Source organism: Abramis brama, assembly GCF_963993115.1.
Source record: "Abramis brama genome assembly, chromosome: 15".
NCBI classification, from domain to species: Eukaryota; Metazoa; Chordata; class Actinopteri; order Cypriniformes; family Leuciscidae; genus Abramis; species Abramis brama.
This window is the reverse complement of record NC_139977.1, coordinates 31,812,233-31,884,321: the sequence shown is the minus strand read 5'-3', so window position 1 is coordinate 31,884,321 and position 72,089 is coordinate 31,812,233. Positions and strand designations below refer to the sequence as shown.

Genomic DNA, 72,089 nt, shown 5'->3' with positions numbered 1-72,089 from the left:
TTAAAGATTAATTTGTACAGAAATTGAAAAGCTTTCAGAGGCTTTCTTTTCAGCTTCAAAAAGGATGCAAAAGCACCATAAAAGTATAACAGTCCATTCAACTCATGTGCTATATATCTTAAGGCCAAATAATATCTTGAATGAGGAATGACCACAATTGAAGTCAGTCATTTAAACTCAAGAACCAGATCAGACTAGATCAAATCTCTGAGCGGGTGTGAGTGAGTGGACGCGGGGCAAAACCGCATATTCATGAGCCCTAAATGAAGCAAGGGTGTAAAGTTGTAGAGTTACATTCAAGCTATTTTAAGACATGACTACATTTATTTTCACCAAAAAAAAAAAAAAAAAAAAAAAAAAACTTTTAAACGTCATTTTGGTGATCAAAGAATAATTTTAAGGCATAAAATTATCATCGACGGGGGGACTTTAAATCCTTCCCTCACAATTTGTAACAAATCCTTCCCTCGTGGGTAAAAATGACCCGACGACCTAAAATTATACTTTTGTTTTATCCAGAAAGCTTATGTCATTTAATTTTGATAATATTAGATTAGATCATATTTTTTAATGCAAATGTTTTGTTATTTTTTATTTTATTTACCTTTAAATTACTAGGTTTTATCAATCCAATTTTTTCTTCAGTATGCATTCTGGATTTCTGGTATCTTATGAAATGTTTTTGGGTTTTTTTTGCATTTTTTTAGCAAGTTTTAGCATTTTTAGTAGTAATTTTAACAATTGTTCAGGTTGTCCATATATACTGAAGTGTCCGATATTGTAACAATTTAACCCTTGTGCATTGTTTAAATTTACTACCTTTCGTTATGTTAGTGGCTGAAAACAGCCACTACTTTAAACTGCTGTAAAAATGTATCAGATAAATATTTTTTTCAATTTTTTTTGCATAAATCTATTAATCAACCTCAGTCCTGCTCAAAAATACTAAATGTTTAAAAAAAATTCAGGATTTTAACTCTTTAATTGCCAAATTCGTAAATGATGTCACTGATTTGGGGGAAAAAAAACACAAAATGACAAATTTTCAATATAAAATGTGATTGTGGACTGGATTTTTTTTTTACCTTTTATCACAGTCTTGGACATGTCAAAGATTAGAAACAACATTGGTTTTGATGCATTGTTAGTTTTTGTGCAGCATGAGATTTTAACTTTTTCTCCCTCATTTACTGTTCGTGGCTGTTTTTGCCCCATTGACTTCCATTATAACCACATTTTTTGATTGCAAAGCCATGACACAATATAATCATGCATTTTTGATTGTTGGTGGTTTTCCCTGTTGGGAAGAGGTAAAATTTGTAATTTTTACTGTTGATAACTAGGTGGAACCATTAACCCTTTAGATAGGCCTGGGCAAAAAAAAGCTTAGTTTCTGGCTTTTACATGGAGTATTATGGAGTTTATATGGAGTATAAAAGCATAATAAAGTGTGTGTGTGTGTGTGTGTGTGTGTGTGTGTGTGTGTGTGTGAACTCACCTTGATGCATCTGAGAAAATCAAAATATGCACCTCAGCTCTCAGAACTACATGGAGTAAACAAAAACAAAGTAAGTGTATTTATGCATCTGCTGCCTTTTGATGGTGAGAAATGCAGACTAAACAAAAACAAAGCAAGTGGATTTAAACGCGTGCATGCAAGCCTGCTGCTCATTTGATGGTGAGAAGAGCAGCAAGCAACATGAGAAAGGGCTTGACTTGTAGTGAAGTTTTAGAGATGATTATGCAGCCTGACCCTTCCAGAGAGCTGCATGATGTATCGTCTTCCCCCTCTGACACCACAGACTCAGGAGAGTCAGATCCTGATTTGGATGTGGCACCCTCATCATCCTCTCTAGCTTCCACTGAAGGCAAGGAGGATTCGGAGGATCCTGGATCTGGGTGGATTGGGAGAAACGGCGAAGTGTGGTTTTCCACTAACGCGGAGACAACTCCCTTTCTTCAGCCTGCCAGAGGCGTGACTCCAGGGCCGACGCGCTATGCCATCGCAAAGGTCCAGAACATGGATTCCGTGTTCAATCTGTTTTTTATGGAGGAGATGATGGACCTCATTGTCAGCATGACTTGCGTCAACACATACATGTTTGTACAGTCATACAAACATGTATGACTATGCTTTGTGATGGCATAGCGCGTCGGCCCTGGAGTCACGCCTCTGGCAGGCTGAAGAAAGGGAGTTGTCTCCGCGTTAGTGGAAAACCACACTTCGCCGTTTCTCCCAATCTACCCAGATCCAGGATCCTCCGAATCCTCCTCGCCTTCAGTGGAAGCTAGAGAGGATGATGAGGGTGCCACATCCAAATCAGGATCTGACTCTCCTGAGTCTGTGGTGTCAGAGGGGGAAGACGATACATCATGCAGCTCGCTGGAGGGGTCAGGCTGCATAATCATCTCTAAAACTTCACTACAAGTCAAGCCCTTTCTCATGTTGCTTGCTGCTCTTCTCACCATCAAATGAGCAGCAGGCTTGCATGCACGCGTTTAAATCCACTTGCTTTGTTTTTGTTTAGTCTGCATTTCTCACCATCAAAAGGCAGCAGATGCATAAATACACTTACTTTGTTTTTGTTTACTCCATGTAGTTCTGAGAGCTGAGGTGCATATTTTGATTTTCTCAGACGCATCAAGGTGAGTTCACACACACACACACACACACACACACACACACACACACACACACACAAACACACACTTTATTATGCTATTATACTCCATATAAACTCCATATAACTCCATGTAAAAGCCAGAAACTAAGCTTTTTTTTGCACAGGCCTATCTAAAGGGTTAATGGTGCCACCTGGTTATCAACAGTAAAAATTACAAATTTTACCTCTTCCCAACAGGGAAAACCACCAACAATCAAAAATGCATAATTATATGGTGTCATGACTTTGCAATCAAAAAATGTGGTTATAATGGAAGTCAATGGGGCAAAAACAGCCACGAACAGTAAATGAGGGAGAAAAAGTTAAAATCTGATGCTGCACAAAAACTAACAATGCATCAAAACCAATGTTGTTTCTAATCTTTGACATGTCCAAGACTGTGATAAAAGGTAAAAAAAAATCCAGTCCACAATCACATTTTATATTGAAAATGAGTCATTTTGTGTGTGTTTTTTCCCAAATCAGTGACATCATTTACGAATTTGGCAATTAAAGAGTTAAAATCCTGAATTTTTTTTAAACATTTAGTATTTTTGAGCAGGACTGAGGTTGATTAATAGATTTATGCAAAAAAAATTGAAAAAAATATTTATGAGATATATTTTTACAGCAGTTTAAAGTAGTGGCTGTTTTCAGCCACAAACATAACGAAAGGGTAGTAAATTTGCCCACAGTGTACTGTTGAGTTTTTGAAAAATTTCAAAGCATTTTCCCAAAATATGTGTCAAAATAAGATTTGTCACCAAAAATCATTCCATTTGCTGAAACACAGAGAAAGTTATGGCCAAATTTAGACTAAAAAATACCCCATAGTGGATGAAAACATCCCCAACAGCACATAAGGGTTAAGTTAGTAAGGTGGACAGCATGGGAAACAATTAAAAAACAAGTAAAACCTTGAAGAATATTTATTTGAAAAAGCTGATTTGAAAAAGCAACATTGAAAGCTCAGTGAAAAAAAATGCTGTTTCAGCTTCAGAAATTTCTGTATAATTTCACCATTTATATTGCATTTGTGTGGGGTGGGGTTGTTCTGCATTGTAAATGTGTTCAAATCTTCTGTATGCAGTCTGCTGCATTGTGACTGACTTTTTGAAGAAAAAAAATGCCTCCGTTATATGACCTCTCATTCATTTTAATGGGAATTTCTAGGTGTGTGTGTGTGTGTGTGTGTGTGTGTGTGTGTGTGTGTGTTCTGCACTGGAGATGCTCTATTTCTATAGTCTCATGCCTTCATTTGTGTGTGTGTGTGTTTGTTCTGTTGTTTGACAAATTAAAAAAACTAAATCTTCACATTCCATTAATTCCTATGGGGGTTAAATTGCCCAGTGAGGGAAGCATCACAAGCTGACTCACTGCTGCTATCCTCCTCTGATCCACTGGTCACATGCTGTGTTTTCTCTTCATGCTCCTTAAGTTTCTTCTCTTCAAGTTTCTTCAAAACTCTGAGTAGATCTCGATCTGTTTCCTCCTGTTTAATAGCCTGTGTTTCTCTGTCCTCTGCCTCCAGCAGTTTCTGCTCTAGCTTGCTCTTCTTTTCTCGCTCTAGTCATTCTCTTGATGAAGAAAAACATCAATTAAGTAGCTCTTAGTCTCTTTACAACTCTTTAACTTGTTTCCCAGCTCATCAGTAATTGAAGAAAATATATTTCTCAGGCTCGTCTCACTGCCTGCCTCTAATGTGTTAATCAGCTGATTCTCATGAGCACTTGAAACGCCTGCATGCTGACTGTCTTTGGTTAAGCATATAAGATCAATCACAAAACTTAAGTCTCTCTGTCTTTCTTAAGGTTTTCCTTAGTTACTACTACCTCTTCAATCGTATTAGCAATGTATTTTGCATGCTGGTCTTCCATTTCTTTTCTGTTTCCTCTCAATGATTCTAAACCTTTCTGTTAATTCAGTCACTTTTTTGGCATGCTGTTCTTCTTTCTCCTTTAGAAGTTTTACGGTTTCTCTTCTTATTTCTGCATGTTGTTCCTTTTCCCATGATAAAAATGCATTTTTATATGATGACTGAATAAAGATTGTGGATTCCTTATTTCGTGTCATATTGTGATTGTATTTAAACATTCCTTCCCAGTTTCTTTCCTGTTGTCAGTAACTAAAACAAAGGCATGAGGTCCAGTAAAGACCTGTAATGCACAATGTTTCATATTTTTGATCAATTTTCACTGATTTACCACTTAAGGGGAAACAACAGCATGATGCCAAGGGACTCTTCCTGGTGGAATGTGTTTTCACCACTACATTAACCAATCAACCACTAGAGGTCCTACCAGTGATGGGAATTCAGTAAAGACACTATATTCAATGGCTTGAAGGTTAATTGGGTTAATTGAAGCTCTGTTGTAAAAACATACAAAGTAAAACATGCAGAGGAAACACAAATACTCTTTAAAACACATGAAAACATAAAATGAAATACTAAATGCATTTGAATACTGATAAGGTCAGCAGAGAGGCTATTACTTGTCTGATTTCTAATCTTATGCCCCAAACTGAAGACCAAAGGTACTAAATAACAATTTGGAGTGTGTATTTGAAGGAGCCTTCGAATTCATTAAGCCCCGCCCCCCTTAGTTACTGTTGCGAACTCGTGGAGTTGCTAACTGTCTTACAATGACAGCTGTCAGCTGTTTTTGATCAATTTTGGACACAGAAGGACCACCTCTCCTCAAGGAGCTTTCATGTGGGACTTAAATATGTCATGGAGGGATTTATAAAAGATTTTAAAAGAAATATGGTGGGTAAGAAGATTAATTTGGAAGCGAGGGTTTACGGATCACAATGCAAGCGAGAGAAGCCTCGTGTTACGGTCATTACAATCACAGATGAACAACATCCACGATCAACGCTGTTCATGTACCGCAGGGTAAGGTTAAATTAATTTACATTTAACCAGTTTAATATGGAGAGGCACTGAAATGTAGACCTTCGTACATGACGTGAGAACAGTTAGCTATTTAGGTTTGTACGTCAGCATGGACTCACTTACTTTAATTGTAACGACAACCAGAAAACGTTTTCAACGTCATTCATTGGGATTGGGGTTGAGTCCTTAAGGACCCAGGTTACTGCACCCACATCATTGGATTAATACACAGCTCAATCCAAAGCAGACATTTTGTTCTGTCTTGTTTGTGTTTAGGAAATGGAATAAAATAAATTCCATTGCCCATCCTCTCGGGATACCTGGAATCAGTGTTACAAGTACCCAAGGCACATCTTTTACCATTTTTGTAGCATAAACACCATCAAACCGATGAGAGCTTCGGATCTTCCAATGTTTCTCTATGGCGCTGAAACCTAAATATGTCAGAGTGACTGCCATTGGCTCATCTGCGTTCGATGGGAGGGGCTTACCGATACGCAATCTGTCTTTGAATGCTGCTTTCGAAGGATGAAGCCTTTGAATTGGGACACAGCACAAATATAGGGCTGAATAGGAAAAAAAAAAATCTTTCCAGTTATTGATGATTTTTATAAGGTGAACCGCACAGTTTGCCGAAAAGCATTTTCAGTTGCTCATTGGCTGTGCTGCTAAAGGTCATTAACTACTGCTTTATTGTACACATGATGCATTTAGAGCCGGGGACTTTTGAACAGGATGATTGGTGCAAGTTGTACTTGTATGTAAATATCTTATGTAGGTCTAAAGGTCAATAAATGCAAAAATAAGATATTTTAACAAAATAAGAACGATTTAAACCGATCATGCTCTTCAGATTTTTTTAATCCCCCTGACACTGAGAAAATGGCTATATTAATATCCTGTTGTTACCCACTTGTTCTTAAGCATGTGTTTAATAGCTCAAATCATGAAGGCATCATCCCACAGTCTCTGTTTCTGTCATCCTCCCTGTTCCTGAACGCCACAAATGCAAATGCGAATTATTAACCCCCTTTCCAGTTAATTGTAATTCAAAGGTCCAGTCAGGCCTATTTTAGGCTGTTTATGTCCATTTGGGTCATGACAGATTAATTTTTTTATTTTTTTTCATTCTAGTTATCATCACAATCATGGTAAAATCTACATGAGTCTAGGAAGTCTTGGGCCACTTTACACATTCACACACACAAACTTCCCTATAAACACTTCCCCTTGGCAGAATCCCCATTGCTATTGCCAATGTTTATATGGGCAGACCCTCGACTCCTTGATTTTGATCAAGAGAGCAAGTCTGGCCTAACACAACACACAACTGAAGTGTATGATATATTATTTATTTAATTGAACTGCTCATATTGTACTTGTAGCTACCTTGAGTTATTTTTTGCACAGTTAATTTTTATTTGTGTAATATTTGTTCATATTTCCTCCAACAAGTATAGCTATAGAACAGTGAACAAATATAGAACAAATCTAAAAAAAATAATAATAATAAACAGCTTCATAGCAGATTACAAGTAATCAAGGTCTAAAGGCATTGTTTCATTTAAACCTTTTGCACAGGTTCTGCAAAAATGGGCAGGTCAGCACTATATAAATGAACGGTGCTCATTCTAAAGACCACAGCTCATCTGTGAACACATACTGTAACTGTAACTGTAAGTAAATGCAAAAAATGGAATCCAACATATATTTTGTAAAATTTGACAATTCGAAATTCGATTATTTCAGGATCAGTTCTTTCCCTGAGAATGATGTCACATGCACGATCCTTAAAGGGATGGTTTGGAGTAATTTCAACCTAGGCTCAAGATGGCAACACATGATGCATTTAGAGCTGGGGATTTTTGAACAGGATGATTGGTGCAAGTTGTACTTGTATGTAAATATCTTGTCTTACACTTCACTTTAAATTCACACACAAAAACTTCCCTATAAACACTTCCCCTCGGGAGAATCCCCATTGCTATTGCCAAAGTTTATATGGGCAGACCCTCGACTCCTTGATTTTGATCAAGGGAGCAAGTCTGCCCATATGTAGACCATGTCCCAAATGGTCTTGTGGACTTACAATGGCTGTCGTGCATGCGTGTCCATTAAGTCCACAAGACTGCTGGGTGTCGATTTTTAATTCTAGGTTTCAAAAGAGTGCTGGCAAACGTGAACTCGTAAGAAGACCATGAAAGCTTAAAGGTTCAATTTGACACGCCATACACATCTTTGCGTGGAGATGATAACGCGTTTAAAAAAAATGTCAACGCTTGCACCTTGGAACCTGTTTCAAGGTTTGCGTTCTCGAGCCTCCAGGCACTGTTGTTGTGCAAATGAGCGGCTGGAGCGCATTAAGTGTTTTCTGTTAGAACGGTGTTGTGTTAGCGGCCCCTAAGTTAATAACTAATGATCTTTGCAATGAAAGTGAATCAATCAAAACTAACTTTAGCTGGACAATAACTTTATTCTAGAGCTGCTGTAAAGCCAAAACAATCTCTGTTACTTTAATTTCCTATTATCACTGTAAAGCTGCTTTGAAACAATCTATATTGTGCTATATAAATGAGGGTGACTTGACTTGACTTCAGTCCGCTCCAGCTCTCAAATTGCAACATGACATCACAGCAGATCGTGCTTAATTTACTACCACAACACACAACTGTATGATATATTATTTATTTCATTTAACTGCATATACTGTACTTGTAGCTACCTTACCATGACTTTTTTTTTTGTCTGTGTAATATTTTTAATATTTCCTCCAACGAGTATAGCTATAGAATAATGCAAAAATAAATAAATAAATAAATAATTAAACAGCATCATAACAGATTATAAGTAATCAAGGTCTTAAGGCGTTGTTTCATTTAAATCTTTTGCACAGGTTCTGCAAAAATGGGCAGGTCAGCACTATATAAATGAACGGTGCTCATTCTAAAGACCACAGCTCGTCTGTGAACACACACTGTAACTGTAAGAAAGTGCAAAAAATGGATTCCAACATCTATTTTGTAAGATTTGAAAATGGCGATATTAAGAGCATACCAGAAGCTGAAACAACAAGTCACCACCAGGATGAAGAAAAAACACGAAAGTGCAGTAAGTAAAGTTTATTCTGAAGCAAAGATGGTGTCATTAATGTTTGAGGAACTGAGAAATTTTACATTAAATTTTAATTATTGTTCTCTAACAACAATATGCCAATGTTTAAATATGAAATGCATTAACAGAATTATTTTTTTCTCTTTGCAGCATATGTTCTTGTTTGCATTTTTTTTTTTACCATATATTAATTTCAGATGATCGTCATTATAAAAGAGCATTCAAAAGAACACTCTTTGAAAAACCTTTTCAATACTTACGAAGGTTGATTTTAAGAGTTATATTTTTTCATATGGAGTGAATTGTTCTCAATTGATATTTGTGTGTTTTCTCTCTCTGTTTGTCAGGAGGAAGTTGGTGTTTGGTGTTTATGACCGTGTGTCTTGGGCTCATTTGTGCTCTTCTACTGGCCTACATCTTACTGCAGCACATCACCATCACAGCAGAGAGAGACCTGTTAAAGAGTTACATGAACACAGTTGAAGAGTTCAATCAGACTATCAACAGCTTAAAGGGCAACAACACTAATCTAATGATTGAAAAAGCCCAACTGCAGAACAACGTCAGCTCTTTGAGTCAGAAGAAACTGGAGCTGGAGACGAGAGTCAATAATCTCACTGCTGAGAAAAGCCAGTTACAGAGAAGTGTTGACTCTTTGAATCAGGATAAACTGGAGCTGGAGACCAGAGTCAATAATCTCACTGCTGAGAAAAGCCAATTACAGAACAGTTTGAACTCTTCGAGTCAGAAGAACCTGCAGCTGGAGACCAGAGTCAATAGTCTCACTGCTGAGAAAAGCCAATTACAGAGAATCGTTGACTCTTTGAATCAGAATAAACTGCAGTTGGAGACCAAAGTCAATAGTCTCACTGCTGAGAAAACCCAGTTGCAGAACAGTTTAAACTTTTTGAATCAGAAGAATCTGGAGTTAGAAAGCAAAGTCACATCTCTGACTTATGAACTACAGAACGCTAAAGGTAAGTACAGTTTTGTTTTTGTGTAAGTACTTACTTTTTTTCTTCTTTGATGAATACATTTTTAAAAAAAGTGTGTTTCTTTTAGGAAATCGGTTGGACTGGTTTTTCTTTACCCCTCAGATGAGCTGGTATAACAGCAGGCAGTACTGCAGGGATCGTGGTGGTGATCTGATCATTCTCAACACTGAAGCGAAGCAGGTGAGTTTGTTTTAATGGCTTGTTAAGGGATGAGAGGAATCACACTTATTCCTGTGTTTTTTTTTTCACAGAGATGCATAACCTCAGTACTCAGGGAGGATATGTGGATTGGTTTGAATGACCTGCAGCAGGAGGGCAGAATGAGATGGGTGGATAATTCACCACTCAATCAAGGGTAAGTGCTAAAAAGCACTGAGTATTAGTTTAGTATTTTTATTCTTGTTTAAAAAATCCATCACAACCACCAGTAAGTGTCTGAAAACACACCTCTTCAATCACAAGCAAAGAACCTCAACAATCACAAGCAAATCAACTTCCTATAAATCAATTATATTATTCTTCTCTATTTAACTTTTATGCACTTTCACTTCTACTCCAGCTTATTTTGCTACTTTGATTATTGTTGATTTGTGAATTTTGGGGTTCTGAATATTTAACAAAACTGATTCATGTTATTCAGGTTTTGGTACAGAGGTGAGCCGAATGATAGAGGTGGAAATGAGGATTGTGTTGAACTGTATTATTCAGTTCCTCTCCAGAACTGGAATGATCGCTCATGCACCGACAGCAGAAAAGGGATTTGTGAGAAATAGGGTTCATCCTGGCTTGTGCTTTTATTTGTTTTATTTTATGGAATCATTTATATTGTGTTCACATAATTTCTAATGTAGGTTCCTACCTGTCTGGTATTTTCATTTGAGATGAACCAATTTCATGATATCAATTTTGGAAAATGGACGAGGAAAGTCCGTACTGTGCTGGTTTAGAACTGTATAAACAGAAAATCACAGCATATGGATGTGATACTTATGTTATGAATATGAGGGAATGTTTTTTAAATGTAGGCAATATTGTATACATGTTAAAACAGTGTAAAATATGCTGTAATGCTGTACTCATCGACAATAAAGGCCAATGTAATGTATACTTTGTTAATGTACCAGATGCAGTTACTCAGATTTACTTAATTTTTTACTTGCATTTACTCAATTCATACAGTATATTTAATTGACTTCACAGCTTTAAAATTTACGCTGATTTTATAGATTTTAATATCCATGTAGATAATGAAAAAGACGCATTGGGGTTGGCATTAACAGACTAACTCTATTGGAGTTAGACAAAACGTGTCAGGATACTCATTGTCCTAATCATTTAGATCCAGGGATGTAGTGGAGGCTAAACGCACGTAAACGCCGTTTACGCACCTCCCAAAATTTGGAAATAGCGTTTGCCCACCTCTACATTGCGTTTATCCACCTCTAAATTTCACATTATGTGAGCGGACTTTGCTTTTCCAGTGCGTGATCGCTGATCGGCACATGATTCGAGGCCGTTAACTACAGAGCAGAATGCGCAGCGCGCAAACACGGAGCAGAGAGGGCAGCGCGCCGCCCGACACACACACACGGAACAAAGAGAACGGCGCACACACGTAGCAGAAAACACACGCTCGTGAAGTTACTAAACAAACTGCGCGAGAATGAAACTTGATCGCAGCCGCAACAGGAAATCATTAAAATGATGCAAAAAAAGTTGTTGTTTTTTTATTCATTACAGGCAGCTGAGGGAGCATGTCAAAACCCAACTGTTCAAGAGATTCAGAGGGAATCAAGCCTGCACCAGGTTTAAGACTTTTCCCTCTACAGGGAAACACTGATCCACATTTTTCTGATAGACCAAACAATCAATTAATCGAGGAAATATTCAACAGATTAATCAACTATGAAAATAATCCCAAATCCCTAATAATTATGCACAAGTGCATTGCATTGGAAGCCCTGGATATAAGCCTCCCTCTCGATCTCTCTTAAATATTTTTGTTCTCTCTGTTTTGTCATTTAGTAAACTTCAATTTCAACCATATTATTCCTTTTTGAGTCTCTTTAACAAGAACTTAGATTAATGTATGAATTGAATAGTGATTGTGTGACCTATGATGAGGGAACAACCAGTGATACCCTTGGTAGTACCATCAAATGATAGCCTATAGCGATGTCATCAGGATACACATACACCGGAAGGCAGTCGCCCACCTTACCGGGTGACCACGTCGTGGTCCACCAGAATTTATAGTTTACCCACCTCTTTTTTTACCACTACACCACTGTTTAGATCGAATATTGTCACATGGAATCAATGTTGATGCCGTTGAAATTCTGAAGCAGAGCAATGACATCTCAGATCATGATCTAGTCTCACTAAAGATTGCTTTATAATAATCTACCTGATCATGTTTCTACTCCTCGGCATACCAGATAGCTTTTTCACATTTAGTGGACGTTTTTCACATTTAGTGGAAAGAAAGCCTTATTGCATACAGAAATGCCTTCAAAACCGCTAGATCTGCTTATTTTTCGACTCTCTTAGAAGAAAACAAACACAACCCAGGTATTTATTTATTTGATACAGTGACTAAATTACCGAAAAATAAAGCTTTGACTAAAGACGATTCCAAACAGTACAGAAGTAATGACTTTATGAACTTCTTTACTTGCTAGATTGATCATATTAGAGAGATTATAAATTTTAACCATGCAACCGTCTACAACAGTATCGCATCAGACAGTGCATTGTAGTGTCCCTGAGGAAAAATTAATTTAATTCATTGGAAGAACTGTCTAAACTATTTATCATCAAAGTGAATGTAACGAAGTTAGTTGTTGTGGGAAGAAGGAGGCAGGAACCAGTGAACGTTCAAACAAACTTTAATTCCAAAATAAACAAACACAAAACGAAAGTAAAGGTGGGAGCCCCTCACGGATGACTGACGCTTACACATTCCAGGCCTGGTCCTCTCTCGTCCTTCACTGTCATCGCTCCTCCTTTTATGCTTCCAAGGCTCCTCTGTGAGAGATATGAGACTGGTGCAGCACACAGGTGGCGCTCATCAATCACGCCCTCATCCCCACCTTGCTTGTCACAATCAATCTGTCACGGGTCAGGGTGAGCGTCACAAACACACAACTGCCATCTGGTGGTCGTTCCATTCTTCCGGCTTTTCTACAGTTGGAGGGGGTTAACCATCAAGTGTCTGCACTTATTGATTCTGGAGCAATGGATGGTCGCTGCGTCCTTGTATAGATTTTCGAGGGCTGAATGACATTACGGTAAAGAATAGCCACCCTTTGCCGTTGATGTCTTCATCGTTCAAACTCTTGCTGGGGGTGACCATCATTACGAAGTTGGACTTACGCAATGCTTATCACCTGGTTCAGATTAGGGAGGGGGATGAATGGAAGACCGCTTTTAATACCCCCACAGGTCACTTTGAGTATTTGGTCATGCCTTTTGGACTGCTTTCACATCTGTAGTTCGGTTCATTTGGTCCGGACCAAGGGTAACAAATGATACTTTGTAGCATTTTTAAGGCGTTTTGGTTCCTTTTCACACCACACTGAACACTCTGGTCTGGATCAGTTTATGAGTTGATAAAATGCAGTCACGTGACAACATCCACATCACTCGGAACTGCACATCGTTTGGTCAGAATTAACGTGCGGGAAAATTCCAACAGAACTCCCGGAAGTAAACAAAAAATCCGTGGAAAATCCGGCAGACAACACGTCGCTGTTTACTATGGAGAGACGACTGCGTGGGCTGATTGTATCCTTGGTCATATTTTATTATAGTTTGTCTACACCACTTTAGACAAACAATAATATTTGAGAATGAACCGAGGATGCGGCTCGAAAATAATGTTAATAATAATTTCTATCAGGCTCCGCACCTCCTCACAACTCTAAGTTTGTGTGGCGAGCAGGACGAGGCCGAGGGCCGTGAGAGAGCGGCATGAGGCCGGTGGCGTGATTACTCTGATAAGCGACACCTGCGAGACGCACCGGTCTCGAATCTCTCACGGAGGAGCGGAAGCATAAAGGAGGAGCGACGACAGTGAAGAGGGAGAGAGGACAGGCCTGATTTTATGTTGTGTTTTGTTTCTGTTTTGTGTGGCCAGCAGTCGTCCGTGAGGGGCTGCTGGCTTTTACTTTCATTTTGTATTTGGTTTATTTTTGTCATTAAAATATATTGAATGTTCGCCGGTTCCCGCCTCCTTCTTCCCATAACTGTTGAACCTCGTTACATTGGTGCCGAAACCCGGGAGGAAGGAGGAACGCGCTGTCAAAGAGCCCTCGCCGCTGTGGGGAATCCGCGGTGCCATCGAGCATGGTGAGCAGAGTCCGTCGCCATGGACGCTCGAGGCGGTGCGCTGGAGTGAGTTGCCGGGGGGACGGTCGAGCTCGCTGCTGGCCGCCTGGGTGCTGGAGGGACGGCTGCCGTCCGTGAGGGAGAGGAGGAGTCGCCGCCGTTCGCCGTGGGCCGGAGCCTGCTGTCGTCCGCCATGATGGGGAGGAGCAGGGAACGGGGGATTCCTGCCGTCTGCCCGTATCCGGAGGAGCCGTCGCCGTCCAACAGGCGGCGGAGGAGTCTCGTGCCGTCCACCGAGGGCTATCCAGCGCCACCGCCAGGCACCGCGGAGAAGATCGCCCAGCTGGTGTAGGGCCAGATGGCAGCGCGTTGTGGGAACCGGACTAATAATTATTATTATTTTTTTTAATTTTTTTCCTCTCTCCCCTCTCTCGTCTCTGTCGCTCCTCATGCTTCCGTCTCCTTTTCTCTCGCCTCGTCTGTCCATACCCCCAGGTACCGCAGCCGCCGTGTTCGGTCTCCCCGGAGGAGGGGGGGGAGTAGAGCGCAGTCTCGTGGGTACCCCCCGGCCTGCGAGGGGCGATGGGGGTATGTGGCGAGCAGGACGAGGCCGAGGGCCGTGAGAGAGCGGCATGAGGCCGGTGGCGTGATTACTCTGATGAGCGACACCTGCGAGACGCACCGGTCTCGAATCTCTCACGGAGGAGCGGAAGCATAAAGGAGGAGCGACGACAGTGAAGAGGGAGAGAGGACAGGCCTGATTTTATGTTGTGTTTTGTTTCTGTTTTGTGTGGCCAGCAGTCGTCCGTGAGGGGCTGCTGGCTTTTACTTTCATTTTGTATTTGGTTTATTTTTGTCATTAAAATATATTGAATGTTCGCCGGTTCCCGCCTCCTTCTTCCCATAACTGTTGAACCTCGTTACAGTTTGTCTGCGAGCTGAGCTGCAAACTGTCAACAAACATTTCTCCTCATCCTATAACGTTAATGCCCAGCACAGCTGACTACGGCAACTGGCTTAGTCCAAAAATGCGCAGTTATTTGGCAGTTGGTTCTGTTCGAGGTCGGATCACGTTCTCACCACAAACGAACCGCTCCAGAGTTCGTTTCAAAGCGTACCGAGACCACCTCTTCAAGCAGGTCTCGGTACGCTTGTTTGGTCCGCTTCTGGTGCGCACCCGAGTGCGATTGCCGCATTCACACCTGCCCAAACGAACCGCACCAACGGGGAAAACGAACTCTAGTGCGATTCAAACGAACTAAATGAGGCAGGTGTGAAAGCACCCTCAAACTCCCCGGCGGTCTTTCAGGCACTCTTGAATGACGTGCTCAGAGACATGGTCGACCGGTTTGTATTTGTGTATTTGTGTATCTCGACGACATCCTGATCTTATCCCAGAACGAGAGCGACCATGTCCAGCACGTCAGGCAAGTGCTACAGCAGCTGCTCGAAAATCGTTTATTTGACAAGGTGGAGAAGTGTGAGAGATGCTGTAACTTTACCTGCTGGTGTCGCTGTTGGACAGTGTTACTTTAGAAAAAACTGTGATTTATACACATTTTTTAATGTCACATTTTGTAATTTTTGCGTTGTTTTATTTTCATAATATTGATTATTTTCTCATCCATTTTTCTGAGGAGACACTGCCTCCCTCGCCTCCTCTGAAGAATAGCCCCTGCTTCTTACATACTATAGAAAATAAAAACAGACAATGCGGCAACTCTCTGTAGTAGAAAAATATTGTTACCTTTATGATAAAATGGTAAATTTGTTTCAAAGATAATTCTGCGGACATTATAACATTTTGGTTTCTGTATAATTTACAATTTCTGTTTTCATTCACTAATACAGTCTTTAAATACCTTGGTGTTCCACTGCCCATAATCAACTGTCTTAAAGAGGATCTGCGACTTTGTGTGTGTGTGTGTGTGTGTGTGTGTGTGTGTGTGTGTGGTCTTTTCCTTAAGGCATAACAGCAGTCTAATGAAATGAATTACACTTCACTGGAAAAGTGTAAAAGCTTTAAGTTCACCTCTGTGTAATCACGATCTTCAGAGAGCATGTGCGGGTCCGTGTTCAACAGCATGATGCCAAGGGACTCTTCCTGGTGGAAGGTGTTTTCACCACTAAATTTACAAATCAACCACTAGAGGTCCTACCAGTGATGGGAATTCACTTAGCCTACTTAGCATGGACTCACTTACTTTAATTGTAAGGACAACCAGAAAACGTTTTCATTATCATTAATTGGGATTGGGGTTGAGTCCTTTTAAGGACCAGTTTACTGCACCCACATCATCTATCTATAAATTACAGAAACGTCTGTGTGTGTGTGTGTGTGTGTGTGTGTGTGTGTGTGTCTGTTAACCGCATATCTCTCGAACCGTTAGTCTGAGTAAGTGCAGTGCCAAGTTTGACGTTGTTTGGATGAGAAATGCTAAAGATATTGTTAAATATATCATTTTTAGAAGGTTGTGGTTTAAAAATAAACATTCTGACATAAACACTCTGTCAGCTACACTGTTTACTTCTGAATATTATAGTTTGGTTCCAGAACGTGATAAATCCATTTTGATTAATTTGAGGAAAAATTGTGTTTTCTTTACCAAGAAAGTGACAAGATGAAAACCACTATTTTCTGTTTCAAACTTTCACATAGCATCTTTAGGTTATAATAACATAAAAAAATTCCAGATTTTGATTTTCAAAGATGTATTATAAAAACTGATTATTTTTTCCCAAAAATGCAATAAATTCATGACACTTTTTTTTTCTTCAAAAATGCAAATAGTCCATTGAATCAATATAAAAGTAATTTTTTATCATATTGAAACTGTTGAAATCAGCCATCGCTAAGAAATATCTCCTGAACTTTTTTGACGGTGATCAGCTCCCAAAAACTGATTTTGCACGGGCACTTTGTGCTCCCTGAATCAACGTGCTTATTCATTTGTGGATGTAAACTGAATCTGTAAGTCAGATCTGCTGTTTACTTCTGAATATTATATTTCATTCTGGTGCGCTTAACGTTATCACTACTGTGTAAATGCTATTCACCAACTAAACATCCTTTTCAGTGCGTTCACATTCTCTTTCACAGGCATCATTTGTAGTTGCCCATTCACAAAATGTTTCCTCAAGCAGTGTTTTCTCTGAGTTCACGTTGTGCTCACCATGCACAAATAAAAATGTCACTGAACTCAAAACACTGATTTTGAGACGGGCATTTTGCACTAGTTGGATTAATACAGCTGAGTCCAAAGCAGACATTTTGTTCGGTCTTGTTTGTGTTTAGGAAATGGAATAAAATAAATTCCATTGCCCATCCTCTCAGGATACCAGGAATCAGTGTTACAAATACCCAAGGCACATCTTTTACCCTTTTTGTAGCATAAACACCATCAAACCCATGAGAGCTTCGGATCTTCCAATGTTTCTCTATGGCGCTGAAACCTAAATATGTCAGAGTGACTGCCACTGGCTCATCTGCGTTCGATGGGAGGGGCTTACCGATATGCAATCCACCTTTGAATTGGGACACAGCACAAATATAGGGCTGAATAGGAAAAAAAACAATTATCTATCCAGTTACTGATGCTTTTTATAAGGTGAACCGCACAGTTTGCCAAAAAGCATTTTCAGTTACTCAGTTAATACACAACTATTACAAAAGCTGCACATATTCACTATAGGCTCAACATGGCAACACATGATGCATTTAGAGCCGGGGACTTTTGAACAGGATGATTGGTGCAAGTTGTACTTATATGTAAATATCTTATGTAGGTCTAAAGGTCAATACACGCAAAAATAAGATATTTTAACAAAATAAGAACGATTTAAACCGATCATGCTCTTCAGATTTTTTTCATCCCCCTGACACTGAGAAAATGGCTATATTAATATCCTGTTGTTACCTATTTGTTCTTAAAGGGATACTCCACCGTTTTTTCATATTAAACTATGTTATTCCCTTAACTAAGACGAGTTGATACATACCTCTCTCGTCTCAGTGCGTGCACTCAATCGCTCTGTCTTGCGGCGAAACTTTGTTAGCACTTAGCTTAGCCCAGTTCATTCAATATGGGCCAAGCAGAGAAGCTACCAAACACCTCCACGTTTTCCCTATTTAAATACAGTTACTCGCGTAGTGTAACCCGACCTAGGACGGTGACACAAAACAAAACGTTGCGCTTTTCTAAGCACTTTTTTTGTAAGCACTTCGACTTGGCGCAGTAATATCTTCACTAGAGGGAGCGGGGGCCGGTGAGAGGATTTTTCACGAGTGAAGATATTACTGCGCCAAGACGAAGTGCTTACAAGCACTTGCCATGGTATTCCGCCATACAATATAGTTATCCATTTTACACGCTTAGAAAAGCGCAACGTTTTGTTTTGTGTCACCGTCCTAGGTCGAGTTACACTACGCGAGTAACTGTATTTAAATAGGGAAAACGTGGAGGTGTTTGGTAGCTTCTCTGCTTGGCCCATATTGAATGAACTGGGCTAAGCTAAGTGCTAACAAAGTTTCGCCGCAAGACAGAGCGATTGAGTGCACGCACTGAGACGAGAGAGGTATGTATCAACTCGTCTTAGTTAAGGGAATAACATAGTTTAATATGAAAAAACGGTGGAGTATCCCTTTAAGCATGTGTTTAATAGCTCAAATCATGAAGGCATCATCCCAGTCTCTGTTTCTGTCATCCTCCCTGTTCCTGAACGCCACAAATGCAAATGCGAATTATTCACCCCCTTCCCAGTTAATTGTAATTCAAAGGTCCAGTCAGGCCTATTTTAGGCTGTTTTTGTCCATTTGGGTCATGACAGAATTTGTTTTTATTTTATTTTTTTGCCATTCTAGTTATCATCACAATCATGGTAAAATCTACATGGGTCTAGGAAGTCTTGGGCCACTTTACACTTCACTTTTACACATTCACACACACAAACTTCCCTATAAACACTTCCCCTCGGCAGAATCCCCATTGCTATTGCCAAAGTTTATATGGGCAGACCCTCGACTCCTTGATTTTGATCAAGGGAGCAAGTCTGGCCTAACACAACACATAACTGAAGTGTATGATATATTATTTATTTAATTGAACTGCTCATATTGTACTTGTAGCTACCTTGAGTTATTTTTTGCACAGTTAATTTTTATTTGTGTAATATTTTTTCATATTTCCTCTAACAAGTATAGCTATTCACCTTATTTTTAATGGAAATACGGACGCAGCCAGTTGACGGTATTTTGTGCGAGACTTCCGGTCAGGCACTTCCGGTCACTGGCGAGCTAACTCACTTTTCACCGTAGCGGTTAATCAAACAAGTATTCATAACAACTAACTCATCGTTATGACTTCAAGGAATACCGGGATTGTTTGTGCAGTTAGAGGTTGTCATAATAACTGGTACAAAAGAAAGATTTACTTGGAGCAGGAGTGTTTTAATCATCGAAATCATTGACATTTTAATCATCAGGCGCCCTACGACTGGAGACACACTGGAACATAGAAAGCGCCACGGAACTGTTGCGTGGCGTTTTCTATGTCTTTGCACACCAGAAACGTGTCTGACGCGGCGCTGTTGCTGTTGACATTATGATAAGCCTCATTGGTGATATATTCGACATATGGGGAGAGAGTTGTGGAAGGCCTATATGTTAAACATAAATATATAGAAGCAAAGACAACGTCGGCAGTATTGACGGCAAAATAGGCTACAGAATATTTCGTTCTTGACAGGTGCAATATTAGAAAATCAAAATAATATTTTTTTTAATTGCATTTATATCTGCATTTATCAAAACCTAAACTCTCAAACATCAAAATGTCATTTATTAATATGTATTCATCTCAAAATGACATACAAATATCTTTTCCTATTCTATTTTGTCTGGAAACACTTCCAAAACGCTTGCGTGTCGCGTGAAAAAATAGGCGTCGATTCTATTTCTAGCATGCATGCGTTTTCCGCGCGGCTCAAGCCGTGCCTGAGTGCGTGTCACGCAGGCAGTGTGCAAGCTCTAACCTGTTAACATGGGAGCCGAAATAAAAACGGACACGCACGCAGCCAGTGTGTCGCCGTCCTGAGGAAACCCTTCAAGGGCCTGTGGTTAAAAGCTTTACATTTGAAGAAACCACCGAAACGACCGTATGTTTGTTCTTTTCATTTCGTGAACACGACCACCCGATACCAGAAAAGTGGCTGAGCTATGAAGTCTCAATAAAAACTCTAAGGAGAAACAAATTATAGTAACCCAATAATCTAGTCATAATGGCATGATCATGGCGTTTATTTTGTATGATTTACATTTATTTATAACCATCTACTTATTGCTATCCTGTGCTTTGGTTGCATTCTGATGGCATTATTAATACATTTGACATGACAAAATACCTCCATAGATATATTAGTCCAGCGCTGGCTCGACCGTGTTTAGGGCGGTGCTGAAGGCGCCGGCGAAGTTTTGGCACTCTGCCAGCTAGATGCATGAGTGTTTTCAACCAGGTCCGGTACCCGAACTGGGTGAGGCGGGGCTTTAGTTCTTTGTTGTATTCATCTGCTACGTTATTTGTAACATTTTTCTGTCAATTCTGCATAATCCTTTGCGATTGATATGGCTAGTTAGCCCAGGGAAGCGAAGAAACGGAAGTGCCGCACAAAAACCGGATACTGGACCCATATTTACTTCCGCGTTCGAAAATAAGGTGAATAGAACAGTGAACAAATATAGAACAAATCTTAAAAAAAATAAAAATAAACAGCTTCATAGCAGATTACAAGTAATCAAGGTCTAAAGGCATTGTTTCATTTAAACCTTTTGCACAGGTTCTGCAAAAATGGGCAGGTCAGCACTATATAAATGAACGGTGCTCATTCTAAAGACCACAGCTCATCTGTGAACACATACTGTAACTGTAACTGTAAGTAAATGCAAAAAATGGAATCCAACATCTATTTTGTAAAATTTGACAATTTGAAATTTGATTATTTCAGGATCAGTTACTGTATTTCCACTCTTTCCCTGAGAATGATGTCACATGCACGATCCTTAAAGGGATGGTTCGGAGTAATTTCAACCTAGGGTCCTTTGCACCATGACCTCGAGCCAAACACCCCCCCCAGAAGCTTTTTTTCCCTCGGTCAAACATTATTAAAGTTAGAGCTTATTTAGAGATATTAGCCGAATGGCTTAGTGTAGGCGCTAATGGATCCAAGGCTGTATCTCGTAAATGACCCCACTAATAATGCCAGAATGGCACCAAACTTCTACAGTAGTAGGTTCTGTACTCATAAAACGAGGCATTGGAAAGTTACATCAGGAGTTTATTTAAATAACACTTGCCTGACGGCTTATGCTACCGCTAACCTGGAGGTCGAGGTCACTTCCGTGATTTGGGAAAAGCCCGTAAAAGTCCTGGCAGAAAGTGATTGAGAAAGTGATTGAATCACCAAATGATTAAGACAATGACTAAACCTTAAAAATAGTTTTCATGTTTTGTATATATATTATTTTGCTGGAAGAGATGCAGATGCAAAATGAACAGTTAGAGGCCGTGAACATATCGCGTCTTTTGCGCGCTGAAGTTCGTTATTTCAAATGTAGGCACGCGGCATGCACGCTCATAATGGAAGCAACGTAGTGCGACGCGCTTGTTTTTTCTAAGCGTAGCGGGATGAAAAAATCTAAACATTAGGTCTAAACTTTAATGCAGGTCATGTGACAAGAACCGACCAATCAGCTTCACCCTTTCCGTAACAACATTGAAAGCTCAGTCAACAGTGTGTGGAGTGTGCTGTTCATGGTTGCATAGCAACGATAGACGCCATGGGAGCGCAAGTGTGATGCCCAGTAAATTGTTATCACATTTGTGGTAGTTTTAGTAATTTTATAAAAGAAATGTTTTTGAACTTTGTTCAGGGGTAATTAACCTGTTTCTACCATTTATTTGCGCTAATATATTTTATATAGAAATCAGGAGTAATTGTGGAGTTCGTCAGCAGGGGGCAGTGTGGCGCTTATTGTGCTCCCAGGGCGTTACGTCAGTTTGTCCCGCTTTGCGGTCTTTCTCTTTCTGCTGAGCGAGATGAGAAACGGACGCAGACTTTGCACTGTCTCATTTATTTCTCCTGTTTCAGGTTGGTAGATTTGTAAATTAAGTTAATTAACTGAAATGTAATATGTTTACATGTCGCTGAATGTTTCAAGGTCCCTGTAACAAGGCTGTTTTATGAAAATGTCGACATATATGTATATATAGAAGCAGTTGTATTTTCGCGCCCGGTTACGTCATCTGTGATTACCAAAGTCACGTCGAACAGAGTTTTATTTTTAGTTCTTTGAACATTTTTGTAAGGTTAAATAGTTTTGAAATGTATGATATTGTGTAATATGTGAAAAGCTAGTGTTAAAACCGAATGTTATCAATTCTAAAAGTGGTTTAAAAACAAGTTAGAAGTCTGTCAGCTCATGCATTGTGGAAGAGTAAAAAAATGATTGCTAATTGAAAATGGAAAATGCATTTAGGAATTATATGCAAGTGATAACATAAGCTAGGTTTTATATTAAGTTGAAAAGAGACAACTTACAAGGTAACAGTGGTTATTATCATTTTGATTTATTTGATCATATACAATTTATATCTCAGTAATTGCTGAAAGTTGAAAAAAAGACAAATTGTATTTTATTTCACAAGAAGACATTGTGTGTTTGTAACCAAGTAGGATTTTAATTGTGATTGTGTAATAAATCCTCTTGGCTCTCTTTCTGCTGAGCGAGATGAGAAACGGACGCAGACTTTGCACTGTCTCATTTATTTCTCCTGTTTCAGAGCGAGAGCATATAAGCCGTTTACATGATACCAGCCGGTACCTGTAACAGTTTATTGGGGGCTCGTTGTCCGGGATCACTCCCACCTTGTGGCCGGAAGCTGATCCAGTGATACTGCAACCTCGGACCAAAAGTGACCTGATGCAACCAGCGAGCTGCAGCCAGTGAAAGAAATCAACAAATAACACCGATCCTGTCTACTAATGAAGAGGTTACCGTTAATGAACAACGAATGATGACTGTGCATTACTGAAATCACCACTCGTCAAGAACAGCGCGTGAATTGTAATCCTGGACTTTGGTGACCAAGTGCGTGGAATTGGGAAGCAGTTATGGCGGATAGTGAGAGGAAAAGGTTGGTGTGGGACATCAAAAAGACCCTGCTCACTCTTTCCGTAGATGAACTGTTCCAGATTGCCAAGTCAGTGGGTGCAGTGCCAGGAACGGATGAGTCTCGCGTCAATTCTACAGATGAGGAGGGTTGTTTTGAGTACATTTGCAGTTTCATGTCCAGTGGACCTTCAAGCGAAGAAACGGAAGTGCCGCACAAAAACCGGATACTGGACCCATATTTACTTCCGCGTTCGAAAATAAGGTGAATAGAACAGTGAACAAATATAGAACAAATCTTAAAAAAAATAAAAATAAACAGCTTCATAGCAGATTACAAGTAATCAAGGTCTAAAGGCATTGTTTCATTTAAACCTTTTGCACAGGTTCTGCAAAAATGGGCAGGTCAGCACTATATAAATGAACGGTGCTCATTCTAAAGACCACAGCTCATCTGTGAACACATACTGTAACTGTAACTGTAAGTAAATGCAAAAAATGGAATCCAACATCTATTTTGTAAAATTTGACAATTTGAAATTTGATTATTTCAGGATCAGTTACTGTATTTCCACTCTTTCCCTGAGAATGATGTCACATGCACGATCCTTAAAGGGATGGTTCGGAGTAATTTCAACCTAGGGTCCTTTGCACCATGACCTCGAGCCAAACACCCCCCCCAGAAGCTTTTTTTCCCTCGGTCAAACATTATTAAAGTTAGAGCTTATTTAGAGATATTAGCCGAATGGCTTAGTGTAGGCGCTAATGGATCCAAGGCTGTATCTCGTAAATGACCCCACTAATAATGCCAGAATGGCACCAAACTTCTACAGTAGTAGGTTCTGTACTCATAAAACGAGGCATTGGAAAGTTACATCAGGAGTTTATTTAAATAACACTTGCCTGACGGCTTATGCTACCGCTAACCTGGAGGTCGAGGTCACTTCCGTGATTTGGGAAAAGCCCGTAAAAGTCCTGGCAGAAAGTGATTGAGAAAGTGATTGAATCACCAAATGATTAAGACAATGACTAAACCTTAAAAATAGTTTTCATGTTTTGTATATATATTATTTTGCTGGAAGAGATGCAGATGCAAAATGAACAGTTAGAGGCCGTGAACATATCGCGTCTTTTGCGCGCTGAAGTTCGTTATTTCAAATGTAGGCACGCGGCATGCACGCTCATAATGGAAGCAACGTAGTGCGACGCGCTTGTTTTTTCTAAGCGTAGCGGGATGAAAAAATCTAAACATTAGGTCTAAACTTTAATGCAGGTCATGTGACAAGAACCGACCAATCAGCTTCACCCTTTCCGTAACAACATTGAAAGCTCAGTCAACAGTGTGTGGAGTGTGCTGTTCATGGTTGCATAGCAACGATAGACGCCATGGGAGCGCAAGTGTGATGCCCAGTAAATTGTTATCACATTTGTGGTAGTTTTAGTAATTTTATAAAAGAAATGTTTTTGAACTTTGTTCAGGGGTAATTAACCTGTTTCTACCATTTATTTGCGCTAATATATTTTATATAGAAATCAGGAGTAATTGTGGAGTTCGTCAGCAGGGGGCAGTGTGGCGCTTATTGTGCTCCCAGGGCGTTACGTCAGTTTGTCCCGCTTTGCGGTCTTTCTCTTTCTGCTGAGCGAGATGAGAAACGGACGCAGACTTTGCACTGTCTCATTTATTTCTCCTGTTTCAGGTTGGTAGATTTGTAAATTAAGTTAATTAACTGAAATGTAATATGTTTACATGTCGCTGAATGTTTCAAGGTCCCTGTAACAAGGCTGTTTTATGAAAATGTCGACATATATGTATATATAGAAGCAGTTGTATTTTCGCGCCCGGTTACGTCATCTGTGATTACCAAAGTCACGTCGAACAGAGTTTTATTTTTAGTTCTTTGAACATTTTTGTAAGGTTAAATAGTTTTGAAATGTATGATATTGTGTAATATGTGAAAAGCTAGTGTTAAAACCGAATGTTATCAATTCTAAAAGTGGTTTAAAAACAAGTTAGAAGTCTGTCAGCTCATGCATTGTGGAAGAGTAAAAAAATGATTGCTAATTGAAAATGGAAAATGCATTTAGGAATTATATGCAAGTGATAACATAAGCTAGGTTTTATATTAAGTTGAAAAGAGACAACTTACAAGGTAACAGTGGTTATTATCATTTTGATTTATTTGATCATATACAATTTATATCTCAGTAATTGCTGAAAGTTGAAAAAAAGACAAATTGTATTTTATTTCACAAGAAGACATTGTGTGTTTGTAACCAAGTAGGATTTTAATTGTGATTGTGTAATAAATCCTCTTGGCTCTCTTTCTGCTGAGCGAGATGAGAAACGGACGCAGACTTTGCACTGTCTCATTTATTTCTCCTGTTTCAGAGCGAGAGCATATAAGCCGTTTACATGATACCAGCCGGTACCTGTAACAGTTTATTGGGGGCTCGTTGTCCGGGATCACTCCCACCTTGTGGCCGGAAGCTGATCCAGTGATACTGCAACCTCGGACCAAAAGTGACCTGATGCAACCAGCGAGCTGCAGCCAGTGAAAGAAATCAACAAATAACACCGATCCTGTCTACTAATGAAGAGGTTACCGTTAATGAACAACGAATGATGACTGTGCATTACTGAAATCACCACTCGTCAAGAACAGCGCGTGAATTGTAATCCTGGACTTTGGTGACCAAGTGCGTGGAATTGGGAAGCAGTTATGGCGGATAGTGAGAGGAAAAGGTTGGTGTGGGACATCAAAAAGACCCTGCTCACTCTTTCCGTAGATGAACTGTTCCAGATTGCCAAGTCAGTGGGTGCAGTGCCAGGAACGGATGAGTCTCGCGTCAATTCTACAGATGAGGAGGGTTGTTTTGAGTACATTTGCAGTTTCATGTCCAGTGGACCTTTGCTAGAGTTAGAGGATTCTGGGATGGCACATCTATTAAACCTAAGGGAGGTAATCGACACAGTTAGTCAGGGTCGTACTTCACAAGTTGCAGTAGCAATTGATGTATCGGGCAGTGGGGATGATGTAAGTCATGTTAATGATAATGTTAACCCAGCTGATGAAAGTGATGCTACTGATGTTGGGATTGCTAGTGCAACCCACATGACACCCTCTACGGCTAGTGACGCACATGATACAGAGCTGCAGAAAATGCTTACTAGTTATGATGAGCTGAGTAAGAAAATTATGCAGTACAAACACACACCCACTCCACAGTCTGTACCTCAGTCATCTGTAAAGATAGGACTCACCACACAGAGTAGTAATGTAGCAGGTACCAGAGGTTCAAGTGAACACTCGACACCATTAACACATGACAAGTTGCTCTCCTTAAGAGAGTTGTCTTACCTTCATCGCAGGGAACTGAAGATCCAGGGGGGTCAGATTGGGGACCAGGGGTTAGATCTCAGCTATAACAGTGTCTGTCGGCAGATGGAAGACAGTTTAAGGGAACAGTTCAGTGATGCAGAGGTTGTAAGAGCCGTCCTCAAAGTCATCAAGCCAGGAACTTTTAAAGACATGTTGATGAATAAGGATGATCTGACTGTAGAAGAGCTAAAAGCCTTCCTTCACTCCCACCTGGGTGAGCAAAGTAACACCGAGCTGTTCCAGGAGCTCATGTGCACCAAACAAAAAGACAATGAGACACCCCAACAGTTCCTGTACAGAGCTATAGGACTTAGGCAGAAGATCATGCTGTCCTCCAAACATGCTGACACAGATGTGAAGTACAGTGCAAGCACAGTGCAGGATGTGTTTCTCCACACCGTGTATCAGGGCCTAGGTCATAAACATGATGATGTCCGCAGAGAGCTGAAGCCATTGCTTGTGGACACTAGAGTATCGGATGAGGCAATCTTAAAACAGATGAAGAAAGTGATGTGTGATGAAAGTGAAAGGCAGCGAAGGCTAGGTCCCGCCACCCGCCAAAAACTAACAAATGTGCACAGTGCTCAGTCTGAAGTCAACGCTGCACAGTGTCCTAGTGTAAAAGAGAAGGTGCCAAAAACAGATGTGATCCAGCAGTTAACGGAAAAACTTGAACAGCTTACAAGTACGGTTGAGTTCATGAGACAATCAATGCAGACACAGGTGGCAGGACAGTTCAACCACAATGGGAAAGGTAGAGGAGACCGCAGGAGAGAAAAACCATATGGCTGTGACAAGTGTGTGGAGCAAAATCGTCCCGACTGCCCTCACTGTTTCCTCTGTGGTGAAGAAGGCCACCGGGCAGTGGGCTGTTTAAAGAGACCACCACGTCAGGGAAAATGGAGCCGGTCCCTGCCGAGGGACAAACAGTGACCGGGTCTCAGCAACCGTCCCAACCTGACACTTGTCATACTGATCCACCAAAAGACTCAAACACTCAAACAAACGACAAAATAACGGAAAAGAGACAGAAACAACCAAACAAGACAACCAATCCATTCACTCATGACTTACCTCACAGCAAAAGGGAACGCCTAGCCAAACTCATTGGAAGGAGAGCTCTCACCCATTGTAACCTAAATGGATTAGCAGTCAGTGCTCTGCTAGACACTGGGGCTCAAGTCAGTATGATTGATAGAGACTGGAAGAGTAAATATCTACCTGACACTCCTGTTAGACCACTCAGTGACATAATTGGTGACGAAGACGAGTTGCGGGTGTATGCAGTGAACGGTGAAGTCCTCCCGTTTGATGGCTGGGTTGCTCTTACAGTCAATTTGATGGGGAATGAAGACCCTAATCTGTCAATCACTGTGCCTTTTCTTGTCAGCAGTCTCGCTCTGGAGAGACCACTGCTAGGTTTCAACGTGCTGGAAGAGATGGTACAAGAACAGCCTGAAAAGCTGATTTCAACCCTCGTCGTCCTACTCTGTAATGCCTTGTGTATACCAGCAGAGAAGGCAGAGCTAATGGTGAGCTTCATCCAAGCCAGAAAACCTTCTGTGCAGTGCGGGCGCCTACGGACAGGTAGACAGGACATTGTTATCCCAGCAGGTCGGGTAGCCTGGGTCAAGTGCCAACTGCACCGTAATCTCCTGTTGCTGGTGAACGACTTACCGGTTGAGGTTACTCCATCTGACACCAGACCTATCCCTGAGAAGAAAACACATAACAGACAAAACCAAGACAGAATGACAGACACTTAAAGACAAGCAGACACGAGTGAGGATAGTGAAAATGATTCAGATGCTGATTCTGGCTCGGGATACTGGCTAAGGAGACCAATCGTAAGGACAGAGGAAAGACCTGTTATCTATCAGGAGCAACGCACCAGGCATCCAGAGATTCGGGGGTCAGGACCGACATCTGTAAGAAGAGAAAGTCATACTGTACCTGAACACTTACAAAACCCTACTGAGACAAGACACAACGGTGATGAAAACCTACCTTTATGCACTGAACCTGTGGAAGAAGAAGAAAACAATGGATACCAAGACTCTGACTCAGAACTTCGACCTTTGATCCCTCCTGTAGAAAACACTCAGTCAGACGTTAGAAGGTCCGCTCGTGAGAGAAGGCCACGCCATTTCCTCACATATGAAACATTAGGTGAACCATCAGTTCAGGCACACGCCACAGTTAATTCAATGACTGGTTACACAGCACCTTATGTACCTGTCATAGAAGCATCTCATCACACTACACCTGCGCACTCACTCTTTCCATACATACCGCCTTATTGTATGACATATCCGTATCCACTCCATTACCCTCAGACACCATACTTACCATATCCTTACCAAGCTCCAGCCACATACATTCCACCTACTATGCTTGTTCATTGAATAGAGATTTGAGAATCAAAGTTAAGAGGTAAAAGGGTTAAACAGTTTTGAGATAAAGATTTTTGGAAATGTCAGATACTGGCTAAGGAGACCAATCGTAAGGACAGAGGAAAGACCTGTTATCTACCAGGAGCAACGCACCAGGCATCCAGAGATTCGGGGGTCAGGACCGAATCTAGCACTTTGTAAAGAAGGAGACAGCGGCACATCCGTGCTTTCCAGGCGTTTTTAGACGCGTTATGTGTACGGCCCCTTAATGATACAAAATATTCAGAGAGAATATAAAATATATGCATATAAACCCAATTGAGATTGGGTCGGGCCACAGTGTATTTGCCCCCTCCCCCCAGTCAGAGTCGAGCCCACCAATGAAAATATCACGACACATAGCCACCCTTCAAAAAGTTCCAACAATATAAATTTTTTGCTTCGAAATGAAGACAGAGACATCGATCGGCATCACCAGCAGAAGGCACTAGCAGCGAAACTAATACCTCAACCGATACGACTCAAGCAGAAGCTAATGTTGTGAGCAAAGGCGGTAACACAAAGTCTAGAAAAAGTTGTTCTGCACTTAAAATGTGGTCACCTTAGGGCACTACACTGTGTTAATCCGGGCCTGTCGTCAGTAGATCACGAGCAGAGCATTTTCACTCCCATCGGCGCTCTCATGCTAATTTGCCCTGTTTAGTAAATCTGCCCCCTAAAATAAAATACTTAATGCACTTGAAAGTCTGCTTGCCAAGGTCCATAATGTTTTAACGAAACAACAACAGCGTGCAAATAGACATTGCGAACTACACAGTTGTCTGTGTCAGGCGCTTTGGTTACTATCAGAGGGCTCTGGTTCATAGCTCTGGTTGCTATGGCAGCACGAGCGGAAACCATGGAGAACGCGGATATGACGCCATTGACTGTGACAAAATGGAAATAAAGAAACATGCCGTGTCTTCAAATTAAATTACAAATTTCTCCTGGTTTGAAAGCTGTTGGAAACAGTCGGGATAATGCAAGTACACAACTAAAAAAAATATATAACATAGATTTTTGCTATTTTTAAAACAAAAAAGTTACATATTGTGCCTTTAAATACTGCTCTACAAACCCTGTGATACATGTTTTCACACTGAGGACAATTGAGGGACTCATACACTATTACAAAAACTGCAAACATGCAATCACTATAGGCTCAAGATGGCAACACATGATGCATTTAGAGCTGGGGATTTTTGAACAGGATGATTGGTGCAAGTTGTACTTATATGTAAATATCTTGTCTTACACTTCACTTTAAATTCACACACACAAAACTTCCCTATAAACACTTCCCCTCGGGAGAATCCCAATTGCTATTACCAAAGTTTATATGGGCAGACCCTCGACTCCTTGATTTTGATCAAGGGAGCAAGTCTGCCCATATGTAGACCATGTCCCAAATGGTCTTGTGGACTTACAATGGCTGCTGGACTGCTGGATGTCGATTTTTAATTCTAGATTTCAAAAGAGTGCTGGCAAATGTGAACTCATAAGAAGACCATGAAAGCTTAAAGGTTCAATTTGACACGCCATACACATCTTTGTGTGGAGATGATAAAAAAAATGTCATCGCTTGCACCTTTCAAGGTTTGCGTTCTCGAGCCTCCAGGCACTGTTGTTGTGCAAATGAGCGGCTGGAGCGCATTAAGGGTTTTCTGTTAGAACGGTGTTGTGTTAGCGGCCCCTAAGTTAATAACTAATGATCTTTGCAACGAAAGTGAATCAATCAAAACTAACTTTAGCTGGACAATAACTTTATTCTAGAGCTGCTATAAAGCCAAAACAATCTCTGTTACTTTAATTTCCTATTATCACTGTAAAGCTGCTTTGAAACAATCTATATTGTGCTATATAAATGAGGGTGACTTGACTTCAGTCCGCTCCAGCTCTCAAAATGCAACATGACATCACAGCAGATCGTGCTTAATTTACTACCACAACACACAACTGTATGATATATTATTTATTTCATTTAACTGCATATACTGTACTTGTAGCTGCCTTACCATGACTTTTTTTTTGTCTGTGTAATATTTTTCATATTTCCTCCAACGAGTATAGCTATAGAATAGTGCAAAAATAAACAAATAAATAATTAAACAGCATCATAACAGATTACAAGTAATCAAGATCTAAAGGCTTTGTTTCATTTAAATCATTTGCACAGGTTCTGCAAAAATGGGCAGGTCAGCACTATATAAATGAACGGTGCTCATTCTAAAGACCACAGCTCGTCTGTGAACACATACTGTAACTGTAAGAAAGTGCAAAAAATGGATTCCAACATCTATTTTGTAAGATTTGAAAATGGCGATATTAAGAGCATACCAGAAGCTGAAACAACAAGTCACCACCAGGATGAAGAAAAAACACGAAAGTGCAGTAAGTAAAGTTTATTCTGAAGCAGAGATGGTGTCATTAATGTTTGAGGAACTGAGAAATTTTACATTAAATTTTAATTGTTGTTCTCTAAGAACAATATGCCAATGTTTAAATATGAAATGCATTAACAGAATAATTTTTTTCTCTTTGCAGCTTATGTTCTTGTTTGCATTTTTATTTTTATTTTTTACCATATATTAATTTCAGATGATCGTCATTATAAAAGAGCATTCAAAAGAACTCTCTTTGAAAAACCTTTTCAATACTTACAAATGTTGATTTTAAGAGTTATATTTTATCATATGGAGTGAATTGTTCCCAATTGATATTTGTGTGTTTTCTCTCTCTGTTTGTCAGGAGGAAGTTGGTGTTTGGTGTTTATGACCGTGTGTCTTGGGCTCATTTGTGCTCTTCTACTGGCCTACATCTTACTGCAGCACATCACCATCACAGCAGAGAGAGACCTGTTAAAGAGTTACACGAACACAGTTGAAGAATTCAATCAGACTATCAACAGCTTAAAGGGCAACAACACTAATCTAATGATTGAAAAAGCCCAACTGCAGAACAACGTCAGCTCTTTGAGTCAGAAGAAACTGGAGTTAGAAAGCAAAGTCACATCTCTGACTGATGAACTAAACAAAGTTAATGATAAAGGAAAGTACAGTTTTGTTTTTGTGTAAGTTCTTACTTTCCTTCTTCTTTGATGAATAAATATTTTTAAAACGTGTGTTTCTTTTAGGAAATCGGTTGGGCTGGTTTTTCATAACCCCTCAGCTGAGCTGGTCTGCCAGCCGGCAGTACTGCAAGAATAATGGTGGTGATCTGATCATTCTCAACACTGAAGCGAAGCAGGTGAGTTTGTGTGAGTGTTTGTTAATGAATGAGAGGAATAACACTTATTCCTGTTTTTATTCACATACAGAGGTACATCACTTCTGTTGTCCTTAAAACATTCCTAAACACGGGGGAGAATTTGTGGATTGGTCTGAATGACTTACAGCAGGAGGGCATTATGAAATGGGTGGATGATTCAGCACTGAATCAAGGGTAAGTGCTAAAAAGCACTGTGTATTTATTAGTTTAGTAATTATGTTCTTGTTTTAAAAATCCATCACAACCACCAGTAAGTGTCTGAAAACACATCTCTTCCACAACCTCAACAATCACAATCAAATCAACTTCCTATAAATAAATTATATTATTCTTCTCTATTTTAATTTTCTGCACTTTCACTTCTACTCCAGCTTATTTTGCTACTTTGATTATTGTTGGTTTTGGGGATCTGAATAATTAACAAAACTGATTCATGTTATTCAGGTTTTGGATCTCCGGTGAGCCGAATAATGTAGGTGGAAATGAGGATTGTGTTGAACTGGTGCCATCAGCTCCTCTCCAGAACTGGAATGATCTCCCATGCACCTACAGCAAAAGAGGGATTTGTGAGAAATAGGGTTCATCCTGGCTTGTGCTTTTATTTGTATTATTTTATGGAATCATTTATATTGTGTTCACATGATTTCTAATTGAGGTTCCTGCTTTTTAAAACAGTCTGCTACTTTCATGGGAACCGCTTTCATGATATCAATTTTGTTTTATGATTTTTCTGTAATGTACAAAATCAAGAATGTAAAATTGTCATTATTTTCTCATTGCTTTATTAAACTCACAACATTCTGTCTCTCATGGGGTGAATTATTAATTACTTATTAATTAACTTATTAATTATTGAATATTATTAAAACCTCATAATTGGAGTTAGATGAAATAAAAAAAGGAAGGAAATGTATTTAATAGCTTGTTTGTAGTCACGTGATTCTGATGACATGCAAAATTCAGATGGAGGGCAGGAAGTGAAAAGCACAACGGACGAGATGGAAAATGGACGAGGAAAGTCCGTACTGTGCTGGTTTAGAACTGTATAAACAGAAAATCACAACATATGTTGGATGTGATGAATAGGCTGGATTTTTCTACTGAATTGAAATACTTGCAACTACTGCCACCGAGGCGGTAGATGTAGAGAATGTGAAGCTGACTTCAGACCTGACTTGTTAAAAAGAGATGGTATTATTAACCGACCGTCTGCTAGCTGTCTCGCGTCACAGAAGTTAGATAAATCCCAACACACAGAGACTCTTTCACCCAGATATCATCATATAGAGACTGTGGCTGTTCCCCAAATTACTAAATAAATAAAATTCTCAAACCTTCATTTAAGGGTAAAATTTTTATTAATGTCCAACAAATAAAATAATATATATATATATATATATATATATACATGTGAACAATTGATAAAGCTTGGGTTGCTGAATATTCGATCCCTTTCTTCAAAAGCACTTATTGTAAATTATATGATTACAGATCATAACCTAGATGTGCTGTGTTTGACAGAAACCTGGCTAAAACCAGACATTTACATTATTTTAAATTAGTCCACCCCCCAAGATTAACGTTATAAACATGAGCCTCATCTGAAAGGCAAAGAGGAAGGTGTTGCTTCAGTATTACTCAAGTCTAGATCCAAATAATACTTTTGAAGTGATGGTGCTTTATGTAACGCTATCTAGCGTAAGTGATAAATCCCGCTTTACATTTGTGCTGGCTACTGTATACAGGCCACCAAGGCACCATACAGACTTTATCAAAGAATTTGCTGATTTTCTAGTTCTAATATTTGGTGATTTTAATATCCATGTAGATAATGAAAAAGACGCATTAGAATTGGCATTAACAGACATTATAAACACTATTGGAGTTAGACAAAATGTGTCAGGGCCTACTCATTGTCCCAATCATTTAGATCTAATATTGTCACATGGAATCAATGTTGATGGCGTTGAAATTCTGCAGCAGAGCGATGACATCTCAGATCATTATCTAGTCCCATGTATACTCCATTTAGCCAAGGCCGCAAAGCCAATTTCCTGTTACAAATAGGGTAGAACTATCACTTCTACCAGTAAAGATTACTTTATAATAATCTTCCTGATCAGTTTCTACTCCTCAGGATACCAGATAGCTTAGAAGAACTTGATGTTGCAACATAAACTATTGACTCTATTTTTTACAGCACACAGTTGCTCCTTTGCGCTTAAAGAAGTTTAAGGAAAATAGTCCAACGTCGTGGTACAACGAGCACACTTGGTGCAGCCAGAAAAATGGAGCGCAGCTGGAAGAAAACAAAAGTTTTTCACATTTCATGGAAAGAAAGCCATATTGTGTACAGAAAGGCCTTAAAAACGGCTAGATCTGCTTATCACACAATCCTAGGTATTTACTTGATACAGTGACTAAATTACCGTAAAATAAAGCTCTGACTTAAGACGTTTCCAAACAGCACAGCAGTAATGAATTTATGAACTTCTTTACTTGTTAGATTGATCATATTAGAGAGTTTATACATTATAACCATACAACCGTCTACTACAGTATCGCATCAGACAGTGCATTGTAGTGTCCCTGAGGAAAAATTAATTGATTAATTCATTAATTCATTCATTCTTTCATGTATTGGAAGAATTGTCTAAACTAGTTATCATCAAAATCAGTGTAACAAAGTTAGTTGTTGTGGGAAACTTTAATTCCAAAATAAACAAACACAAAAGGACAGTCAAGGCCTGGAGCCCCTCACGGACTACTTCCGCATACACATAAACAAAACATAACCTGATGGATTATGTTTGGATGGGCCTGAGCCTACCATCTCTCTTTGGAACGAGGACATAGCGGCTGTAAAAGCCTGAATCGCTACTCTCTGGTGGGACCGTCTTGACGGCGCCCTTCACCAGCAGACACTGCACTTCGGAGTGGAGAACATGAGTGCCGTTGTCCTGAACTGAAGTTTGAACCACACCCCTGACACGGGGAGGCCTGCTAAATGGGGGGTTGGAAGGCAAACGCGAGACTTCTTCGAGGGCGGTCTGGCCTTGGCGGGATTTAGCCCTCTCCTCTTCTCTCCTGACACATCTCGACGGCTTCTGGAAAGAATGGTGTGGTTCTCTGATGGGGGGCTTTTTGGTGGCACCCTGGCAGGAACCATTCATCCAGGCGGCTGTGGGCGGGCTCTTCTGGGGCCGACCACTCCAAGCCGAGCTCTTCAACTGCCTTTGTGAGGACGTGAGTGAGCTTGCTATCCATGCTGGGCTGCTGCTGGCCACACAAAACAGGAACAAAACATCACATAAAACTCAGGCCTGTTCCTCTCTCGCTCTTCACTGTCGTTGCTCCTCCTTTAGGCTTCCTCTCCTCCGTGAGAGATACGAGACCAGTACGCCGCGCAGGTGTCGCTCATCAGTAATCACGCCACGGCCTTGTGCCACTCTCTCACGGCCCTCAGCCTCGTCCTGCTCGCCACAATATATATTACAAAAATGTGATACAACCATTGTGACCGTCCATTTGGGAGGACAGGGAACGACCGCATCCAGAAACGCACGGGCGGAATGACATCTTGAAAAAGACGCAAACGCACCCGTATTGCTTTTTTAGGAAATGAAAAACCTCTCACCAGTACTGGAGCACACAGAGGAATGATCGCGGCAACACTGACAGGGATGGTGTAGCCTGTACCAGTGAAGTACTCACTCTCTTCGCCGTCAGACAAACAAACACAAATAGAAAATGTGATGCTGTTAAAACAGCAGTTGAGAGCTCAGAAAGCTCGCGACCACCGCTGCACTCGCGCTAGAACCACCAGCACCGGGAGAGACTTCCTGAAGAAGCACCGACACACTCGCTCGTTGTAGTATAACACTCTTCAGAGACATTGACATGAAGACCGATCGGCTCCGAAGCGAAAGACAAGTGGTGTGTGCATCCGTTTTCGTGTTTATACCCGTGCAGCGGGGCGAGGCGTGTGATGCAATTCACACACACCAGTGTGTGCATTGGCTCGTTTTAACAATGCTCGAAGATGTCAGGCTCCCTAAGCGTGATCCCAATCAGTCGTTACGTCGAGTATGTCGAACGTGAGCGACTGAAAGGGAACTTCTTGTTTTGACATAACTTTCTTAGGAATGTTTTCTTCAGCTGCATTAATGATCAGTGAACTGACTTTATAAGCAAATTACATCCACATTTCCATTCATTTGCATATGTTGAGCTTACCTCTTGCATTGTTGCTTAAATTCTTTCCATTTTGCTTTATAAAAGCACCATCTGTACACATAATTCTCTTGTTGTCTATGTACTTCAACATTAATTTTACTTACAATTGGAAAGTGATCACTTTCCTAGATTTTCTTCACTTACTTTCCATTCACTTAAACTCGCAAGATTTGGTGAAACCAATGTAATATCAATGCTAGACATTTTATTTCTTCTAAAACAATTCTGGTACCCATTCCATCATTGAGACAGACTAAATTTCATGATTCCCTAATTCCTTCTTACACTGTCCCATTGCTACCTGTATGATTACTGCCTCATAAACTATTATGGGCATTAAAATCACCAAACCAAATTTCTCTATTTTTTTTTTAACAATTTCATTAAAATCAGCTACCACAATTTCTTTACATGGGTTATAAAAATTAGTGATAAGACATATTTCTAGACTATACATTCAAACCTAGTATCCTAAATGCTCCTCCTATTGTATATACCCTGTCTTGTCCAATATAACCAAATTTAAATGTGTCCTTAACCAAGTCTCTTGGATACAAATTACATCTGGTTTTCTTTTTAGATTACTAAAAAGCTTTTTAAATTCCTGACCGCATGCAATTAGACTCATTGAGTTCCATTGCAAAATAGTCAGCGCCATTCTTATACTACTATTTGATTCATAGTTGGATTCATAATTTAAAAAAAAGCCTTGGTTTCTGAACTAGAATTAGATACTTTGCTGCTTCTAAAACTGTGTCAATTCTTTCGTCTCTATCATTCTGCTCAATTCCTACATATACTACTTTACATATGAATGCTATAAACTTTGTTCTGTCTCTTTCTTTATTTTGCATTGATGAGAGGGTTCTCAAAAAACTTTGACCTCCTGTTTCCTTTCCCTGCTTTTACAGGTTTATTTCCAAGATTCTGTTTACTTCTGACACTTTCTTTAAAGCTTCTGCAAATGTGATTTTATACGTAATTTTGACCTTTGGCCTGTATTTGTTTCACACATCCTTTGCATGCTGCACTGTGTTGTTCTCCGCAGTTACAGCATTTAACTGGGACACTTCCCATATTCATGCTGTCCTCCACACCTTGCACACCTTTCTATACCCTTACATTGGTTGGCAGTGTGTCCCAAACGTTGGCATTTAAAACATCTTATCACTGGAGAAACATATTCCTTTACTGGATAGCTGAAAAATCCTAGGGGAACACCCGATATATTACTCCTCTTAGCCTTGCTGCTGCTCCAGGAATGTGTGCCTACATCTTTAGAATCTTCTCTTGTTGTGCTATGTTGATGGCATGAATCAAGATTTGTTTGTTATTTAAATATTTAGCCAACTTGACTGTTCTAACTTCCTCTTCTATCACATTAGCAATCGAGATCAGGTGGAAATTATCCTCAAATGTCACAATAACTTTGAATTGTTGCTCACTGACAGAAGTTGCTTTATCAAGACCTCTTTTTTAACTGTATCACCAGTTTCCCATCCTGAATCACTACTCTTTTTGAAGTCTTAGCATGTGTATTAGACTAAAAATCTGGCAAAATGTTTTTCCATCCTTCAGAAGCAGAATCTGCTCATTCCATCAACTGTATTTCAGTAGTTCATCACTATATTATCACATGTATTGCTCATTTTATTGCAAAAATGAGCATAGATTCAACACTACAATTACAATTAATTAAGTCATCACTTACCACTCATCTTGACATTAAGTGGCCCAATTTGTCCTCTTTTTTTAATATTCAACAATATTATTGATCTGCCTGCATTGACACCATTATATGATAACTGAACTGAGTTGGACAATGACATCACTGTTTTAGTTTTAATAAGTTATATATAAAGATGTATTTTGTTTGCAAATGAATTATATCTAAATCTGTGTGGCTGTACGTCTGCTTTAGTCTTGTTCTCTTTTTTCAGTTCTTGTTCTTCCTCTTTTCTTCAGAAGACTCCTACACTAGATCCTACACTAATTATTTACACTCCTTACTTAATTACTAAACATTATTATTACTTCAGTGTTAGTTTTTAACACCTGTGGATGAGACTTATATATACAAACCTAACAGTGAACATTTAACACCGGTGAAGTTGCTGTGTTCTCAACCTTTATGCTGAGGAAATCCAACGTGACTTTGAAGAGAAGCATGATCAACCACATGGCAAACAATATAATACTTTTTGTATACTGTTTACTCTATGTATAACAGTTCTATCTAATAACGTACAGAGATGTGAAGTCCAGGGGTCAGAAAGTAAAAGTCCTGCCATATGTTTATTCCACCCATGAACTCAGCCAGCTTATTTCTCCTGGCTGTAAAACTGTGCTAATTAGCAAATCCACTTGATTGGAACAAAATACTGAGGAGGACTTTTACTTTCTGAACCTCTGGACTTTACACCTCTGATAACGTATTTTACAGGACTGTTAAATAGATTGTAAACTAATGAAGACTAGTGAGCTCAGGCTCTGGCTAAGCCGTTCTCAGCGCCGTCAAAATAAAGTCCCGCACAACAATCAAAGCAGCAGGACGTAAGTGACGGCATGCATCACTTCACTTCAAAGTTCCTACTGGTGGTGCGAATGCAAGTGGCCCTATGGGGAACATTTAGTTCTCGGGTGACTGCCCAGGTGGCTAGTTCCTAAAAGTTAGTTCCTATAACCACCAGGTGTGAAAGTCTCTTTTGTTTTGTGGGTTCGGGGCCTGGTGTCTGGATCCTGACACTTCTGTCTAGTCTTGGTTCATTTCATCAGTGTCGGAGTCCTGACATCCACAAGCCTTATGCATCAGTCTTGTGTTTTCTGGTTGAGCACATGGCGGATGAAAGTTTGTTTGTCTTTGCAGATGGCTTTTTGTTGGTTTCTGTGTTTCATGTGCTCCTCTGTCATGTCTCTCGTCTCACCTTATCTTATCTTCTTATCTTATAATCATTATCTGCTTATTGTTTAATTTGCCCCATCTCCTCTCCCTCGTTACCCTCATTTACTTCCCCATTTTCTCTCCCTGTGTTCTCTGTTCTGTGCCAGTTTGCTGTGGATGTTTTCCTGTATAGGTCTCTGTCGTCTTGTGTCGTGTCTTGTCTGACTTGCCCATGTTGGCTTGCCTGACTTGCCACACCACCAAACCTGGACTGTGTTTTTGCCGTGTTTTTAAATAAAAGCCCTTTAATTTCTTTGCACATGAGTCCTCTCTCTCCTTTCTGAACCTAACATTATACATTTATATTATTCAGATCAGTTAAATGATTATTAGGCTGCATAGATTAGGTCAGCCGGAACTGGGAACACTTCCCATAACACCTGATGTACTCGTTACATCATAAGAATGGCATCTATGCTAATGTTAGTCGTTCTGTTTATTCCGAGGTTTACTGAAGTCAGCCGGATCCGGGCCGTATACAGATCAGATGGTGAATAAATATTCTGAATGTTCTGATCCAATCTGACTTCTGACCTGTAATGCTGCCTGAATCATAATCAAACAATTCGTTGGCCAGAGGAGAACTGAGCGACTGAGCCTGGTTTCTCCCAAGGTTTTTTTTCTCTATTCTGTCACCTGATGGAGTTTGGGTTCATTGCCACTATCGCCTTTGTTTTTTTGGCTTGGTTAGTTGGGGACACTTAATATTTAACAATATCATTGATCTGCCTGAGTGCCTGCATTGACACCATTATATGGGAACTGAACTGAGCTTAACAATGACATCACGGTTTTCTCCTTACTAACTAAATTAATAAAATTTTTACAACAAAAATGAACCGTCACTGAACTTACTTAATGGGTTTATCAAGCGATGAGAATACTATTTGTGCGCAAAAACAAAACAAAAATAACGACTTTATTCAACTCTTCATTTCCTTCAGTGTGGGCCTGAATAAAGTCGTGAATTCTTTTTTTTTTTTTTTTTCGCACAAAAAGTATTCTCGTCGCTTGATAAACTTAAGATTGAGCCACTGTAGTCACTTGGACTATTTTAACGATGGTTTAACTTTTCTGGGCCGGCAAGTTTCGATCCCTTAGAAGCCTATAGAAGAGTGATCAGCTCTCAGATTTAATCAAAAAATATCTTAACTTGAGTTCCGAAGATGAACGAAAGTCTTACAGGGTTGGAACAACATGAGGGTGAGTAATTAAAGGTGCTCGTCTAAGCGATGCCGGGAGTCGCTACTTCTTGTTGATGATTCGAATTGTTGTCAAACAAAACGGAGGCTAGCTAGACCCTCCCTCCTCCTCATCCCATCTCCTCCCTCCTCCCCTCCCTTCCGGCATAAAGGAAAGTAAAAGTAGTCACTAGCACAAACAAAGTTAAGTTTTACTGATACTTCATTCAATGTGTAATGTCGCCAAGTTAGATAAAGGGTTTTATATATTGCAGAAAAAGAGAAATATTATCTTAAAATCGTTTCGCCACCTGAGGTTATAACTATAGCTCCCATACAAGGACGCAATAATAACAAGATAACGTTAGCTTCACGTTTCCCAGTGAGCATAAACAACGGCAGCGTCGTAAACAAATTTAGTCAAAGTTGTCAACAGCCTTTAAATGAACATTCAAATTCATAACAAACAGTGGATGAAAAACAATCATTCACACAAATCGTTGCCCTACTGTGAATTTGCTTGATCATACAATACAATAAGTTAGAGATTGATATAGCTGCTAGAAACATAAGTTATATGTTGTATTCACCAAAGTTACGCTGACTGCATAGTTCTAGCTAATTACATCCTTGTGTTGGTTTGGCGAATATGAACGTCAGTTTAGAAAGAAATATGGATTTACCTGTTCTGCAAAAACAGAGCAACTGAATGTCGGACTGGAAGCTCTTCTGCCGGCGGAGTTCTCGCCACCTTTCGAAGGGTTTTCCGATGTAAATTCGGTATTTCGCGCGTTCCTTATCCTCGTCCCTCTTCTTTGAAATTCGGAACGTCGTCTCTTTGGTCGTGTTTCGGCCATAATTCAAACTTCCCTCTTCATGCTTCTCTCTCCTCCACACGCTCCACACCCACTTCATGTGCACGTGCACTAACCCCCCAAACCCCACCCTCAAATACTTCTTGCCAGTGATTGGTTGGAACACTGTTTGTTATGTTTCGTGGTGCGGGTGAGCCCAGTTTGTTTTTCTTGCTGTTTGTGGAGCCTGTGGTGTCTACAGAGACTGCGTTTTTTTACAGTGTGTTCAGGGGACAGGCAGCTAGCGGATAGTGAGGAGATGTTTGCTGTATGTGACAAAAAATGTTTTGGCCTAAAAAACGCGTGGCATCGCTTAGAGCACCTTTAATGACAGAGTTTTCATTTTTGGCTGAACTATCCCTTTAAGCTGGACTATGACGCTGTTTTCTTCTCTGGTGAGAAATATCACATTATGAATGGTAAATATACTCACCACCAGGACAAATGTTGCTTTCTGATCCACTGAGATGAGTGTCTCTCTTGGCCATCTATCTTTCTTTGGCTTCCAATTCATTTCTCTTCTATCCAGGTCAGTTTCTACTTAAGATTTATTACTCATGCCAAAATGGTCGACCACATACAGACCCTTTCCAAAAAATTAGAATATCATGGAAAAGTTGATTTATTTCCATAATTCCATTCAAAACCATTACACTTCCATAGATTATAGATTCAGGGCCCACAACTTAAACGATTTCAAGTATTTAATTGTTTATTTGTACATAATTTGGGCTTCCAGCTCATAAAACCCACGGAAAACAGGATTTCAAAAAATTAGAATATTACATGAAATCTCACAGTAATTACACAGTGATACCATGGTCATTGAACCAGGTTTTGGTTATTTTGGCAGTGTGGGCAGGTGCAAATCCTGCTGGAAAATGAAGTCAGCATCTCCATAAAGCTTGTCTGCTGAAGGAAGCATGAAGTGCTCTGGAAATGTCCTGGTAGACGGCTGCGTTGAGTGGACAGCACAGTGGACCAACACCAGCCGATGACATGGCTCCCCAAACCAACACAGACTGTGGAAACTTCACACTGGACTTCAAGCATCTTGGATTGTGTGCCTCTCCATTCTTCCTCCAGACTCTGGGACCTTGGTTTCCAAATGAGATGCAAAATTTGCTCTCATCAGAAAAGAGGACTTTGGTGTGCTTTATTAAATCCTGAGTCAACGCAGCCGTCTACCAGGACATTTTCAGAGCACTTCATGCTTCCTTCATTTTCCAGCAGGATTTGCACCTGCCCACACTGCCAAAATAACCAAAACCTGGTTCAATGACCATGGTATTACTGTGTAATTACTGTGTGATTTCATGTAATATTCAAATTTTTTTGAAATCCTGTTTTTGTGGGTTTTATGAGCTGGAAGCCCAAATTATGTACAAATAAACGACTAAATACTTGAAATCGTTTAAGTTGTGGGCCCTGAATCTATAATCTATGGAAGTTTAAGGTTTAATGGAATTATGGAAATAAATAAACTTTTCCATGATATTCAAATTTTTTGGAAAGGGTCTGTACAACATCACAAGAACATCCATGCTGAGCTGCACAGTAACAGAAACTCATTTACAGGAATGTCATTTAAAAAACAACATGCAAAGCATTAAAACCATAAATCTTAAATCATTGAGTAATAATATTGACTATTGTGTGATATAGAAAGTTACCTTAGTTGTATCAGTGGCATTTTTTGTGTTATGATAAGAACAGTGAAGTCCTTAAACTCATTATAAGGATAAAACTGAAACCGCCACAGAAGCATTAAAGAGGATTCACTTTTAAAGAATGTTTTGGATATTTGGCCTCTTCCATTTTCAACAGCTGATAAAAATGATATAAAGCTACACTAGAAATTAGTACAATCTTCAAACTAAGGTCTTTCCATTCATAAGGGCGAATGAATGATAGATAAATTAGAATTGTTATTTTTGGGTGAAGTATCTTTTTAACTAACAAATGCCAATTCTGTAATAAGATCATCCTCCAGGAAGCGACATCAATTTGATGGAAAAACAGCATCTCAGACTTCACTTAGTAGGCCTATTATGGACTTCTTGATTTATGTGATGTTTGTGCTATTAGTTGGTTTGTCTCAAAGTATTGCTCTGAGTTTAAATGATTTTATTATCTTACAGCTTTTGCCAAGAAAAAAAGTCCAATAACATAGAAAACTAGCCTGGCAACAAATATTACAATATTTATTTCAGACAAAAAAAAAAACACACTTGTGTTAACTCTTGTAACTAAATGTCTTACAGTGCAGGTCAGTTTACTGACTATGGCTAATAATACAATCATATGAATATGAAAAAAGCAGTAGCATTTGTAGTGGAGTCCACTGAAGGCGAGTTGCAGAACCCAAGTGCAGTTCATTTATATCCAAACATGAGCAAAATATAAAAACAAAGACTTGACTCAGTATGATCATTAGCATAAATGTATAAACAACTCACCACACAGTGGTTACAGGGACAATACTAGACAAAGACTCATGAGGGCTTAAATACACAAAGACTAGTGAACAAAGCCATTAGATGACAAGCCTGCAACCTTTAGCCAAAAAAGCGTAACGGCTAGCTAATGCTAACACCGTATGCAGGGAAGGAGAGCAGAGGCTGTTTTTTATGAATGGATGTCTATGGAGAAGAGGCTTCACTACACTGAATAAATCACTTTTTTAAGGAAACACCATATCATTTAAGTAATCGACAACCTGTTTGTTCGCTAATCTTTAACATGTTTTACGCTAAACAATACTTTTGTTAGGAACGATATGTAGATTTTAGATTTTACTATGTTAAAAAGGTTATTTTATAAGGGAAGGCAGAGAAGGTAATGTCGTGACAGGCAGGACTCATTACGGCATTACCAAAGTATTTAGTAATATTCAGTGATATTGTATTGTCTAAAGAAAGTGAAAAATACAGATGTTTTTTTTTCTTTGGCTTTTACCAGTTATGATAAGACTTGAATTATAATGACTATTATAACTGCATGTATGCATATGATATGACACTGATATTATGCACTTTAATGAATGAAGACAAAATGATTAATTTAATTATAAATACTTTGTTATATTGTATGATGTTTAATTAAAATAAAACATGAAGTGTTGTGTTAAAGGTACAATATGTAAGATTTTTGTAATAAAATATCCAAAAATCACTTGCACAGTGTGATATATTTCCTGCAGTTTTACAGCTACTTAGTCTTAGTTCATAAAGTACATTTCTTATGGAGATTAACTTTAACCTGTGAACTTTAACCTATAAACATCGTAGGGCGTTCTGGGCGGTTGCTGATTTGCATGGTCACATGACTATCATAAACCGCTTTTCCACCGTCGGGCCAAACCGTTCTCATTCCGTGCCAATATGGATATGGTTTTATTTTCTACTGTGGGGCTGATAATGGAGCTCTTTGGAATGTAATACAAATGCATCAGTCTTGGTAACGCAAGATGTAAATAGCGACCTTGTTATGGAGGGTGATCAGATATTTCTTTTAATTTTATTATTAATTTGTGTTTATGTCGCTCAAATAGTGCATTTCATCAACTACAGAGAAACTGGCAGCCAGACAACAGATAAGTTACCAATCCTGAGCTGCGATGTCACTACACATTTTCTTCCAGCCCGGTTCAGCGAGGTTAGACAACCGTTTTGGGAATTCCGGGCCGAGAACGATTATAAACATGGCGTGCCGAAGCAAGCTCAAGTGGAACTAAAGCTGGAACAGTTCCTTACTGTTCTTAGAACTGTTCGGCTTGACAGTGGAAAAACAGCTTTCTGAACCATCCCTGCAAACACACATTATAGAGTAGTCAAGTCACCTTTATATAGCGCTTTACACAATAACTATTGTTTCAAAGCAGCTTTACAGTGATAACAGAAAAAATATAAAATTATGCAAACAGTTCATTTCAGCTGTACTGCAGCTCTAAAAGAAAAAAGTGTCATTTTTCAGCTGAAGTCACTTCAGTGTTGATTAAGTCGTTTGTAAAGATCATCAATTATTAAATTAGTTCATTCCATCTAGCAGTTCTGCAGAAAACAGTGATGTCATTGTCAAGCTCAGTTCAGTTCTCATCTAATACTGTCAGTAGAGTCAAATAAATAATATTGAATATTAATTATATTAATTAAATATGAATTTAGTACAAACATTAAGGCAAAACTTCGGCATTTTCTTTTCCCTTCAAGGTTGAGTCACAGCAAATCACTGGAACAGAACAGGAGAAAAGCATCCAGGTAGAAAACTCAAGCTCATATAAACTTCTACTTAAACTTCTATTCAGTCCTATTTAAACAGCAGAATAAAATTAATAAGAACAAAACCATAATGAAAACTCTTTCTCTCAAATGTAATAAATAATCTAAATAAATAAATTACAAAACAAGTGCGTATTTATTCTCTGAAAGCCAGTCTAGGCTATGTTTACATGCACAATTTTTGTTTCAATTGGACTGAATTCATTCCGATTGATGAATCTGAGTGTAGTCTTTACATGAACACTAAACATGCGATCGGATTGATGTGTGCGTTTATCTGTCGCAAGCAGGGTTTCCTGCTGTTCCGTTAAACATTTAAATTTATCCATTTCTGGTCATAATTTGGAGACAATGAGCATTACCGTTGTGCCATGCTGCTTATATTTATCAGGCAGTAAAAATGCCCTCCCTGCACCCAAAACCAGTCTGTGGATGAGATTCATTTATGTGATTAATTTATTTCTACGTCATTGCACACGCGCAATTTCAGCTTCAATCCGATCAAGTGTTTACATGTTTAAGTGTTTACAAATAAACCACCCCTTTCAATCTGATCGAAATTACATTTGCAGACATATGTAACATTAATACCAGAATAGATGCAATAGGGTCTACATTTACATACAACTGTGATTAACATTTTACATTTAACTTCCAGATGATCTTACACAGTTATGTATTCATGTTCAAAGGGTTAAAAAGCAAATAACTGTCAGTTGATAATCAGTTGATTAATCAATTGAACAGTTGTACTCAACCTCCACTGGAAACCTGGAAAATCCTTCCAACTCGCTTCAGTATCCATTGCAGGGAGTAGCTGTAGGGTTGTTCTCACTTTCAGACACTAATGGAAATAAACAGACAGACAATTTAAGTGTCACATGTTATTAAGAACATTATTAGTGGAAAAGAAAATTGGATCAAAAGAAAGGGAAAACCTCCCTGTTTGACTCAAAGCATTCATTGCATATGTCTATGTGACAATGCTGTGGGAAGAGAAATGTTTTCAATTGATATTATCAGCATATAAATTAAGGTAAAAATAAAGTGAGAGTAAAGTGAGAGTAAAGTAAAAATTTGAACCCAAAGGTTGTGGGTTCGAATCTCAGTACCGGCAGGAAGGGAGGTGGGGAGAGTGAATGTACAGCTCTCTTCCACTCTCATTACCCACAATGAAATGCAGAGCACAAATTCAGAGTACGGGACATCATACTTGGCTATAAGTCACTTAAGTCATTTATAAGTCACTTATAGCCAAGTATGATGTCCCATACTCCGAATCTGTGCTCTGCATTTCATTGTGGGTAATGAGAGACTCTCTGACTTGTAACTCTGGGTTACAAGTCAGACTCTCTAACCATTAGGCGACAACTGCCCCCGAATGTGTAATGAATGTGTGCTACTAGTTTAAATTATTAGAGTAATAAGAGTTATTATTAAAGTATTATGGTGTAAGTTTAAAATAGGGTAACATGTTACTTTACTTGTAACTTCAAAAAAATAAGTTTGATGATGTAATGTGTGTTACTCCCAACGAGTATCAACATAGATCTATTGTAGTCAACAGTGTGCTGAGTAATGATTTGATAACACAATTTATAATCTAATCTTTGGAGGCCCAAAGTCAAAAATGAAAGTCAAGTTTTGTGTATCGTTGTAACGTTTTAGTCCAAAAATGATGAAGATGATTTAGGTAATCCAATATGAAGAAACACAAACAGACTGCATGCATGGCACAAACAATACTAAACCATGAACTGATTGAACTGAAGGACTTAAATACACAGGGTGAATGAACTAAATGATGAACAGGTGACAACTAATTAATCAATAGCCATGGTAACAACTGAAGAGCGGGAAAATGGAAAAGGTAACCAAGGAAATGAGCGGGCAGCCGACGAGAGCCCAGAGCGCCACAGGAGACAGCCAGGAGGAAGGCGACCCACAGCGAAACTGATGGAGAGAGGAGCCATGAAGTAATTTGAGCCTCACCGACAGAGGTGACGCCAGGAGATGTGGAGACCTAGGTGGAGTCTGATGAACTGAAAGGCCAGGCAACAAAGATGGACCAGGAGACCAAGGCGAAGACGTGATCATGAGTAGCCAAGGTTGAGTCAGGACCTCTGACCAGCTCTTTGTCTGTTACGGAGGCCAGCAGAAGGTAAAGGCTGTCTCAAAGCAGAGGATGGCCCACTGGATAGTGGAAGCTGTCACCTTGGCTTACGAAGAACAAGGTGTGCCTTGCCCGCTCAGGGTGTGAGCTCACTCAACTAGAATTGTTGCAACCTTCCTGGGCGCTGGCACGTGGGGCCTCTCTAACAGATATTTGTTGAGCTGCGAGCTGGGCGACAACCAACACGTTCGCTAGATTCTTTAGCCTACGTGTAGAGCCAGTTCCTCCTGTGTTCTCACCTCAAACGGGTAGAAGCACCAAGAGGCCCGTCTCTTGTCGGCTTGCATGTCTCCAGAGTGAAAAACCTGTTGAGTCCTCTGTCACCCTCAGCAGCCAGACATGGCAGAGCGTCTGGTGCCAGGCCTATATCCCGCTGAATCATTGAGATCCGGGGTCTAGGCTGGGTGCCGTGTGTGACCCTGCTTGGGATATGTCCATATGTTGCTTTTTTACACCGTTGCTCCTAAACGGAAGCCCGTGTCTTTCCCTTGGGAGAACCCATCTCTTACGAGATTGGTGTCACCCCAGTAATTCCATATGCAAACAACCCCACAAGGTTAGTCCATATGTTATCTCCACATGACTCCTTCGGGGAAGGATGTGGCTTCCACAGTGTTCCTTTCCCAATGGAAAGGGCACGCTTTCCCAGTGTCATCCAATAGTCTCACTGAGTCGGAACAGCAGTAATGGACTTCTCTGTCTAAGCCCTGTTCTATCAGGTAAGAGGGAGTAGGGGGTTTCCACAGGCCGCTGGATGGGATCAGCAGCTGTGGCGCTTAGATAGGGGATTCCTATTGGTTGTCGAGAGTGACCGACTGAAAGGGAACGTCCCGGTTACATATGTAACCCTCATTCCCTGAAGGAGGGAACAGAAACGTTATGTGCCCCGCTGGGGGCAGCCAGGGTGAGTGTATATGCGTGTGCCACGATGCAGCCCAGCTGATGCAATTATCGCATATACCAATGTGCATTGGTATAGTAGACTGGCCTCTCTAGCGAGATTTCTATTTGTCGGTCATCTGACGTAATACGTAACGGAGATGATATTTATTTTTATTGATTTTTATTGACCCCACTGGGATCAAGAAACACAGTCCCGAAGCTTGCCAAGCGGTGACGCTGGTGATGTGCGCATCATTCCCAGTACCACCTATTCCATTTCAGCCTGCATTAATACTGCTAACACGACATAATACATGCTGCTGCTAAGTGCTAACCTTAGCTAACCAGTTTTTTAGTAACCCTATTGCCAGTAATTCATCATCTTGCAACTTATTAAAGGAGAACTCCGGTCAATTTTAAAATTGAGCTCATTTTTTTGTACATTTGGAGTGCTGTCAATACAGAGAACAACAACAAAAGTGGGCAAGTTTTAAACCTGCTTTTAGCCTCTTAACATCCTTGATGTGTCATTACAAGTGCACAGGTCATGTGAGTGATTCCTTCGGAGTGAACACGGGTGAATCTGACTGCAGTAGATGTGAAAGATATGGATAAAAATGATGTTATTTCAGCCAGCGCACATACCTGTATTTACATCCTGTTTTCGGTCGAAGTCCACAGTAGTCGATTGTCGAGTTCACACGCGTGATCATAGGTACTAAACATATGCGCGTGAACTCGACTTTTTTCTCTCTTTTCTCCAGTTCTATCTCTCTTCTCTCCAGTTCTCTCTCTCTTCTCTCCAGTTCTCTCTCTCTAATATCCGGCTCTTTCTCTCTTCTCTCCAGTTCTCTCTCTCTAATATCCGGCTCTTTCTCTCTTTTCTCCAGTTCTCTCTCTCTTCTCTCCAGTTCTCTCTCTCTAATATCCGGCTCTTTCTCTCTTTTCTCCAGTTCTATCTCTCTTCTCTCCAGTTCTCTCTCTCTAATATCCGGTTCTTTCTCTCTTTTCTCCAGTTCTCTCTCTCTTCTCTCCAGTTCTCTCTCTCTTCTCTCCAGTTCTCTCTCTCTAATATCCGGCTCTTTCTCTCTTTTCTCCAGTTCTATCTCTCTTCTCTCCAGTTCTATCGCTTTTCTATACAGATCTATTGCTCTTCTATCTCTTACATATACGTTAAATTGTCTTACATGCAGGTCCATCAATCTTATCTCCATTTCTCTCTCTCTCTAATATCCAGTTCCATTGCTCTTCTATCCAGTTTCATATCCAGTTCTCTCTCTCTTCTCTCCAGTTCTCTCTCTGTAATATCCGGTTCCATCGACCTTTTACCCAGTACCATCTCTCTTATAAAGGAGCACATGGATGGTCTAAGCAGGTCTTTCAGTTTTTCATCCTGTTCTGTCTCTCTTCTCTTCAGTTCTTTTTCTTTTCCCTCCAGGTCTCTCTCTCTAATATCCAGTTCCGTCACGCTTTTATCCAGTTCTCTTTCGCTTATATCCAGTTCCATCGTGCTTTTATCCAGTTCTGTTTCGCTTTTATCCAGTTCCATCGTTCTTTTATCCTGTTCCATCGTGCTTTTGTCCAATTCTGTTTTGCTTTTATCCAGTTCCACCGTGCTTTTATCCAGTTCCATTGCTCTTGCATTCTGTTCCATGGCTATTCTATTCAGTTCTCTCACTCTTTCTTCAAGTGTAGGTATTGGATGTGACTGTATGATTACATTACAACATTACAAAATTGTTTTATTACAAACTTTTTTATACTTTGCTTCTCACAGATTCTTTTACATTTACATTCATTAATTTGTTGGAAATCTTTATCCAAAGTGACTTATAGTGAATTCATTGTATATATTTTTATCTGTTTGTATCTTCCCGCAAACAGACAATGTCACTGAACCTGTGAGCTTGTCACTAGTGTTACGGTCCCTATTTCGTCTAGGGTTAAAGGGACAAGTAACAGAATAAAAATGGTGTGATGTGTGGAGGCCACAAGGTTCAATTCCCAACCCCAGTGCCCTAACAATGACCAAAAAACAACTCAATAGCAAAACAAGTTCTTTATTTAACAAATGTGGGAGGATTTCAAGGCTTCAAGAGGGGGCAAGGCCAAAACAACAAACATAAACCCTCAAACTATTTGGGAGAAACTAACTAAGCTACAAAAAAGAAAAGAAATCAAAAGTACAATAATAACACACTAACTCCTTAACTAGCTTAAACAAGAGAAAACAAGATATAAAAGAAAATGGCACCCACATCTCTCCCTTCCCAAGGAATAAACAATATAAACCTAATAGGTAATAAACAATAACAGAAGTATACACAAACATAAAGTAACTTACTTCTTGTCCACAAGAGTGTTAACACAATAACACTAAATAAACACAATCAACAAAGTATAATTCAAAATTATACTTTCAAAATTATACAAAATTATAATTCAAAATTATACCCAACTGCATCATCTATGAACATGAATTACTTATGAAGGTCATAAAGTTGAGTATGGTAAACTGCATCAAATGTTTAGATTATAGCCTATTAAAAATATATATATATGACTCACCCCTGATCCCCCCATTTTCACCTGCAAGGAAAAATACAGTCATGTCACAATGATTTTTTCCTGACATTTTAACAGTCCATTTAGTTGAGCTATAATAATAATTTAAAAAAATTCCACTAGTATAAAATAACACTTTATATACAGGCCTATAGTCTATAAAAAAAAGCCTAATAGCCCCAAATCTCAAAACTGACCAGTGCATGAATAAACAATGTTTTTGCCTGTAGTGTCTTGCCTTAATTATAATTATTGAAATAAATGTTTTTGGCCTTGCTGAATTGATGCAGTCTGTTCTTATGTTTCCATATGCTCATAAATTAAGCATTATCATTTCTCAATTTCATACAGTTACTCTTCCTTCTCAATAACTCTTGCAAGATTTGGCTTCACTGCGCTTCGGATCATTTTACTGTGAAACCGAATCAACAAAAATGTCTATTTAGAAAAACCATTGATATAATGGCCTATTGGCCTTACACGCCCATAACAAAGCCGGGAAAAACGGCAGCATCACTTCGAAAATAAAAGTAAAAGGAAACGCTGTTCTTGCCTGTTCAGACGGACACCAGGACCCCAAAGCAGCAGACAGATACTGTGTAATCCTATGTTAACTATAGGCTATATACATTACACAGTGTAAGATATATGTGTGTGTGTGTGTTCAATGCCTATCAGTCTCTCTCGGTGCACGGCTTTCGCCCGTCACTGGATCCACCAACAAGTGGCAGATTTCTTTTCTTTCGGAAGGGGTGGGAGTCCAAGATGGCATCCTGCTAACATAACTTTTGCCGAGCTCTGCTGACAATCTTTAATAACGGCATAACTCCTTAAAGTTACTTTTACGCAAAATCACCCACATCTATATTTCTGCTTTCTCTGACATTCGAAATATGAAGTCATCCGCTGACAAAAGGAAAGATATGTCGCGTGTTTCGCGGCAATCTGACAAGATGGACTTTCACAACTATGTGTCTGTGGAAGAAACTTTGCCTGGGGCCAAAACACCACTTCCAGATAGCCCAGCTAACCCTCCATCCAAGAAGGGCAAAACAGATGATGATATCTCCTCTGTTGTTTCGACGCTCTCCACCTTGATTAACACTCGCTCTGACACCTTAGAGAAAATGGTGAGTGAAAATGCCCTAAAAATTGAAGGTTTAAAAAAAACAGTGGACTTCGTATGTGCTGAACTAAACGACATCAAAGGCCAAGTCAGTCACGTTGAGAAAAGATTGAACACTGAAGAGAAGAAGATGGGATTCTGTGAACAACGTCTCACTGATTTGGAAAGATACTCCCGTCGCTGGAATCTACGCTTACACGGTGTTACTGAGAAGGAAGGAGAGGATGTAAGAGCGGAATCCATCCGTATCTGTGAAGCCACTTTCCCTGAGGGAAGAAGCAGCCTAGCAGACAAAATCGACACAGTTCACCGCATTGGAAGAAGGCTCCAGAATAGCTCACGACCGCGATCGATCATCATTCAATTTTCTTCGCGAGTTACGAGAGACGGTGTGTGGAAGGCAGCGAGGACGTCGGAGTTTCTTCGCTCCAATCAACTTCGCTTCACTGAGGATCTCATCGCGACTGATCGAGAAAGAAGACAGCTGCTTTGGCCTGCTGTAGATAAGGCTCGAAAGGAGGGAAAGAAAGCTCACTTCATTGGAGGTCGCGCCTTTGTTGATGGATCTGAAATTCATCCACCTTAAGTATGGTTAACCAGTTTATTTTTAGTGGGTGTAACAGATTTCATTTTAAGAAAGCTCACTAACTTGATTGACTGAGTTCATGCCGAAGATTTACCCGACACTATTAGTCAGCTACTGATGCACTTTTTTTTCCTTGAGGGTTCTACTACTGGTATTTTTGTTATTTCTCTTGTTCTGTTCTTTTGAATGTCTATTTCAATTGTTTCTCTCAATGCCAGGGGGTTGCGTGACAATGTAAAGCGCAAAGCGTTGTTTTTGTATGCTAAATCTTTTAAAACTGACTTTTGTTTTTTCCAGGAGTCTCACTCTGTTTCCAATGACATTTCTTTTTGGAAAAGCCAATGGGGCAATGAGGTTTGGATGGCTCATGGTTCAGAACATTCTGCTGGTGTTATGATAGTGAAAAACCATTTTGCAGGTTCAGTGTTACAGAGTTATTTAGATCCTATGGGACACTTTCTTATTTTGGTAATTTGTATTAATAATATATTTGTTTTATTGGTAAACATTTATGGGTATAATACCTCTAGAGAAAATGACTTGTTACTTGATGAGATAGGAGACAACATTTTATTATGGTCTAATAAATTTCCTGATGCTGTAATTTGTATTGGTGGAGATTTTAATATCACTCCTGATAATAATCTTGATAGATTTCCTCCTAGGCAGTCTACTTCTCCTAATTTAAAATTGAAAATGTTCATGGAGAAGTTGGATTTAGTCGATATTTGGAGGGAGAAGTTTCCAAATACTAAATCTTATACATGGGGTAACAAGAATCGCTCAAGACTTTCTCGTTTAGATTATTGGCTTGTACCATACTCTTTCAAAGATTATAATGTTTCGGTTAGTATTCTTCCCTCTCCCTTAACGGACCACCACACTATTCTTCTTTCTACTCCTCTATCCACAGGACACTCAAATATAAATTCCAGAGCCTCTTATTGGAAAATGAATTCATCTGTACTTAAGCATGATGATTTGAAAAAAAGAATTTCCTTTCTGATTCGATATTACTGGGTGAAAGCTTCTTCTGAAAATAAATTTAGCTTAAATTGGGATTTGTTAAAATATGAAGTAGGAATATGTATTAGACATTTTAGCAGCAATTTGGCAAAACAGAGAAGGTATGAAGAAGAGAAGGTCATATCAAAGATCATAACACTTCAGAGCAAAATTCAGGTAAACTTATCCGAAACTGATTTATCAGAACTTGCAGAGCTCCAATCTAAATTAGACAATATTTATAAATACAAAGCTGAAGGCTCTTATGTTCGTTCAAGGAGGAATTGGCTAGAACAAGGTGAACAGAGCTCTGCTTATTTTTTTAGAATGGAAAAACACAACTCTAGGAATCTTTCTATTAGTTCTCTGCAAATCAATGGCATGTTGACAGATAATTCTAAGGATATTGCATCTTTTTGTAGTAACTTCTATTCAAAACTATATACATCTAATTACTGTAACGACTCAGCCTCCCTTTTTTTTCAGTCATTAAAGGAGGTTAAATCTATATCTAAAGATGAGCAGCTTGCCTGAGATAAAACTATAACAATCACTGAAGTAATTGAGGGGATTGAGGGCCTTAAAAATAACAAATCTCCTGGAACCGATGGCCTAACGGCCGAGTTTTATAAAAGCTTTGCTGAAGAATTGGCACCGTTCCTGCTAAATATGTTTTTGGAGAGTATTCAGTCAGAAACTTTGCCTTCTAGCTTAACTCAAGGGCTTTTAACTCTGATACCTAAACCTAAAAAAGATACAACATTGATAGATAATTGGCGACCCATCTGTCTTCTTAATAATGATTATAAAATATTAGCTTGGGCTTTGGCCAAAAGACTTAAGTGTGTTCTGAGTTCAGTTATTGATGAGACTCAATCAGGATTTATGCCAAAAAGACATATAGCAAACAATATCCGACTTGTTCTAGATTTATTAGACTATAGCGAATTAGTTGATGATGACAGTCTTATTCTTTTTGTAGATTTTTACAAAGCTTTTGACTCTCTTGAACACGAGTTTATTTTTCTAGCTCTCCAAAAGCTTGGGTTTGGTGATCCATTCTGCAAGTTTATAAGAACTCTTTATAATAATGCCAACTGTTCCATCAACCTTAAATCAGGTACCTCGCCTAGATTTCAATTGTCAAGAGGAGTTCGTCAGGGCTGCCCTATATCCCCTTATTTATTTCTTGTGGCTGCACAACTTCTCTCCTCCTTTCTTCTGAGTACTCATCTGCAAGGTATTACTATTGCCAACAAACATATTCTTATTAGCCAGCTAGCTGACGACACTACCCTGTTCTTAAAAGATGAATTACAGATTCCGATTGCAATCCAACACATTCAATTTTTCTCCAAAGCTTCCGGTTTAAACTTAAATCTTAATAAATGTGAGTTGTTAGCTATTAAAACCTGTCCTTCTCTTTCTCTTTATGGTATTCCAGTTAAGTCACAAGTGACCTATCTGGGTATATCCATATGTATGGATGACAAAGTTAGATGCAGACTGAACTTTGACCCAGTTGTTGAGAAAGCTAAAAGGAAATTCAATTCATGGTTACAGAGAGATTTATCTCTGAGAGGACGAACTCTTATTGCTAAAGCTGAGGGTATCTCAAGAATGACTTACCCTGCTCTCTCCTTATATGTGGATAAAGCTGCATGTGCAGATATTGATAGAATGCTATTTGATTTTCTGTGGAAGCATAAGAGGCATTACGTTAAAAAGTCTGTCGTCATTAATAATTATGATTGTGGTGGTCTAAACTTTCTAGATTTTACTTCTTTAAATAATACTTTCAAGATAAATTGGTTAAAACAGTATTTAACTAACCCTGATTCATTCTGGAATACTCTTCCTAGTCTTGTTTTCTCTAAGGTGGGTGGTCTCCCTTTCCTATTGTTATGTAATTACAATATCACCAAATTGCCCCTTAAATTGTCAAATTTTCATAAACAAGCGCTTTTGGCCTGGCACCTAATTTATAAACACAATTTTAGTCCTCACCGGTACTTTATTTGGAATAATTGTGATATTATCTATAAAAATAAGTCGTTGTTTTTCCCAAACTGGGTTAAAAATAATTTTATTTTGGTTTCTCAATTAATCAATTCTGATGGATACCTGTATTCATATTCAGAGTTTTTGAACAAGTACAATATACCTGTCACTCCACGAGAGTTTGCTATTGTAATGGATGCCATCCCTTATGGAGCAATAACTCTTCTCAGAGATTCAGCTAGATCCCAGATTTCTTTATCAGTTGCTCATCCTTTTGATACAACGATTGGAAATATTTGTTTTTTATCTAACTCTTGTAGCCGGAACAAAAAAATTAGACAGCTATTTCAAAATGAGATTGTTTCTCTCCCATACATTGTGTCGTACTGGAATGGCCAGTTTGTCAATATTTCATGGAAGAAAGTGTGGACTTTGTCATCTAAATATTTAATAACCAATAAGGTTAAGGATGTGTCTTACAAATTACTTCATCTTTTTTATCCTGTGAAGCTTTACTTAAAAAAGATGTTTCCTGATATTGACACTTTATGTTCTTTTTGTGGTGCTGAACACGAATCCATTTCTCATCTCTTCTGGGAATGCACATATACAAGTCTGTTCTGGAAGGATTTTTGTATCTTTGTTCGCACATTTTCATCACAGAGCTTCTCTTTGTTATACAAAGATGTTTTATTTGGTCAGCACAACTTTGATAAAGATGTAAAGGACCAATATTTTTTGATAAACCTATTTATTTTTCTAGCAAAATTCTTTTTACACAAATGTAAATTTCAGGATGCTAAGCCCTACTTTTTTATTTTCTATAAGGAACTTAAATCCTACCTGGACACTCTCAGTACATCCAGCAATTCCAAAGCCCTTAAAACTGTCTCACTGTGTCATTTGCATAATATTCTCCAGAATATATAATTTGTAGCTGTACTCGCAATTGTATTTACCCCTGGCATTGATTTTGTATGTTCTTCGCAATTCAATAAAAAAAAAAAAAAAAAATTCTTTTCTTTCGACTGCCTTCCGCGTGCACGCGCATGACGTTAGTTGATTACGTTGCGGGTAAATTAATTTGTTTAATGAAACCCAATAGCATGACATCATTTGAATTTTCCTGACAAAATGTTGAAAACTAAAAACATTCTCTATAGGCTACTTGGTGTCAGGGAGATCTTTCCTTTTACGGTGCATGTCGCGGATGGCAGTCGAAAGAAATGTCTCGTTATTTGTTAATGACGAAGCTACAAAGGACATTACATAAAACATTTTTAGACTTCATATGAAAAATAGACTTCACAAATTAAAAAAATAATTAAACACCAGAGCAGAAGGTTGCCTTGAAATTATTATTATTTTGACACCTTCGGTCAATCTATTATCATGATGGTTCTTTATTCCAAACAATAGCCTATATCTTTAATAAAATAGGTGGCCTTCTTTTCCAACTTTCATCAACAATACATTTATTTTTTTTTATTTTTTTTTGGAAAATGTTTTAATTGCATCATATCTGAGTTAGATGATTCTGGCAATATTCCAACTTATGAACAATTTATGAATCTCCACGGCTTTCCAGTTCCACCAAAATAATATAATATCTTGATAAAAGCTATTTAGGTTTAGTCCAACCTATTAAAAATCAACCAATTTAAAATGGCTTTGAAGTTGCTTGTTTTCATCAGCTCCATTGGGTCTAAAATAAACATAACATTTTCAGGAGAAAAGAGAACAACAATAATTTTTTCAGTTTTCATCTTAATGTTCCTCATCAGTCATTAAAGAGAATGAAGGAAAACACCAACCTATTTGTTCCTCTGTATCTTCATCTTTTATTCTGCAGGGTTCTTCCTTAATCTCCATCTTTACAATAGTATGTCCGTAGTTTCTCCTGGAGTAATTCCTCCTGCTTGCTGCTTCTTCTCCTGTGGGAAGATGGGAATATTCCCAGCATTTAAACTCTCATGAACGGCTGTGGGAGCTTCACTGACTGAAGGAGTGAATTGTGGTCGTTGTTGCTCATTTAGCAGATGATCTTCACACAATCACTCTCAATTATCCAGGTGCAAATATTTTGCTCAAATAGTCATTCAAAAACAATTGTATTATTTCAGTTTTTTTACTTTAACTTCTATATCATCAAGCTGATTTTTGCTTGTTCACACTACGATCCGAACTCCGAAGCATGGTCTGTGAGATGTGATCTCGCTGTGATCCGAAGTGAACTCACGGCTCGGTCTGAATTGGGCACATAGGGGAGACCGGGGACAGTTGCAACATGGGGATGGTTGCAACATGTCATTTTTCTCCAATCAGAAACAAGCTAGAGTGATGACACTCATACTGCACATGTTAGACCCTCCCCCCACCAAGAAGACAGACATATTTAACCTCTGCTGCATTTATTGAACAAAACTTGTTCTGGAGGTATGAAAGTAAATTTTTTCATGAGATATATTTTTTGTCATACTGTCCAGACATTTTGTATGAATTAATCAAAACTTACATAGTTTGAATTATTGTTTTCTTGACTTCTAAGTGACATGGTTAGCATGTGTCAGATCAGTGTGTCTATAGCAGGCACATGATGTTCTGTCATGGCTGATAGGGTCTGGGGACGGTTGCAACAAGTTATAAATTGCATGTTTAATAAAGGTTTGTTGCATTGCAAATTGTTCAATTTTCCTGTCTGACACTGAAATATGGAGAGATTGAATAGCATCTGTAACTCCTGCACACTGAATCTATAGGCCTATGTTCTACACATAAACAAACAAAACTCAAAACTGTTATTTGATAAATATGACTAAATAAATAAATTATAGGCTACAATAATATTATTGAAATAAATTATACTATAATATTATAGTTGGCCTAAAACAGTTTATATTTTCTGAATTATATGCTCATTGAGACAAAAAGCTAAAATTAATTAGAGAAATTTAAGGTATTTTTAACGTGTTGCAATCGTCCCTGGGTTGTGTTGCAACTGACCCCAACCCATCTGACTTCTTCCATTCAAATAAATACTGTGAACGTTATGTCATATATAATCATCTTTAAATGGTATGGGTAATTAGCAGACAGATGCAAGTTTAATATATACAAATTTGGTTGGTCTAGTCCAAATAGTCTCTGAGTAACAGAGAGAAATGCAAAAAGTGTTGCAACTGTCCCCGGTCTCCCCTACACGGAGCGCCGCGGTCCGAAGTCCACGGCACAAACTGGAGAGACGCGAGCCATTATTCCATGGATTTTTCTGAGCAGGGATGCGAGCGCTGCAGCTCGTGGGGATTCAAAGTATGTTTTGATCAAAACAATTAAAAGACAGGCCTGTCACCTGGTGTTTTACAATCAAAGATGCCACTGTCTCCTATCATAAAATCCCCTGATCTGAAGCCTTCCTGTCTGGAAGGGAGACTCCAAAATCTGACCATTTTGACACTTAACAGGGACCAGGCTGTAAGATCAATATAATTAGATGTTTATGTGTCTTCAGGAAAAAGTCAGGGGTCAAAACAACATTTTTAAAACATTTTATATAGCCTACTTATCCATTGATTGTTATGATAAGCTAAATCATCATTCCTTCCTGGGGGAGCGGTCCTCCATCCTGTTTTTGGACAACCCAAAAATGACACCTCAATTCTGACGCCTTTTGAAGATCAGATTTCTTTTTCTAATATTTACACTTAGAACACATTATTAGAACACCCTTTGACTTTATGAATACACAAAAATGACAGCTTAAAAGATAATGTAATGTGCATTGTAAATGTCAGTAAGTTATCTTTTTTACTCTTTTTTTTTTTGTTAAAAAAATGATTTAAAGGCTGAAATATGTGAGGTTTATCTTTTTTATATATATATATATATTTTTTTTTTTAACTTTATTTGAACTTGTACATGTTAGTAGATAACATGTTGCAAGACACTCCTTTAAAATCTAAAACAGTTTGGATAGCTGTTAATATGAAAGTTATGAGACATTATTTAAGAGATTTAAGTATGAGATTTAAAATGAGTAGCTCTCGGCCAGTTTAATTTTTAGCTCTCAAATGAAAAACACCGTTTACACATCGATTGCAAATTTTTTATTGAAAGTAAAATCTTTAAAATGCAATTATCTAATCATCTGATAAGATTATCAAGTGTCTATATGTTCTTTTATCAATTGTCAGGGTTTGTTTTATGAATGGCTCAGCTAAACAGGCCAATAAGAGACTACTAAATACCATTATTTACTTTTATTTATACTAATGTCTAATTAAAATGTCTACAAATGTATAAAACTGATCAGATATCAGGTAAAACCCACAGACACTTGTTCACTGGCAGTGAACCATTGACATTTTGAAGTGTTTCAAAACAGTTATGATGTAATGAAGCCTCGTTTACTGAAATCACATGACTCTGATAGTTTGATACATGATCCGAACCATTGATTCGGAACAAAAGATTTGTAAAGGTTTCGAAGCTTCATGAAGCAGTGTTTTGAAACTGCCATCACTAATTTCATGTTTATCTTATCATTGACCAAAAGTCAAGTACAATTTTGTTAATCTCTATACACTTGATAGCAGCTGTAAAACAGGTATTTGTATTTTTATTTCTCAAAGTCTAAAATGTACAGAGTTTCTGTGTGATTTCAATGCAACAAAGTCTCTTGAATATGTTCTCAATGCTTCAGCCTCTAAACAGCTGTACTGAAAAAAAATCATGATATTGATTTGTTCATGTTGTGGATGAAGATTTCATGGACTAAATTTGCCACTGATTCACAAATTCTCATATGCACAATTAATGTGATTAATGCAACATAAACTGTAGCATTTCACAGCGACACACTAGTTTTCTGAGCTGTTACTTTGTCCTTTGTCAAACGATCAAACTTCACTACTAATTTTAGCAAATGACACACTTAAATGAAGTCACTCTGTTAAAATTACAGCTTTTGCCAAATCTGAATATCAAATTATGTACTTGTAAGTGATGGACCTGAATATGACCTTTGCTCACTTAGACAACTTTAGACTAGGGCTGTAATCAACCAAAGAAAATCTTGGTCGACTAAAGTCCTGAAATTTTCAACTAAAAATGACGTTAGGGAAAAAAAACGTTAAATTAATTAGCTGCGCACTGTGCGCAGTACTTGGTAGCCTTGTTGTCAGCCTAAATGAATTTCAAATAAACATAAAAAACTAGTAGGCTATTTGCAGTATATTAAATCGTTTTTGACCTAATTATTTTGCACTGACACACGAGTCTGTCGGCTCTGCAGCGTTGCATCACGTGCATCTGCGCGCAACATAGCCTATGATTTCCGAAAATAGTACTATGTTGTCAACTAGTGATATCATCACAAGAACTTTTGAGGAATATGCAACATAATTTAGACAATTGTTTTTGTCATATGTATTATAATAACTGACAGACACTATCATTTCATTGCAACTCGCACAGAGCGAGGCTGAACATGGAGCTCAGCTTCGCGGCTGAGACACGAATAGACTATTAACTTAAAGCTTTTACTCTTAAACACAAAAGGCACGTCCACTATAATAAAAAAAGAATGTTTATTAAACAAACCAGATCAAGTAATAATATTCAGCAAACCTTCTAGTAGCCTACTTTCTTCAATTTGTCTGTCTCTCTTCTCCGGTGGGTTGGGCTAATCCAAAAGAAGTGAAAACAAGGGGGTGTTCTGAAGACAGACTGTTACCTGTGAAACAGGGGTGCTCTGAAAACACCCCCATTAGCAATTAGTGCTTTCCACTTGATGAAATGAACGCGGCAAAAAATAGGTAAAAACTGATTAAATGAATGCGGCAAAAAAATCGACCAATCAGAATTTTGGTCGAGCAAGAACGTATCGACCAAATAATCGACTAATCGACTGGGAGATTACAGCCCTACTTTAGACAATGCTTTTTCTCATGAGTCCATAGACCAGATGATTGGGTGAAACTCTGTCCACAGTGTGAACACTTGTACGGTTTCTCTCCAGTATGAACTCTCTCATGATCTTTTAAGGATCCTGACAGAGCGAAACTCTTTTCACAGTGTGAACACTTGTACGGTTTCTCTCCAGTATGAACTCTCTGGTGTGTTTTTAAGTCGCTGGATCCAGTAAAGGACTTTCCACAGTAAATGCACGTATACGGTTTAACACCAGTATGAATAAGCTCATGCTTTTTTAAATGATCCCGTAGTGAAAAACTCTTTCCACACACAGAACACACATGAGGCTTCACATTTGCATGCATGTTCATGTGTCTTTTCAGGTGCACTTCCAAAACAAATGTCTTGTCACACTGATCACAGCTGAATGATCTTTTTCCTGAGTGAAACAGCAGATGATTTTGGAGACTAGTTGCCCATGGGAAGCTCTTTCCACACTGATGGCATGTGAAGGGTTTCTCTCCAGTGTGGATTCTCATGTGCATCTTCAAGCTTGATTTAGCTGTGAAGCTCCTTCCACACTGAGAGCAGATGAAAGAACATTTCTCTCCTCCTCTTTGAGTGTTTTGTTGAGGTTTCTGAAACGTCTGGCATTTCTCCTCCGCTTCACTTTGTTCCATCAGACCTAAAACATGTTAAATTAGACAATTCAAGATTGAAATAAAATAAATCAACCATGCTCAGGTATTTTATTTGAGGTTATTTATCAGATTTTTATAAAATCTTAGCAACTACTTTAACACTGAAAGATACATTTTCCCTAACTCATCTTAAAATAAACTATAAGACATGTAAATACAACAAATGCATCTAGAATACATCTTCTAAGACTATAAATGTAAATGTACTCTGTATTTTCATATCTTTTCCTAGTTAATGTTATTTTAGTCTTAATGTTAGTCTTAATATGTCTTGTAGTCTTAATGTCCAGTATCAAGAATGGACACCAACCTGTTTGTTCCTCTGTATCTTCATCTTTTATTCTGCAGGGTTCTTCCTCAAACTCCATCTTTACAATAGTATGTCCGTAGTTTCTCCTGGAGTAATTCATCCTGCTTGCTTCTTCTTCTCCTGTGGGAAGATGGGAATATTCCCCAGCATTTAAACTCTCATGAACGGCTGTGGGAGCTTCACTGACTGAAGGAGTGAATTGTGGTCGTTGTTGCTCATTTAGCCGATGATCTTCACACTTACAATCACTCTCAATTATCATGTTTTCAGTGATTTCGTTTAGAAACAATTCCCTGATTACTGAATTTACAAAAAATGACCAAATTCAAGAGTTTGCATTCACTTGATTCTTCATATTGTGTCGTTACCTGGAGGATCAATGACTGGTTTTGTTTTGTGATAATTATTCAAGAGGCCCTTGTTTGTCCTGAGCAGTTAAACTGTCCACTGTTAAACACTGTTTCATTTATCAGAATGCTGTTCATCGATTTTAGCTCCGCATTTAATACCATCATCCCCCAGCAGCTAGTAAGGAAACTCTCACTACTGGGCCTCAGCACCCCCACCTGCAACTGGATTCTGGACTTCCTGACAGAGAGAGGACAGTCCGTGCGCATCGGCAGCAGAACATCAGGTCCCATCACGCTGAGCACAGGTGCCCCTCAAGGTTGCGTACTCAGCCCACTGCTGTTCACGCTACTCACCCATGACTGCACCACCACTTTTGAATCAAACCTTATTATTTAGTTCGCCAATGACACAACGGTATTGGGCCTCATCGGCGGCGACAACGAAGCACGATACAGAGAGGAGGTGGAACTACTGTTAGGTTGGTGCCACAACAACAACTTAACAACTTAATGTGGATAAAACACAGGAGATGGTTGTTAACTTCCGCAGAAGGCAAGCTGACCATCTCCCTCTGTTCATCAGTGGCTCAGAGGTGGAGAGTCAGAAGGACCAAATTTCTTGGTCTGCATATTTCTGACGACCTCATCTGGTCTATCAACACCAGCACTGTAATGAAGAAGGCACAACAACGCCTGCACTTTCTGCGGAGACTGAAGAGAGCCAGGCTCCCGCCATCCATCCTCACCATCTTTTACAGAGGAACTGTGGAGAACATCCTGACCTACTGTATCACTGTGTGGTTTGGAAACTGTGAAACACACGAATGAAAGTCCCTGCAGCACATAGTGAGTTGAAGATCTGAAAAGATCATAGGGGTCTCCCTACCACCCATCCAAGACATCTTTCAGTCATGCTGTGTGCGAAGAGCTTCTGCCATTATAAAGGACCCCTCCCATCCCTCGCACAGTGTGTTTGTCCCTTTACCATTATGCACTGTCACTTTAATGACTTTCAGCTATGCTTGAATTGCACTATTTTATTGTTTACTGCACTGTAAAAAAGAAAAGTTGACTTAACTTAAAATTATAAGGCAACTTGCTGCACAGATTTTTTTTAGTTGACTCAACTAAAACATCTCTATAGTTGAGTTGACTCAACTATAACATCTCCAGTTGAGTAAACTCTGTTAGTTGAGTCAACTCAAAAAAATCTGTGCAGCATGTTGCCTTATAATTTTAAGTTAAGTCAACTTTTCTTTTTTTACAGTGTGTAATTGTTTACTGTTGCTATGTATTGTGTGTATCAGATGTTGTTGTTGTTTATTCTTGTATTGTTTGCACCTCGGTCTGTATGAAACGAAATTTCGTTCAACTGTATACATGTATACAGTAGAATGACAAAGTTGACTATGACTACTAAATACAAAACAAAATTACTATTTATGATCTATTTTTTTGAAGTTATTAACATTTTCCAAATTCTGCAAAGGATATGTAAACTTATGACCACAACTGTAGCTGATTTTTGTGTTGCTCTTACATGAGATATGGTTCATCACAGAGGCCACTAGATGGCAGCTATAAAACAGTTATTTAAGAAAGACAGTCATTATCTCCAGGAAATTTATATACCAGGAAAGATGATGGCCACAGACCCTGTGCTGAGCGACCACTGATGATCGCTCCCCAGCCTGTGAGAGATGCATCTGTCATAAGTATTACCCGATGACAAGTAGCTTCCAGCAGGGATGGACCCTAGGACAAGAACCAATGTTTCTTCTACACCACCAAGGTACGAAGACACAGCAGGCCAAAGGGTATCACGTTGGACACTGCTGCCATCAGACCCAACAGTCTCTGAAACTGTTTGACAGTGAGTGACTAGCCTAGCTTCAACTTGTTTATGGTTGCGAGGATCGAAAACAATATGGGCAGGAGATAGACGTGCCTGAATCCTCTGCAAATCCCACACCATGCCTGGAAAAGTGGTCCTCTGTGTCAGAGAAAGCACACACTTCTTGGGATTCAGCCTTAACCCCAACTCTTTCATATGGACGAGGAATGTGTGGATGCAGCTCTAGCTCCGCGGCGACTTCAGGGCATTCGCTGCGGAGCTAGAGCTGCATCCACACATTACATCGATCCCGAAAGCAAACCTCAGAAACTTCCTGTGTTGTGGAAGGATGGATACGAGGAAGTATGCGTCTTAGAGATCTATATTGACAAGCCAGTCCTCGGATCTGATTTAAGTAATGATTTGTTTCAATGTTAGCACTTTGAATTTGAAAGTTTTAACCATACAATTTAGTTTGAAGATCTATGATGGGATGCAACCCTTATCCTTTTTTTCTGAACGATAAAGTACCGGCTGTAGAACGCAGAATCTTTCTTAGGTGGAGGAACACGTTCTATGACTGGGTGCCCAATCCTGCTCCTGCCGATCGACTGTCCTGCACAGTTCATCTCCAACCCTAATCAAACACACCTGCCTTTAATTTTCAAGTGATCCCGAAGACCTTAATTGGTTGCTTCAGGTGTGTTTGATTAGGGTTGAAGTTGAACTGTGCAGGACAGTCAATCGGCAGGAGCAGGATTGGGCACCCCTGTTCTATGACCTCCTTCCCCAGGAGAGTTACAACGTCTTTTTCTATTACCAGAGCCTGCTCGAGGCCGACCACTGTGGGAAGAACCCTGTTGAATTGAGGCAGACGAGAACCAGATTAAATTCTGTGGCCTCTTTCTGCTGCAGGACTCACTGAGACACATTCAGCAGAAGTTTCCACGCTGCCAGATGACGAGACTGGCGTCTGGTGTATTGCTAGGCACATCAGCGCCCTGAAGTGGATAACCGGCATGGAACAACAGGGCTGGCTCCTCTAGTAACCTCCACAGATTCGAGCCTCCCAGTGCAACATCCCCGGGCAGAAACGAGAGGTTAACCTAATGGGAAACCAACAGTGGAGGGGTTGGCAGAACGATCCCGAGAGCACCGAGGAGAAACGGGCACTGTATGATGCTGTGTTCACACCAAACACGAATAGAGCGTCTGGCGCAAGTGATTTCAATGTTAAGTCAATGTAAAGTAGGGCTGTCAAAATTGCTCAAAAATGACATTCGAATATTCCCTCTAAAAAACACACGAATATTCAAACTATTCGAACATCTGGTTGCGCATTTTGTCAATAACAGGACAAATAAATACAAAGAGACATAACTACTTGTATAGGTAGTTAATTTAAGTTTAAACATATTTGACAATGTATTACCAACACAAAACCAAGTAAATAAACTAATGGCCAAGACCGCAGACCTCACTCTCTCTCTCTCTCTCTCTCTCTCTCTCTCTCTCTCTCTCGCCCTCGTGCTCACGCTCTCTCTGCGGTTCATAACGGTTTAAATTAACAACAACAATAAGCGTTGAGTGCTGATCAAGAGTTGAGCAATTTAAGGTTGTGACTCTTGTCCCAAATATAGCAGGCTTTATTCATTGATTGAAAAATTTATTAACATTAATTGAAGTTTTACAGTATAGAACCGACATTGAACGCTCCGAGCGAGCTGTGCTGTGGTAAACATGGAACTTTTCTGTTTAACGTTAAATAAAATGAGGCACACAATTCCGAGAAATGTGACAACAAAGAACTTTTACCCTGAGGTTCATAAAAAATAAAGTGCTATTAAAAAAGAAAAAGGCTACTTAGACAGCCGCACCTCTGCTTCCGCGGGCGTGTTTTTCCATATTCGAAATTCACATTCGAATATTAATTTTCACGTTCTAATTTCTGTTTTTTAAAACTATTCGAATATATATTTGAATTTAGAATATTCGTTGACAGCCCTAATGTAAAGATGCATATACATGCGTCTGGAGGTCCTGCAGCGCGAATGATGCGTTTAGCGCGGCGCGGTGGATCATTTGCGGCAGGCGCTTAATTTGCGTCATCCGTGCATCTGCCGCCAATGATTTTATTTGGTGTTTTTTGTGAACAAAAAGTTCAGTTGAAAAATCTGAACTTTGGCGTCTGTTCGCGCCGTGTTAACCAATCAGGAGCCTGCTTGCTGCTGTCATGTGGTGAAGTGACGGGATAAACTCCCGCCCAGAGTCACTCATTCAAAATGGAGTATAGCAATATAACAGTTAACTGAGTATCACTATAAAGTGAGTATATACTAGTGAGTATCACTAGAAAGAGCACCAACAGTGGCATCCGTACCACAGTTTGAAAAACATTGATAGATAGATAGAAAGATATAGTTTTTAATTGATTTTATTGAAAAACATTGATAGAAAAAACTATTTTTTCCCAGCCCTAATGACTATGCCATCTCACAGTCACACTGCTGTAGGGGATCTGCAACCAGAACCGAACAATGTACTAGCTAAGCTAGTCACATCCAAAGCCGTATTTAAAGCCCTTGCATTCTTACTATCCTCCATTACAGTTTGGATGCATGTCTCCAATTCTGAAATCTTTTCTGTCAGCCTATCTATTTCCCTGCTATTTATCGCACATGAAATATATGAACTATTTATCGCATGTGAAACCCCCACCGCTGACAGAGAAGCCAACACTAAACATGTGGCAAGCAGTGCAAGTAACAATAGCAGAAGATCCCATGTCTCGGCGTTATTGTTAGTTGATTCTGAGTTACCACAGTTGTTTGATGTTCACTCCATTAAAGGAATAGTTCACCCACTGATTATTTACTCACCCCCAGACCATCCGAGATGTATTGATCTTTCTTTATTCAGCCGAAAAGAAATTAATGTGTTGGAGGAAAACATTCTAGGATCTTTCTCCATCTACTGTAAGTGAACGCTGCTCACCGTAGACCATTTTTGACGGTCCAAAATCCAAATTTAGGCAGCTTCAAAGTAATCCACATGTCCTAGCTGACAAGGGTCTTCTCTAGTAAAATGATTGGTCATTTTCATAAAGAAATAAAAATGTTTATATTTTTTTATAACTACAAATACATACCTTGGTCCAGCTTGGTTTAATTCAAAATGTCTTGTGTGAAGTATGCACATTGGAAAGGTCAAGTGTGACATAGACTGAACAAAATGAAATCCTGGATTGTTTTCCTTCCATATCCTTAATTTCTCTTCATCTGAAGAAAGAAAAACCTATACATATCTTGGACAATCACGAAACTTTTGGGGTAAACTATTAATTTACATACAACATTATTCTGATGATGAGACTACAAGAATCAAGGCAATAAGTTAATTGTTTAGCTAGATTTTTTTATTTTTTATCTCATCATTGTCTAAAATCTACGTAAAGTACAAGTTCATCACTTTACTATGGAGCCCCTTAAGGGACATGGGATGAAAAAAATATGATGGGAGGAAAAATAATAAATAAATAGACAAATAAAACAAACAAACTAAAGGGAATAAACTAATGTAATAAAACTAAAAATGTAAAATTTAAATGAAGTGCACAATATGGTCAGTGTCTGTGGCAAAAAAAAAAAAAAAAAAAAACTGTTTTACAGCTGCTATCAGTGCTAAAGTACAGAGCCGCTAAGGGGACGTGGTGGTGGGAAAATATGAGATGGGAGATGGGAATATGAATATCGCAAATGTTTTGTGTTTCCCCGAGAAACTTGAATGCAAAATTTCCCTGTTGCATTACCACATACACAGACCATATGCACTTAATTTCATCATCTCTTCCATTTTCAAGTTTTATTCAATAAAAAAAATATATACTACACACTTGATCAATGTTACATTGTTTAACCCCTTTTTATTTCTCAAAGTCTCAAAATGTACAGTTTCTGAGTGATTTCACTATATCAAATTATTTTCTTGAAACAGTGCTTTTTCTTACTCCATAGACTAGATTATTGGGTGAAACTCTTCCCACATGAAGAGCACTGATGCGGCTTCTCTCCAGTGTGAACTCTTTCATGATATTTCAAGAATGATGAATGAGAGAAACTCTGTCCACAGTGTGAGCACTTGTACGGTTACTCTCCAGTATGAATTCTCCCATGAGCTTTCAAGGATTTTAAATGAGAGAAACTCTTTCCACAGTGTGAGCACTTGTACGGTTTCTCTCCAGTATGAACTCTCTGGTGTGACTTTAAGATGCTGGATCTAGTAAAGGTCTTCCCACAGTCAAAGCACATATAAGGTCTCACACCAGTATGAATACGTTCATGCTCTTTTAAAGACTTGCGTTGTAAAAAACTCTTTCCACAAAAAGAACAATTGTGAGGCTTCACACCAGCATGAACATTAAGGTGTTCTCTTAAGCTAGATGAAAAAACAAATGTTTTATCACACTGATCACAGCTGAACGACTTCACTCCAGTGTGAGAGCGCAGATGCTCTTTGAGAAAGCTCTTGCGATTGAAACTCTTTCCACACTGAGAGCATGTGAACGGTTTTTCTCCAGTGTGAATTCTCATGTGCTCATTCAAGCTTCCTTTCTGAACGAAACTATTTCCACACTGAGAGCAGGTGAAAGATCCTTTGACTTCTGTTTTTCCAGCTCGTTTTTGTCTGAAAGTCTTTTCAGTCCTTGAAACAACTTTTTTTTCATTTATAAAACTAGGTTTGTCTTCTTTCACTTCCTTTGGGTCTAAAATCAACAAATTAAATTCCCACAATTCAATTAAAGAAAGACAAATGAGAACAAAATTAATATACAGTAAGTGAGCCTCAATTTAGCACAAATCTAGTTTAGAATCGAGTCTACTAGTATCTAGTTTTAGATATATTGTTATGTGAGTTTTCATCTTAATGTTCCTCATCAGTCATTAAAGAGAATGAAGGAAAACACCAACCTGTTTGTTCCTCTGTATCTTCATCTTTTATTCTGCAGGGTTCTTCCTTAATCTCCATCTTTACAATAGTATGTCAGTAGTTTCTCCTGGAGTAATTCCTCCTGCTTGCTTCTTCTTCTCCTGTGGGAAGATGGGAATATTCCCAGCATTTAAACTCTCATGAACGGCTGTGGGAGCTTCACTGACTGGAGTGAATTGTGGTCGTTGTTGCTCATTTAGCAGATGATTTGACCAGGTGCAAATATTTTGCTCAAATAGTAATTTAAAAACAATTGCATTATTTCAGTTTTTTTACTTTAACTTCTATATCATCAAGCTGAATTTTGCTCTTTCAATGAGATATGGTTAACCTAGATTGTTTTTTTTTGAGATTTATTTTCAAACACTTTCTTGCAACAGAACATCATCCAGACTTTATATAATGACTAACATCAGACGAGTGTTGTGTTTGTCTACTGTAAATAATTCAAATTTATTTAAGTATTTTAGTCATTTTCTTCTCAAAAGTGGTGTTATTATCTATGTGCTCTTTATTTCCATCACTGTTAAACCATCAATTCTTCAATTCAGTTCAGAGAGATTAAAATAATATTGATGAGGGTTTATTGCTGTAATCAGACATCGATTAAACGTGTCTGAAATAAACTAATCTTCTGTTGTTCATATTGTGTTACACCTTGTGTTTACCAGGTTCAATTATCCATTACATAAAATATTGCTAAACACAACAAACAATCTTTACATGTTGTCACGTCAGTAACGAGCTTAAGTGTCAGTGTAATGTACAACATTGGTTCATTTTAGAGTGTTTTAGGGTTTAATAATATCAGAGTTAGATTATTTCAATAACCGCTACGGCTCGTTTATAAGTGTTTTTGATTCACTCAAATGAACCGGCTCTTACGAGTCATTCGCTCGGGAATCAGACGCTAGTCGAGCTCATTGACATGTATAAGTTGACAGATTTAGATTTCTCTCAATAAATAATCAAATAAATGTACTCACAGTCCGGTAAATAACAGATGAGAATCTCTTTCTCTTCATGAATGAACCAAGATGGACTGGACTCAACAACAAGATCACGTGATTGAAATAAAAACAAATGTGGCCATCTGAAGAACATCTTCTTCTTCCAATGGAGTTTTATAGCGGTTGGCAAACCAACTTTCGGTCCATTACCGCCACCAACTGGACTGGAGAGTGAAGAACTAAGCGTGCTGAAATTAACAACTTAAACGGGTGGGGGAGAAGAAGAAAAAAAAGAAAGAAAAAAAATGTGGCCAATTACTTTATTTATTATTACTTCAATTACTTTAAACCAATTAAATTCTCCAGTCTACTCCTATTGCTTTAATATATTTCATATTAGCACTATATCTTGTTCTGCATGCACTTTCAAAAGGCTTTCCATATTAAATGATTCAACACCCAAGTTTCTTACTTCCTTCATATGTTCTAACCTTTCTTTTACATATTTTATACATTTTATTAAAACACGTTCAATTGTTTGTGCCTGATCACAATAATTACATTTATGTTTTCCTTAACAAAGAATGATTTAGTCTAGAGTGCCCTATTCCAATGCGAGAAATAATTGTATCTTATTTTCTATATTCCTAAAAACACTTCTTCCATTTCCTACTTGTTTCTGTATACTATACATATGTCTACCCTTGTTATCACTGTTCCATACTTCGTGCCATTTGTTGTTTATGAATTCTTTAATTTTACCTTTAACCTCTTCTTTGCTCAGTCACTTGAATATTTTATCTCTGTGTGTTTTACAGCTTGCTTAGCTAGTTTATCAACGTCTTCATTAGCCTCCACTCCCACATGAGCAGGAACCCACAACAACACCATTAAGCTTACACTACTTATTCTTAACAAACTTGCAAGAATCTCATATATAATGTCTTGCCATGATTTCCACTTATTACATGGCTTGGTTGAA

The 72,089-nt window shown here is 39.0% G+C and overlaps 3 protein-coding genes and 1 long non-coding RNA gene across 6 annotated transcripts; 2 read left to right on the top strand and 2 right to left on the bottom strand.

The window, feature by feature from the left end:
• The first annotated feature begins 8,511 nt into the window (after positions 1-8,511).
• LOC311097684 (uncharacterized protein) lies at positions 8,512-10,787 on the top strand. Of its 2 annotated transcripts, none has more exons than XM_084137526.1 (5): positions 8,512-8,667; positions 8,821-9,647; positions 9,733-9,845; positions 9,917-10,020; positions 10,306-10,787. In XM_084137526.1, the coding sequence occupies exons 2-5, from the start codon at positions 9,041-9,043 to the stop codon at positions 10,436-10,438; spliced, it is 957 nt and encodes a 318-aa protein (XP_083993652.1). In that variant the 5' UTR covers positions 8,512-8,667; positions 8,821-9,040; the 3' UTR covers positions 10,439-10,787. The 2 variants fall into 2 exon arrangements, with proteins under 2 accessions (XP_083993652.1, XP_083993651.1); XM_084137525.1 differs by having other exon boundaries at positions 8,518-8,667; positions 9,018-9,647.
• A 20,417-nt stretch (positions 10,788-31,204) lies between these two features.
• Positions 31,205-33,574, top strand: LOC311097860 (C-type lectin domain family 4 member E-like). Of its 2 annotated transcripts, XM_084137812.1 has the most exons (5): positions 31,205-31,360; positions 31,718-32,021; positions 32,103-32,215; positions 32,286-32,410; positions 32,681-33,574. In XM_084137812.1, exons 2-5 carry the CDS (start codon positions 32,009-32,011, stop codon positions 32,811-32,813), a joined length of 384 nt encoding a protein of 127 aa, XP_083993938.1. In that variant the 5' UTR covers positions 31,205-31,360; positions 31,718-32,008; the 3' UTR covers positions 32,814-33,574. The 2 variants fall into 2 exon arrangements, 1 of the variants encoding a protein (XP_083993938.1); XR_014609337.1 differs by having other exon boundaries at positions 31,211-31,360; positions 32,103-32,410; positions 32,681-33,041.
• Positions 33,575-43,670: 10,096 nt separating this feature from the next.
• On the bottom strand, positions 43,671-52,051 carry LOC311097072. The gene is made up of 3 exons (XR_014609184.1): positions 51,902-52,051; positions 51,352-51,372; positions 43,671-46,572 (listed from the first exon to the last, which is right to left on the bottom strand). It is a non-coding gene; the product is annotated as an uncharacterized lncRNA (long non-coding RNA).
• A 9,581-nt stretch (positions 52,052-61,632) lies between these two features.
• LOC311096965 (uncharacterized protein) lies at positions 61,633-71,275 on the bottom strand. The gene is made up of 4 exons (XM_084136440.1): positions 71,144-71,275; positions 70,139-70,258; positions 62,988-63,107; positions 61,633-62,661 (listed from the first exon to the last, which is right to left on the bottom strand). Exons 2-4 carry the CDS (start codon positions 70,194-70,196, stop codon positions 61,988-61,990), a joined length of 852 nt encoding a protein of 283 aa, XP_083992566.1. The 5' UTR covers positions 70,197-70,258; positions 71,144-71,275; the 3' UTR covers positions 61,633-61,987.
• Positions 71,276-72,089: the final 814 nt, after the last annotated feature.

Excerpts from the sequence above, each read along its gene's own strand:
- LOC311097684 (XM_084137525.1), top strand. The coding sequence starts at position 8,559 with ATGGATTCCAACATCTATTTTGTAAGATTTGAAAATGGCGATATTAAG. Across the intron at positions 9,648-9,732 it reads TGAACTACAGAACGCTAAAG|GAAATCGGTTGGACTGGTTT; the intron begins GTAAGTACAGTT and ends TGTTTCTTTTAG. Across the intron at positions 9,846-9,916 it reads TCAACACTGAAGCGAAGCAG|AGATGCATAACCTCAGTACT; the intron begins GTGAGTTTGTTT and ends TTTTTTTCACAG.
- LOC311097860 (XM_084137812.1), top strand. Across the intron at positions 32,216-32,285 it reads TCAACACTGAAGCGAAGCAG|AGGTACATCACTTCTGTTGT; the intron begins GTGAGTTTGTGT and ends ATTCACATACAG. Across the intron at positions 32,411-32,680 it reads GATTCAGCACTGAATCAAGG|GTTTTGGATCTCCGGTGAGC; the intron begins GTAAGTGCTAAA and ends CATGTTATTCAG.
- LOC311096965 (XM_084136440.1), bottom strand. The coding sequence starts at position 70,196 with ATGGAGATTAAGGAAGAACCCTGCAGAATAAAAGATGAAGATACAGAG. Across the intron at positions 63,108-70,138 it reads AGATACAGAGGAACAAACAG|GAGAAGAAGAAGCAAGCAGG; the intron begins GTTGGTGTTTTC and ends ATCTTCCCACAG. Across the intron at positions 62,662-62,987 it reads AGATACAGAGGAACAAACAG|GTCTGATGGAACAAAGTGAA; the intron begins GTTGGTGTCCAT and ends AACATGTTTTAG.